The sequence below is a fragment of the Cynocephalus volans genome, chromosome 8, assembly GCF_027409185.1.
Source record: "Cynocephalus volans isolate mCynVol1 chromosome 8, mCynVol1.pri, whole genome shotgun sequence".
Taxonomy (NCBI): domain Eukaryota; kingdom Metazoa; phylum Chordata; class Mammalia; order Dermoptera; family Cynocephalidae; genus Cynocephalus; species Cynocephalus volans.
The window spans coordinates 12,450,600-12,511,547 of record NC_084467.1 but is presented as its reverse complement, the minus strand read 5'-3'; the positions used below and the strand labels follow the sequence as shown (position 1 = coordinate 12,511,547).

Here is a 60,948-nt window from a genome sequence, read left to right as displayed (position 1 = left end):
GTCCCTAGGCCCCAGGAGTTACTAGGCTCGGAATCACCCAAGATCAAGATGGGGGGGGTGGGTGCTGGGAGCCTAAGGGCTGCCCCACTATGGCCACTACTTGGACCCACCTCCTAGGGTTACTGGGAGGGTTAGATAGGACAGCAGAGGTAAGGGTCTCCGCACAGCACCTGACACAAGGGAAAGCTTCAGCTGCCACGATTGTTACTGTTGCCGTTATTAACCCAAACACCTGAAACTGTCCCCCCAGCTCTCACCAGTGGTCCCACCTGCGTCAGCAGGGCACTTCCCCACTGGGGTTGGATTATGATGACCATGAGGATGCCTGTCTTTTGGAGGAGCTGGGGGATGTCTGTCCTAATGCTGGGGATACCTGCACCTGTTTATCACCAGGCTGGAAACTTCCCCAGGGCAGGGGCTGGTCTCATCCCAGTGTCCCCAGTGTGCAGGACAGTGACTGGCAGAGTGGCTGTGTCTCCTCCATCAGACTGGGGACTTGCATTTCTCTCTCTCCCTATCCCACCTAGTTCAGCTAGTGCCTGGGGAAGACTCTGACCTGATATCCGACTCCAACTGGAAGTCCCAATCCCGAGCCTGGACCTGAGAGTGGGCATATTCCAAGGTTAGCCTGTGACTAAGGCTTCCCAGAAAGGCCTCAAGCCCTAGCTCCAGGACCCCCAGGCAGAGCCAGGTCTGCAGAAGGTAGCACCTGAAACCTTCAAACTGGAGTAGAGGGCGGCCCGTGGCTCACTCGGGTGAGTGTGGTTCTGATGGCACCAAGGCCGTGGGTTTGGATCTCTATATAGGGATGGCCGGTTAGCTCACTTGGGAGAGCGTGATGCTGACAACACCGAGTCAAGGATTAAGATCCCCTTACCGGTCATCTTTAAAAAAAAAAAAAAAAAGACTGGAGTAGAGAGTCCCACTTGCTGTGGGATTCCAGTCCCAGCCCTGCTCCTCACTGACCTCTGTTCCTTCCCTGGGTCTCAGTCTCCACACTTCTACAATGCGGGTCTGCATTCAGGAGCATTGCTTGCTTATACAGATAGTCTGTGCAGGTTAGAAAGAGTTCTCCCTCTGGGTGGATGCAGACTTGCAGCACACAGCTTGGCGGGGACGACACCCTTGTACTAAGAAGGTACCCTGTCCTGGGCAGACACAGCCCTGCGGTAGAGCTCAGGGCTTGGTGACCAGAGCACAGGCAGCATTCTAGTTCCCTCCCCCTCTGCTGGGTACCTTTGTGCAGGGCACGGTATGCGCAACTTTGAACTGGGTCTGGGTCTGAGTTGCCATCGTGGTACTTGGCCAAGGGAGGAAGGAAAATGAATGCAGTAAAGAATCAGGCTGTCTCAGACTGCCCCCTGGTGGCTGCTCACCGCATGACACAGCTCAGGAGATGCAACAGGTGAGCCTTACCTGGCATTTCTGCCTTGGTTCTAGCAGGGGGGTTTCTTCCTGCCTGCAGAGATCCTGAGACACTAGAGCCCAGGAACCAACACTCTGAACCCTGAGGAAGGGACCCTTTCATGAAGCAGACACTGTGGACCAGGCCCAGGCCAGGCATTTCAGAGATGAACTCAGTGCCCCTCTTTACTTACCAGGCTGGAAGCTCCCCGAGGCTGGGGGCTGGTCTCGCCCCAGTGTCCCAGTGCCCAGCATAATGTCTGTGTCTCCTCCCTCAGACTTAAAGCTCCTTGAGGACTCTGTCTCCCCATCACACTGAGGGCTTACCCTTCTCTCTCTCCCCATCCTACCTAGTCTAGCTGGTTGCCTGGGGAGTGAGTTGGCGAGACGACCTGACACCCAACTCCAGCTGGAAGCCCCCAGTCCCAAGCCTGGAGCTGAGAGTAGGCACATTCTGAGGTCAGCCTGTGGCCTTCTTTCTCAGATTCTCCGGAAAGGCCCCAATCCCTGGCCTCTGGAACCCCCAGGCAGGGCTGGGCCTCCAGAGAAATGGAATTCTTTTTTTTTTTTTAAAGATGACCAGTAAGGGGATCTTAACCCTTGGCTTGGTGTTGTCAGCACCACGCTCATCCGGTGAGCCAACCGGCCATCCCTATATGGGATCCGAACCCGGCCCAGAAACGGAATTCTACTGGGAAAGTGATCCTGGCCTCCCCTCCATCCAAGAGTGAATGCACTGGAGTTTGGTTTGCAGATTAGGAAACAGAGGAGGGGTTTCCTTCTGCTCTTTGGACCAGATCCCATGGTGATGGAGTTTGGATGTGTTGTCCCCTGCAAAACTCATGTGGAAATTTGATCTCCAATGTGGCAATGTTGGAAACTGATTGAGTCATGGGGGTGGATCCCTCATGAATGGATTAATGCTCTCCTTGGGGGAAGGGGGATTAATGAGTGAGTTCTCGCTCTATTAGTTCCTGCGAGAGCTTGTTGTTTTAAAAGACCCTGGCACCTCTTCTCTCTCTCTTGCTTCTTCTCACCGTGTGATCTGCTTGTACCTGCCGGCTGCCTGCCACTTTCTGCCATGGTAGAAGCAGCCTGAGGCCCGTGCCAGATGCAGCTGTCCCAGAATCGTAAGCCAAATAAACCTCTCTTCTTTATAAGTTACCCAGTCTCAGGTGTTCTGTTATAGCAACACAAAACGGACTAAAACCCATGGCAAGGCCCTGCAGCACTGGCCCCTGCCCCCTCTCCCTGTTCAGGCCCTCTCTTCCCCTCACCTCCAGACCACTGCCTGTGCTGTTCTCTCTGCCTGGGAGGCCCTTCCCTCTCTCCGCCAAGTACTACTCACCCCTCGGCGGTGGGCTCAGTCACTGTCACTTCCCCTGGGTGTTCCCTCTGCGCCTGAGACCAGATCAAGTCCTTCTCTTCTAGACTCTCAATGGCTCTCTCTTAGTGCTTCTGGGGCTGTGATTCTAAATGTATGTGAGCCATTATTGGATGACGTGCCTCCCCCACCAGAACTGTAAGCTCCAGTGAGCAGGGACCTCAGTTGTTTCATTCATGCTGTGATCTCAGATCCAGACAGTGCTTGGCACGTAGGAGGTGCTCACTGAGTATTCGCTGGATGAATGAAAGGCTAAATCGGTCCTGGCTATAGCCACTTGCTAGATGTGGGAGCTTGGACAAGTCTTCCTTTCTTGCATTAATTCAACAAATACTTACAGTAGTCCCCCCTTCTCTGCAGGGAATATATTCCGAGACCCCCAGAGGATGCCTGAGACAGCAGATAGACAGCCCTATATATACTATGCAGGACTTGCTTTCCGTCTTCACAATTCCATGGATAGAAGATTCATTTTTACCGTTGATCTCAGCAACCTCAGCATATGATTTTTTTTTCTTTCCTTATTAAGTCACGAACTTTCACCTTTACACTTAAAGGAAACACTTTACGGCTTCTCTTCGGCATATCCAAATTGCCAACATCATTACTCTTGTGTTTTGTGGCCACTATGAAATAAAATGAGGGTCACTTGAACATAAGCACTGCAATAGGGTGGCAGTTTATTTTATAACCAAGAGGGCTACCAAGTGGCTAACAGGTGGGGAGTGTATACAGCGTGGATACGCTGGGAAAAGAGATGACTCATGTCTCGAGCAGGACAAAAAAGGATGGCCTGAGATTTCATCACGCCACTCAGAACAGTGCACAATTTAAAATGTACAAATTATTTCTGGAATTTTCCATTTGATATTTTCGATCCATGGTTGACTGTGGGTAACTGAAACCATGGAAAGTGAAACCTCAGATAAAGCAGAACTTGTGTACTGAGCATCTACTACGTACTGTCCTGGGCACGGGATTCAAACCCAGCTCTGTCTAGTTTCCAATTCTGTTATTTCTGCTTATCAGCTCTGCCTTTCCTGAGGAGATGTTTCAGGGCTGGGGAAGGGTACCCCCCCCGTCCAAAGCCCCACCCTCTCCTACTGGTCCCCCAGATGTCATATATGTCAGTCCCCGTGTGCCCCCAAACATCCCTGCCTCCAAACCTCAGAGAGCCACCTGCCATCTCTGCCTGCCAACCTCCCACTCAACCTTTGAAACTCAGTTCCAGGGTGACCCTGAGGCCATCCCCATGGCTCTCGGCAGAAGTAACTCTCCTCTCACATCCTTGGCTGGCATAGAGATGCTGCACTGTCTACCCTGACCCTGAGTTATTTATGCACCTGGATCTCCTGCAGTGTCCCAGCCCTGCCCCCGGGACCGCCTGGGCAGGGACTGGTCTGATTCATCGCTGCAATGGCTCTGGTTGATTAATCTTTCTCTGATGAAACCCTGCAGCATCTCTTCTCCGTGCCCCAGCGCCCAGACCAGGGCCGGACACTGAGGGCTGGGGAATGTCCACTGATGAATAGGAGCCAGTGTGGCAGGCCTCAGGAGTTGGGGTTCTGCCTGGATCCCCAAAATCAGGACAGGAGAATGGGATGCGAGGTATGAAGGGCATGACATGGGCACTCTCTCCGCTGCCCCTCTCCCCTGAGGGGGCATGGCAAGGAGGGCATTGGGGGTGGGCAGTGGAAGGTCACAGGGCGGATGGGCTGTGGGGTGATCTGGGAAAGGACAGCCTGCCCTGGGGCAGGACAACCACACATTTTGGAGCTGTCTGGACATCGTCCGCTTCAGCAGCATTCCAAGGACTGGAAAGGTGAATGTGGACATGCAAGGGGGAACTGCCTGTCCCCCGCATGGCCCAGTCTCAGGCTGGTGCCAGGGCTGGGTTGACAGGCAGGAGACCCAGGTTCTAGTCCCCACTCTGCCATCGATTTGCTGTGTCACCTTGGGCAAGCCCCTACCCCTCTCTGAGCTCTAATCTGTACAACAAGAGGACTGAGTCAGCATGGAACTGACCGGCATGAACGCCAGAGGCTGGGCTAGCCAGAACCACCCCACCCAGCTCCAGCCATATCTCAGTTGATGAGCAAGGGACCCTGGGTGGGGCCACTGCACAGCCTCGTCGTCCTGTCATGTCTTAAGGTGAAGGGGGCACAATGTCCCCAGGCTTCCTCTCCCCTGTGAGCTGCCCCATCCACTCCGCAGGGATCCCCCTCTCTGTCCCCTCTGCCCCCAGAGCTGTCAAGCTGCCAGCTAGAAGCATCAGCAGCAGGTGACCGAGCATTCTGCGTCACAGTGAGTCAGAGCCCTCCCTCCAAGCCAGATCCAGTCACACCACGACAGGAAGAAGAGATAGGACACCTCTGCTTTCTCAACCCTGAAGCACACAGGTTGGGACCCCAGAGCCTGGCCACAGGCAGACCTGTCTTCCCTTCTCCACACAAGGGCAGGCACACACCTGGCACTGAGCGAGGCACCAGGCACTCTTGGTGACAACAGACTGTCCCATCAGAGCCACTCTCTCCAAGGCCAGACTTGGAAGGGGAAGCATGGGGGCTCTGAGCACCTGTGACTGAATATAGCACTGACTCGAGGACTGGCACGTTGTCCTGTTCACAGGAACACATAGTAGGCGCTTCATACATATCCACTGAACAGAGATTCTTCAGGCTCCCCGAGGGTGAAGGCAGCTGTGTGAGGTGATAATGCCTCATGCTTGTGTTTGCCGTCACTGTTACTTACTTTCGGTCCTACTGTGTGCCTGACGTTTGGCATATATTATTTCATGAGACCTCACAGCAATCCCAGGAGGTGCAATTTTTACCCCCACTTAACAGATGAAAAAACCGAGGTGCAGGGAGGTGAAGCAACTTGCCCAAGGCCACACGGCTTGTGGGAGCCAAGCCCTCCCCACCCTGCCCCAGGTCTGCTGCCACCAGGGCCAGCCAGGGAAGCACTCTCCACCCGGATGCTACCCGACAGGGGCACCCAGCCTAGAGAAAAAGAGAGGTCACCCCCACCTCCACCCCTGGCCTGGCCCGAATGCCCAGGACCCTGCCCTGCAAGAGGCCTTCTGCTCCACTCCAGGCCCCTGCCTCAGGCCTTCCTCCTCCTTCAAGACCCTGCAGGGCCATCACAGTGATCCTGGCTGCCTCACCTAGAAAACAGGTACAAGGACACCTGTCCCACCTGCTGCACAGGTAGGTGTAAGGATGGATCTGCGGAAGTGAGGGCCTCCGACACTGAGGGACCTCCAGTCACCCTCCCCAGGGGCTGGTGTGTGTGTGTGTGCGTGTGTGAGTGACTGTGTGAATGGGCCAACGCTGCTCCGTGAGAGAGGCCCCCAGGGTTGAGGAAATGACCTGTGCCTCAGTTTACCCTGCTTAGATAAGTGCTGAGAGGCAGCCACCGCTGGAGACCCCCTGTCCGGGGGTGAGGCCGCTAGTGCACTACCCCTGCCCTCTGCACCCCTAAATGAGGAGCTGGCGGTCGAAGTCGCTGACCCCCACGGGTCGGGGCCCCGGGGCAAGGCATCTGACTTCCGTGAGCCTCAGTTTCTTCCTCCGCAAAATGGACACAATGGAATTCTTGTTATCAGGAGCACCTCCGTGCTTGGTCGTCGTCGTCCTTGCTGCTGCTGCTGTTAAATTAATGTCATTTACTTTGTGCCCAGATGCCAGAGATCTCCCCCCCCTCCGTCCCTGTCCCTGACCTTCAGCCCCGGTCACCAAGCGGTGCTAGAGGCCTGAGGCCAGCGTCCCCCTCCCTACGCCCTCCCAGGGCTGCGGCAACAGGTGTGCCGGCCGGGGGCGGAGCCTGGGGCCTGGGGCGGGGTGTCCCCTCGCTGTCGCCCCCGCCTGGCAGCGGCAGGCGTGGCGGCGGCGGCGGTGGCGGGCGGGCCCCGGGCGGGAGCGGAGACATGAGCCCGGCGGCCCCAGCCCGCGGTGACATGAGCGCCCGGCGGCCCCGCGCACCCGAGGCGCAGCGGCCCGGCCCCGCGGCCCCGTGATGGGCTCCTGCGTGTCGCGAGGTGAGGGGCTGCGGCCGGGGGGTGTCGGGGACCCGGGACCCGCGCGCGTCCCCTCGGCCGCTTGAAGAGAACTGGGGGGTGGGGGGGAGCACGAGCCGCTCTTCACGGATCAGCCCAGGGGACACGGTGCCACAGGGGGACAGGGCTTGGGAGGGATGGGAGCGCAGCGCGGAGGTCAGTGCATTCCCTGCCCTCTGCGCGCCCCGGCAGGTGGCACGAAGCAGGGCCCCCGTGCCACTCTTCCTTACCGACAGCCACACCCCCTGCGGGGTGCCTGGGAGGGGAGGGAAGCTTTTGGTTCTTCCTGCTTCTCTGGAGGGACTGCAGGGGCACCAGGAAAACAAGCAGACCCTCCCTGCCACCCCACCCCACCCCACCCCACCCCCAAGACATAAGCCTTGTAGCCCATCCCAAACCCCCCCCCCATGCCCCTGTCTTCAGGATCGCTGAACCCCACTGGCAGGAAGGGGTTAATGGTGAACAGGTTATAAAGAACCTTCCTCTTCCCCCACCCTTATCCCTACCCCCACACTTGGTCAGGGGACAGGAAGGGACAGAGGACAGCTGATGTTCCCAGTAACCCCTGGGCCTTTGTCTCTGATCTGCACCTTCTGCTGTCACCTAGGTGGTACCTGGGGAGCTGACCTACCCTTGGCTGGGGACCCAGGGCAGGACTGGGCCTCTTCTGTCTGTGAGTGGGGGGACAGAGTCTTGCACAGGGGCCGGAAGATGGGCAGGTTGGTCTTTAGAGCCCTCCTGGCCACCAGTTTTCCAGCTGGCTGCTGAGCAATATTTGGTTTTATTTCATTTTATTTTATTTATTTATTTATTTTTATTTATATATATATTTTTTGTCTTTTTGTGACCGGTAAGGGGAACGCAAATGTTGCCCTTTGAGCAACATTTTAGAAAAGGGGTTGGGCTGGGCCATTCTCCCACCTCTGCCTCTTCACCCCACAGTGTAGCCAGGGAGTGGGGCTGGGGGTGAGGGTGACTTTGGCCTTGGCTCAGGCTCTGTAGGCCAAGGCTAAACCCACTGACCCCAAACCACAGGGTCTTGGGGGGCCACCATCCCACCCAGTACCCCCAATAGCTTACTCATGTGTAGAGGGATGAACTGGCCTTGGGGAGGGGCTGGGAAGGCCCTGAAGGGGACCTTGTTCTTCCTCGTTGAGGAAGGAGCATGACACCCCTCCTCTCATCCTTTGGACCCTAAGGGGCTCTTCTCAGGAGTTCATGTGGAGCAGGATGTAAGTGCTCAGGATGTCTGTAGAAGGTGTCAGGAGTGGGATCATGTGTGGGGGAGGGGAAGGAACAGGGTCCAGCCATGTGAGGCTCCTTCACTTACCCATTCATTAAGCTGACATTAACATGATGCCTACTGTGTGCCAGGCACCGTGTACACACTGGGCATCCAGCAGTGACAAACCCAGCACAGCACCTTCTGTCATGAGGCCTACAGCCTAGCAAGAGAAGGTAGTTTTAAGAGTGGAGAGTGTTGAAGATTTCTTTAGCAGTGACAGTGTCTAATGAGTGACACTTCCTTCTGAACCTTCTGCAAATATATTTCTCCTCCAGAAGCTTCTGAAACAGAACTCTCAAGTCACCTGTGACCAGCACTGCCCAACAGATCTTTCTGCAATGATGGGAATGTTCTATATCTGCACTGTCAAATGGAGTAGCCACTAGCCAAATGTAGCTATTGAAATGTGACTAGTGGGGCTGGCCCGTGGCTCACTCGGGAGAGTGCGGTGCTGATAACACCAAGGCCACGGGTTCGGATCCCATATAGGGATGGCGGGTTAGCTCACTTGGGAGAGCGTGGTGCTGACAACACCAAGTCAAGGGTTAAGATCCCCTTACCAGTCATCTTTAAAAAAAAAAGAAAAAGAAATGTGACTAGTGAGACTGAGAAACTGAATTTTTCATTGTATGAGGGTACTTCAAAAAGTTCATGGAAAAATAGAATTAAAAAATAATATGAATCTTTCTGTGAACTTTTTGCATCCAGCAGTGACAAACCCAGCACAGCTTCTGCTGTCATGAGGCCTACAGCCTAGCAAGAAGAGAAGGTAGTTTTAAGAGTGGAGAGTGTTGAAGATTCTTTAGCAGTGACAGTGTCTAATGAGTGACAGGCTCTCAGTGTCTGTCTCTAGACATCCCGAAGGCTCTGGGAAGACTCTGGGTGGGACCAGCTCCCGATGTTGGGGATGTGGGTGTTTTCTCAGTGGCACACTCGCCAGGACATGCTCTCTCCACCTTTCCTTCTGCAGCTTAAGTGCCACCCCCAAATCTAGGTGTGTATTACAACCTTTCCCCTTCCTGAGAGGATGGGGCCACCTCTAGTCTCAACATGCATTCAGGAAAGTCAGACAGAGGTAAAAGGTGGTATGGGGAACTAGGTGGGCAGAAGACAACCATTGTCCCAGAAACTGGGTGGTTGAACCACTGAGTGGAGGCCACCCACCCCTCGAATTGTCACCGATACTCTCTGACTGCTTACAGTTTACCAGGTATTAGCCTGAAAGTTTTAGGCACAAAACGCTAATTTGGGTTATATACTATCATGGTCCCCATTTTGCAAATGGGGAAACTGAGGTAGGGGGCAGTGGAGTGACTTGCCCAGGGCCACCTAGCTAGGAAACAGCAAGGCCAGGATTTAAACCCTGGCACACTGACTCCAGAGCCTTAGTCCTCAGTCTGCACCACACAGCTAGTCCTCAGCCCTGCTGCCTGCACTTGTCGTGCTCACCTCAAGCTGCAGGCTGCCAGGCACCCGAGCCCCCCATCTGGTTCCACACCTGCACCAATAGCGAATAACAGCCAGTGTGCCAAGTGCTGCCCTGGGCCAAGCACGCAGCCTGAAGCCGAGGTTGGGGATTGTGAGCTTCACGCTGATGCCAACACCAAGCCCGGAGCCTACACCCAGCTGGTTTGGCTGCTGCCAGCCAAACCCAAACCCCCGGTCCAGACCACACCTGGGAGAGCCCCCCAATCTGAGCATGGGCAGCAGTTAGCTTCTACATGCCAGGCTGAGACGTAAGGAGTGTAGGCTCTGGAGCTGCAGCCAGCCTGGGTTCAAATCCTTCCTTCATCGTTCACTAGCCCTGTGACCTCAGCAAGTCCCTTAGCCTTGCACGCGTACCTCAGTGTTCTCACCTCTCAAATGGGAATAAGAGGATCAAAGTCACAGGGTTGCTGGGGAATTAATAACTTAATTCGTGTAGAGCACTCAGACCAGTACCCGACACGTAGTAAGAGCTCATAAGTATTAGCCATTACTCTCATTTTAAACTTTTATCACTCCCTGTCTGTGCGGATTGTCAATCCAGACCTTGGCTGGGAAAGGAGACGCTGTAGAGGCTTTGAGCCTCATCCTGCCTCCTGGGAGAAGAAGCAGGTGACAGGCATTTGAGGTACCACAGACATTGAGAAAGCGATTGGGACCAGATGAAGGCCAGAACCGCTGTTTCCAGGAACTACTTTGTGCTCGTTATCTATTTTTAAGCCACTCTGTTGGATGCTCATCCTGTGCTGGCCTGAGCCTTTGCTCTCCTGACCTAGTTAGCTCTCATTTATCCCCGTGAGAGGGGGCATGGGGCTCAGAGACGGAAAGAGACATACCTCAGGTCACACAGCCAGGGCATGGAGAGGCAGGACTCAGATCCAAGTCTGTGTGACCCCAGAGCTGAGTGCAGAACCCCTGCCTGTGGTTTTCTCACGTCCCCACATAGAGAGAGGTACTGAGCATGTAGCCTATGCTTCGAAATACAACTTCCTGGAATAACTCAAATGGTTCATATGTGGTCAGGGCTCTGCCACCACCACCATGACAGTCTGTACGGAACAGAGGGGAAGTTAGTATCTGCCCCCTTCTCTCCAGTTCCAGGGTCTCAGTGCCCACCCCATGCCCGTGGTGCTGCTTGCTCCCTCCTGGTGCCACCTGAGGGTCTCCAATGCCCTGGGCACTGGCAGGTTGTGAGAGCAGAAATTGGAGACTGAGGGTTTTCTTCTGGAAGGTCACACATCTGGTGATGTCTGGGAGAAGGCACAAGCTCTAAGGGGGCCAACCAGAGCCACCCACTGTACCATGTCTTGTCTTGCCTTGGTCCTAGCATTGCCAGTGAGCCGTCCTATACTGAGCACTGTGGGGAGAATGAGGAAAGGGTAGATGGGACCTTGCCCTTTAGGAGCCTACAATCTGCTGAGAGAGGTGCAGCCTTGCCCTTGGAGTAGTCTAATGAAGGAGGCAGGACACACATACACACTTGGAAAAATGACCTGAGGACCATCTCCAGAGATCAGCACTGGTTTGTGGATGGAGCACATGCTTTGGAGTTGCAAACTAGCCTGGGCTTGAACCCCATCTCTGTCACTTACTGGCTGGTGATCTTGCATAAGTGATTTCTCCTCTCTGAGCCTCAGTTTCACTTCTGTCAAGAGGGTATAATAATACTTTGCAGGGCTGTTGTGAGGGTTAAATGAGAGATGATGAGTGAAAAGGCCAGAGACAGTACCCAGCACATAGTAGGTGTTCCATGAAAAGTGGCAGCAAATCACTGCAGGCCAGACTTTGCCCATTAGTACCTCTGGTGAGGGAGTCAACTGATGCAGTGGAGGCCAATCTGGGAAGGCTGCCTGGAGGAGGTGAAGCTAGATAAGGTGCTCAAAGAGTCTGGGCCACAGGACAGCAGAAAGTGGAAAGCAGCTGGGGGGTGCGTAAGTCCTGGAGAGGAGCCTGTTGTCTCTCTCCATCCTTGATTGGGGATGGAAAGGGACCCCTTGGGCAGCTCTGAGCTACACCAACCCACTGATGAAGCCACTGTCATGCCCCAAGTGACTTGTAAACAAATGTCCTGGGGAGCAAGGGACACTTAGTTCACTCTAGACATGGCCTCTGCCAAGCTCTGTGGCCTGCTCCTGTGGCCTCCTCCTGATGGCCTCTCCCTGTAGAGCACCCAGGCCAAGCTGTAGTCCTGGAGACAGGACCAGAGGAGTGGCTGACCACATCTGTCCCATTGTCCAGAAAGAGGAACTGCCATTATGGAGCACTTGAGTGGCAGGTGCCTCGTCCTCACTGCAACTCTTTCTGGACTAGTATTCCCATTTTACAGATGAAAACCTGAGGTTCACAGGGGTTAAGTCACATGCCCACAGCTCAGGAGATGGCAGTGAGAAGTTGGGATTTAAACCCAGGCAAGGATTGTGAGAAGAACGCCTTGGCCACTGCATTCTCTTCAGAACCAAGGACAGAGGGTGGCACATCATAGCTGGGCAGCACACACCCAGACAGTGGTGGGCTGGAGGGACCACAGCATGCACTTGGCCACAGGGTCCCTGAAAAGCTTAAAACAGGAGCCCTGGCTGGCCAGGGAAGGGACATCACGAAGGGCTTTGGACCCAGGTGGCCGTTCAGTTACTGTGTGGTTTCAAGAGGTTTACTCTCTTTGGGCTGCTGGGAAAGAGCAGGGTTAAACATGGGCACTCTCTGCCCTCCTGGGGTGTGGAGCCTGGGTGACGCCGTGGGGAGAGATGGCAACCATGGTGACTAAAGGGCTGGGTCATGGAGCCCAAAGAACAGCTAAAGGAGCTGGATGCTCTAAAGCAGGTAAGAAGAGGTTGAGAGGTTGTGTTGCAGACTCACCAAGGCCACAAGCAGAGAAGACTGGTATGGGAGCTCTGCAGCAAGTGGGGCTCAGGTTAGAGCTCAGGAGGAACTGTCTGGGTGGCTAGACTCTAAAGCAGATTGAAGAGGAGCTAGTGTAGGAAGGCAGGGAGCATCCTTGCTAAGCAGAGCAAAAGCTCTGGTTGAAGGCAGAGGAGTGGAGGGGACATCTGGATGACACCCCTCTCCTTGAAGGATAAAGACGGTCCCCTCAAGGTTGCCATGGAAATCAGGGGAGGGCGGGGAAGGAGTAGGTCTGAAAGGGGGGCCTCAAACCTTGAGGACAGAGGAGTAGGGTGTGGACTAGGAAGGAAAGGAGGTGCCCCCATAGCGCCCTTGGGAGAGGGGGTGGGCACAGGAGCGGGGCTAGTGGTCCCTTGGCGCTGCCTCCCAGCCCCCACCCCACATGAAAGTCAGTGTTTTTCCAGTTGCCCATGGTGATGTGGCCGCTGGTCCCAGCCGAGCAAAGAGCAGCCTGTGATTTCACCCTGGGCTGGTTCATTACCTGATGTCTCCATGGCAACCCGCCTGTGACATCACGGGGCTAAAGTCCTCAGGGGCAGAAGGTGGATTTGGCAGGGACAGGCAAAGAGTGGGGGCAGGCAGGCAGGCTGGGGAGGAGCTGGGGGCTGGGAGTCCTCCAAGCCCACCACCACCTCAAAGAGTGACATTCTTCAAGTCACGTCTCCTCTGGGCTTTGACATCACCTACCAGTCTCCTCTGGACTCAGCTCCCTCTCATCAACCTCACTCCCTGGTCTGCAGCCAGGGGCCCTAGAAATATCCCAGCACCTCTCAAAGTTTCCAGGAGCACCCTGTAGCCAGAGCCACCCTGACTGCACCATGGCGGGCCCCAGCTTGTGCATGATATGCAGGATTTCTAGAACCTTATGAGTGGGTGACTTTCAAACTTTTTTGACTGGACCCATAGGAATAAACATATTTTGCATCATGACCCAGTACACACACATAGAAAACTCTTACCATATATGTGTGTGCCTGTGCACACGTGTGCATGTACAGGTGTGTCTATGTAATTTAAACAGAAACTTCATGGAACAGTACTTAACCCGACTCTTCAGTGGGCTCTGATCGTTTCCATTCTCTTTCATTTTTCTATTCTCTTTCATTTTATTTCATTTTTAAAAATATGATCTAGTAAATGGCTTGCGTGACCCACTGAAGGATGTGCCCCTTTTGAACGCTGCCTTTGAGGGGCGTAGACAACATGGCCTTTGTAGAGATGAAGACTGAAGCCTAGAGAGGGACAAGACTAGCTCAGAGTCACACAGCCAGGATTCAGGATCAAAAGCAAGGTGTGTTGAGCACTGTGGTGTGCAGGCTCAGCCCACACGATCGCATACTGTCCTCGCTTGTTCCTCCTTATACTTGGGTCATTGCGGCGGGGGAGGGAAGGGAGCGGTTAATCATCACCTGCTTTCCTTTCCTCCGATCCCTGCCTCAGGCAGGCTGCTTCAACCTCCCTGACTTGCCCACCCATTAACATCCTTTGGGAAGATCCTAGAACTCTCTCGTCTCTTCTGCACACTAAATCCAGTCCGGTGCAGATGAAAACTTTTATATCGCATCTGGTTCAATGCTCACCTTCCCCAACTCCTGCCAGGGCAGGCTGCACCTGAGGGCCACAGTCTGCCCTTTACTCTGCTGACCCCCTACCCCCTTGGGGTTCCTTTCTCCTCTGATATACTGGGGTCTGGCCCAAGCGATTTGAGTAAAAGGGCCAAACTTTATTTATCTGGAGCTCTCATCTCTCCTGGCTAACATCAGCTCCCTGTTGAGGCCTCTGTGTGGCAGGCATCCAAATAGTCATGCCTTGGTTCTTAAAGCAAATGTTTAATGAGTACCTACGATGTGCCAGGCCCTATGGCAGTGCTGGGGCTGTCACAGTGAACAAAACAGATGAGGTCCCAGCTCTCTAGAGCTCCTATTCTAGTAGAGATAATGAACAAGGAGACAGACATGCATAATGTGGAGAGGGACTGGCGGGCGCTATAAAGACCGAAACAGGATGTGGGGACAGAGAGGTTGGCCATCATGATAAATAAGAGGGTTGGGGGAGACCTCGCCGAAGTTGTGGTATTTAAGCAGAGACCTGAATGGAGAGAAGGAGTGAACCTGGGTTGTCTGGGAGGAGAGAGTTCCAAGGAGTGAGGGCTCAGCCAGTGCAAAGGCCCTGAGGCAGGGAGTGTCCGAGGAACACCCAGGAGAGTGATCAGTGTGACTGGGTTGGAGTGGGAGAGTCGTGGGAGCTGTGGGATGGGGGCCACTGGTCTCCTGGGTTAGCATGTGATTCTCTGGGGTGGTACTGGGGGGGGGGCGGGGGGGGTCCTGACTGTGGAGCCCCTCTCATGGGAGAGCTGACCTGGCTTGACTTCTTCCATTCCCTGCCCAACTCTCCTCTTCTCCTAAAGTAGTCCAGCCTCCAGCCTGCTGGGGCTGGGGTCCCCTTGTCCTGCAAGCAGCCCTCTTAGGGGGTACCAGCAAGATCCAAACATGGCCCTGTCCTCATTGTCTGCTTGACCTTGAAAAACTCACAATCTTTGCTATCCTGGAGGTGGGAGGGCAGGCTGCTCCCCTTCCTACCCCACCCCTGCCTGCCACAGCCCTGCAGTCTCTCACTGGTTATGCAGACATCTAACTGGGGCCTCTCCTTTGAGGCATCCCAAATTTCTGCAAGTAGTTCTCTGGAAACTTCCTCATTTTGCATGCAGAGAGAAACTGGTGGTCTGAGTCAGATGGGTGGCCGATGGCTGGGGTCGCCGAGCCTGTTCTGGCCACCTTGGAGAGGGTGTCTGCTCCACCCTCCACCATCAACAATGGCTTTCTTCAAAACGCGGGGTCCTCAGTGCCTCTTTGTTCTTAGTTTTGGATCCTACTAGACAGTTCCTGAAGAAAGAGAACAGTATCCTTCAACGGCCCATTTTACAGATGGGGAAGTGGAGGCTCCGAGAGGTGAAGTCACTTGCTCAAGGTCGGTCCCATAGTTAGTAAGGGGCAGGGCTGGGACGTGTACTGGACAGTCTATTTATCCATCTCCAGAGAATGGAGATGGATAAATATGGATCAATCAGGGATGGACGTAGGAGAGAGAGCCAGTGGGACTTGCCGGTGGATTGAAAGCAGGAGAGGGCTGGGCTTTTCTAATTTCCTTCTGTCATTCTTACTTCCAGATCTGTTCACAAGTGCCCACAAGGACTGCCCCACGCCCCAGGGCACAGACCCCCTGAACCCAGACCTGCCCTCCGGCCGCCCACCCACCATTGCTCCAGACCACGTCACTGGCAAGGTAACTGGTCACTTCTCATCCCCACTCCTGCCTGTGCCCTGGTCCCTGGCCTGTCCCCTATATAGCTCTCCACAGGAAACCATTCCAGTTTCCTTCCTTCCCTAACAAACTCAGCTTCTCTCTGTGGGATCAGGGCCCCTAAGGCTTGGTATGCAGCTGGATGAGGGTCTGGATTGGGCTGAGCATCCAGGGACTGGACTAGGCTTGTTTAGAAAAGACAGTCCAACTTGAAGGTCTTCGCATCCAAATTCACTGAGCCTTGCAGATAACATGTTCGGCTACCAGCCCACGATTCCTTAGCAGCCTGCACTGACCTCTCAAGAATAAAAAGAATGATTAGCTCGGTTGGCTAGAGCTCAGTGTCATAAGACCAAGGCCAAGGGTTCAAATCCCCATACCAGCCAGCTGCCAAGAAAAAAAAAAAAAAAGAGTGAAAGGAATGGAATTCTCAGTCCAGATGGATTGAGAAGATCTTGTTAGGGATCCCAAATCCTGGTGTGTAATTTCCACCCTCACCCCAGGGTCTGTGGCTTGAATCTACCAGTTGATATAATTACTTTTTTTCCTGAGCCCACACCACATGCTAAGCATTGTACTGGACGGTTTGCCTACATTGTCATTTATGCTTCACCACAACCCATGAGGCCAGTGGCACTGTCAGCATCTCACAGAGAAAGAAACTGATGTTCTGAGATATTAAGTCACTAGTCTAAGGACACCCAGCTAGGAAGCGGCAGAGTCAAACCCAAACCCGGGTCTGATCTATTCCTGCACCCGCTGCCTCTCCTTGCAGTGCCACCGTTGCCTCCTCCTTCTTTCTCTGCATGCCAGGGGAGTCCAGGGCACCACCCGTGAGTGGGCAGACCCCAACCTTGTGGAGCACCAGGAGGCTGACCCGCACCACCAGCCAGGGCACCAGGATGTGCCCGTGCCATCTGCTGGCACAGTGTGCCAGCCCTGCCTGATCCTCTTTCTCCTCTTGTTTTAGGACAAACAGATGGATTTCTGTTGGGATCCTTGGCAGGTCAGTGTACTCGCCCGTCCCCCAGTCTAGCCAGCCGCAGGTGACAGCATCATCCCTCCCTCCGCTGGGCCCAGCCTAGGCACACAGTCCTGCCAGCCTCAGGGGAGGGGGGTCTGTTGAAAACAGTGGGGCGGGGGTGGCCTTCTGGGCGTTGGCAGGACCTCCCTGGCTTCACCTGCCCTGTCCCTGCCCACTGCCAGAAGACCTGGGGGGCTGGGAGATGGTAATGGTGGGGGACGTCGCTGGCAGTGTGCCCCATCCTGCTCACCCCGCCTCCCCCTTCCTACAGAGGTGCTTCCAGACCACCAACGGCTACCTATCCAGCTCCAGATCCTGTTCCAGCAACTACCATGTGGCAGCCCTGGCCACCTCGTCCCTTGTGGGTAGGTCCCAGCTGTCCCTCTCCTGTCCGTGGAGTTTGCAGGGTCCCCTCCCCCCCCAGACAGTAGCTGTGGAAGGGCAAAGCTGAATTGCAGCTGAGAGCATCTCAGCCCTGTCGGATTCAACATTTTCTAAAGGCAAAACTCCATGCTGAGTTCTTGGGGGACAGGCGGGGACCAGTGACTTAGTTCCTGCTCCAGAGCATTAAATCATTGGCTTCTCAGGAAGCTCTGAGGGAATGGCCTGGATTTTTGCCATGTCTGCCCAGTGTGGTACCCTGCCACTCACATCATCTTGGGTCGTGTTCCCTAGCAGGAGAGCCCATGCTGGGAATTGTCGTGCCAGTGACCCATTGAGAGATGGCTCTCAAGAAAAACCGTAGGGGTGAGGGAGCAGGACGGGGCTGGGGAAATTGCTCAGCAGAGCCACGTGGGGAGAGAGTCCAGCGTGTCTCAGCCCGGCCCACGGGAGCTCAGGAGCATGGATCGCACCACGGGCATGGATGGCTGGACTTCACACCCCCACCCGTCAGTCACTGCAGCCCGCCAGCATCTCCGGGTGAGGCAGCTCCCTTCAGCGGCCCGCAGCAGCAACACCTGCAGCAGCTGGGGGTCGGGCACGCGACCACCACGGCCTCTGCTGCAGGCCACCCACAGCACAGCCTTCTGGGCCCCTCCCAGCCTGCCTGCCTCCTCGCCCACAGCTTTGCTCCAGGGACCCAGAGGAGGCCCCCAGCTGTCCTCCCCCCACATCTGCCCATGCTGTTCCCTCCACCTGAGACACCTTCCCTCCACCCCATCTGCCCTGCAAGGGACGCTTGAAACCCCGCCTCCTCCAGAAACCTTCTCTGATGGCCAAGTGACCCCACCTTGGGGGCATGGTTCTCCCTTCCCTGCTCATCTCCATCTTTCCCATTTTCGGAGCTCTCTAGTTTCCTTTGTGGATACTTCACCTTTCCTAAATATTGCCATTCCTCGCATCCTGACGTCAGGGACTCTGGTCACTCCCAGATCTGTGTTCTCAGCCTTGGCTAATGGAGATGCTGAATCATTCCCGATGACTCTCCATCACCTTCCTCATCCAGCAGGTCTCCTCCCAAGGACCCCACCCCCTCCTCTCCATCTGCCCAGCCCTTGCCCTGTCTCTTGCTGGGTGCCTGCAATGGCCCCTAATGGTCCCCCTGTCTCTGCCCTTGGCCCCTAATCCCCTCATTAGGATTCTCTTCCTGAACAGTAGGTCTAGCCTGTCACTCTCCTGCTCATCACCCTGCCATGACCCCCCATCGACATAAGAACGTCTGAGCTGTCCGCCTGGCTCTCTCAGCCCCCGGTCTGCTCCTGGTCGGCTCCCCTTCTGCCACCCCAGTCCTAGTGTTTCCCCCGTGTCTCACCCGTTAGTCCTGGCATCACACCAGACTCTTCTATGCCTCCATCCTCTTCTCATCTCTGAAACAGCCTCCAGTCTTGCCTCCATCTGTCCAAACCCAACCCACATTCAAAACCCAACTCCAGGCCACCTCTTCCAGGAAGCCTTCCTTGCCTGCTTCACCCACCCACATATCAGCCTCAGTTGGGTTGGCACAAACCCAGGCACAGAGATGCTCTCTTAGAATGTGTTAATTAATGGATAATGGGACTAGGGGGGACTGGGTGGGTCTCCTTGGGTGGAAGGGTCTGAACTTGACTGGGCAAAGGAGCTTGGGAGGGAATGGGGCATGTGGGTGGGTAGGGAGCATCTCAGTGAAGTGGGGCCACAGGCTTGGGGAGGGCACGGGGCAAGGATTGGGTACAAGCCTTCATCTGGGCATGGGGAATAGTTAGGTTCAGGCCACCAGGGGGTGTGAGGCATTGGGTGGGTACAGCACATTCAGTGCTCAGGGGACATTGGATGTGGGGTACAGGCCATTGCGTGGGCCTGAAGTATGGGGTCTGGTGGTTTTGGGGGTAGAGCCTGAGCTGGGCCTTGTGTCAGGGCTGTCACCCAAATGCCCTCAATACCCCAGGGGTGGTGCAGAGCATCAAGGACCACATCACAAAACCCACGGCCATGGCGCGTGGCCGCGTGGCCCACCTCATCGAGTGGAAGGGCTGGAGTGCCCGGCGGTCAGGCTGGGAGCTGTCCCCAGCCGAGGACGAGCACTACTGCTGCCTCCCAGACGAGCTGCGCGAGGCCCGCTTTGCTGCAGGTCAGTGGGGGGCAGCGGTGGGACTGGCTGGAACTCTGCAGGGGTGAAGCCGAGACCTTAGCGGACCCGGATCACATGTGGGCATTGTCTGGGCAGGGAAAAATTACGGCATGGGGTGGAAGGGCCTTAAGCAGGCAGCCTTGATCAGAGAGGTGGCCACCCTCCTGTCCTGGTGACAGCCTGTTCTGGCACTGAAGCCCTCCCTTACCTTCTGCTGTGCCCCCACTGAGCTGGGTCTCACTGTCCACCCACAGGGGTCGCTGAGCAGTTTGCCATCACAGAGGCCACTCTGAGCGCCTGGTCCTCACTGGATGATGAGGAGCTGCACCCCGAGAACAACCCGCAGGACATCGTCCAGCTCCAGGGTACAGCCTGGCGAGTGCCAGGGTGGGGTGGGCAGAGCAGAGCTGAGGCTGGATGACAGCTCTGCCACCAAATGCAGTGTGACCGCGGGCAAGCCCTTTCCTTCCCTCCACCTTAGTTCCTTCATCTGTAAGGGGGACCAGTGATCCTTGCCCTGCCCGTTGCCAGGGAGGGCCTGAGAGGCATACAGGAGAGGAGAGCGCCTACCGTGCCAAGTGCTTTCCATGTGTATCTCACTGAATCCTCATGACAGCCCTAGGAAGTAGGTCCTGTTGTCTCCATTTTACAAATAAACTGAGACACTGAGAGGTTCAGAAACTCACCCCAGATGACACAGCTAGAGGCATCAGTGCTGGGATCTGAAACTTACCACCAGGCACAGCCAACCACCTTTCTAGAACCCTGAGATACCACTGAGGGCTTCAGCGAGCCTGGGTCCTGGGTGAAGCCTACATCAGCATTATCTCACTTAACTCCCTCTGACCAGGACAGGAGGGGACAGAGGCCCAGGAGGAGACTGGTCGTCCCAGTTCTCAGAGCGCACAGTCTAGGTCCAAAGCCTGCTCCCAACTACTCCACTCATTGCCGCAGGGAGGAAACGGGGGCTCAGAGAGGTTCGGTGACTTACCCAAGGTCACACAGCTTGACAGTGACACAGTGGGATTTGGAGACAGGTCTGCTGCCCCTTGCTGTCCCTCACACAGTGGGAGAGGGCGAGGAGCAGGATCCAGGACTTCATTTTCCCCCCCACCCCATTGGTTTTCCAGACCTGGAGAGCACCTACCTTCAGGACGGCCTTCTGAGTGGCCCCTCGCAGGATGAAAGTCTTCTGGCCTTCTCCTCCCCAGGCCTCTCCCCTGACGTCTGGCCCTCACCCGAGGAGCCCCCCATCACAGCGGCTGACCCACAGCCCCCCAGCCCGGAACAGCAGCCTCGGAGGCGGCTACCGGGGGCCCCAGGGCCCGAGGGTGGGGCCCCCCTGCCGGGCTCCCCCCACTCGGTGGATAGCAGCTCTGTCTCAGAGGAGGAAGACGAGGTGTTCTATAAGTGAGGTGGGGACTGCACGGGGCCAGCACCTGCTCACACCACGACCTCAGCTGGTGGGCAGCCCAGGCATATCAGGACCCCAGGGTCTCAGGCTGGGCATCTCTTGACCCCTCGGGGCAGGCACAAGTGGGGGTGGTGGGGATGGGGAGCCAGCACTTCTTGTGGACCACTCTGTGCCTCCATGGACCTGCCCCAGCAGTGGGAGCCATAACCCCCTCCTTCCTTCTGTACTTGGCTCCGGTGGGCAACTTCCCCTGCAGGGCTTGTGCCTCAGGGAGCTCAAGGACCCTCAGCAGACCCAGGGCCACCCGCACCAGGGGAGCTGACAGACAGGCCTCAGGCAGACAACCATGGAAGGGACTGGGAGACCCACTTGGAGTGGGGCCCGGGGACCCTGCCTTGACCCTGGGCTCAGTCCCTCCGCCACTCCCTCTGTGCACTGCCCCCCATCAAAGGTCGGGCAGCCACCTCTGGTAGCTAAGCATCCGCTGCTCCTCAGCTCTCTTCATGAGGATGTCTGTCTCTCTGGAGTGTCTGTCTGTCCCTCACTCTCTGAACCTACTTCCTTGTGCCCCCGCTCCCCACCCCAGGGAGCCTGCTTCCCCTCTTTTACTCCCCCACCCCCTCAAGTTTCTCTGAAGACATTAAAGTGCTGGATTCACCCTGGATGAACTTGTCCTGGTCTCTGCTGGGGAAGGCGTGACCTTGGGCCCCTGGGCAGGGAGTCAAGAGGAATTTAGGGGAGGACCCTACCCCACAACACACATACAGCTGGTTGTCCTGGGGCCACCCAGCTGGGAGAGGCCCCATGGAGGATGCACAAGGTTCTGTGGACTCCCCAAGGAACCGGGGACCCCACTATATATGCTGTGGCTCAGCCAAGGAGGAGACTAGGGCTAGAGTGAAGGTAACTGGGCCACAGGGTCCTGCTTAGACATGAGGACCCTCTCTCCCCGACATTTCCCTGCCAGGAAGTGGGGCATGAGGAGGAAATCAAGGACCGAGCCTGCAACGCCCATACAGCCACCAGCAGCCCCAAGAGCTCACTCTGGGCCAGCACAGGTAAGGTGCGAAGGTGCCAAGTCAACACTGTTGGAGCTGAGATGAGGGATGAACAGCAGGTCTGGAGATCAGCTTTATTTTTCTCAAGAGCCACTGGTTGGGAATCAGACAACCCCTAGAGGGCATCTGTGCCAGCCCTTGGTGACAGCATATACCAATCTCTTCATTTGTGAATGTGACAAACCTTCACTGGGCACCTGCTGTGTAACGGTTTTCTGCTGTCTCGCACTCTGAGCTCTGTCCAGGGTGGGATTTGCCCCTCACGGCAGTAGCCATTGCCCCACCCAGGATGGGACGTAGTTGAACATGGGGCTCTCTTCAGGGCTAGCTTAGTGCTGTCGGCTCTGCCAAGCAGTTGAGCTGCGCTGGAGGGGACAGGTATGTGTGATGGGGGGAAAGAGGCAGGGTCTGTGCCCACCCTCAGTCACCAGGGCAGCTGAGGTGCCCTGTTTCATCTTGCCGGACTGGCTCACTTTGGGGCTGGTGGATTTGTCAGGTTGGAAATTGCTTTCTCCAACTAGAACAGAGAAAAAGGGGATTTTGCAGAGAGGTAGAGGTTGAGAGTGAGGGCTGCAGCATCGCTTGACTCCCCTAACAGTCGATTCTGGGGTGAGTGTTAGAGCCAGAACCTCCCCATTGCACAGATGGGATCCCTGAGGCCCAAAGACTGACAGGCTGGCTACAGGCCACAAAACGACGTAGGGATAGCCAGGCCCAGTGGCCAGTCTGGGCCAGGAAGTGGGGCTTATCAGAATCCTATGAGGCCCCCCAACTTCGGATGGGAGGATGTCGGTGCCCCCACCCCCGCCTGCTCCGGCATGGCTCCTCTGCTTTGCTCCACCCCCGGGACCCTGGTACCTCCACCCAGGACACGAAGCCCACGGCTCTGCCCCGCGACGTCACAAAGAGCGACTGAAGGTTCAACAGCTCAAAGAGGTTGTGTGCCTGGAGGGGGCATTGTTAGAAAAGGCTGGAGGGTAGGGGCTGCCCACCCCACTCCACTGGCCCATTCTCCCAGCTCCAGTGCTGGGGCTGAGGGTGGGGGGAGACCAGGGACCTGGCCTGCAATGTCCAATGTGACCACTAGAGGTCCCCAGAGTCCATGCAAGAGGCCGGGCGGGTCCTCGGGTGGAATAGACTTGTCATCCAGCATTGTCCAGTGGCACAGAGGGCTTAGGGCACCTGGGCTCCCAGCCTGCTTCAGCCCCTCCCACACCCCCTGTGCCAGACACTGTCCTGAGTCATTAAGTAATTTGCCCAAGATCACAGGGAGAGTATGGTGGACCTGAAATTGAAAGCCAGGTGTGCCTTGATGCAGAACTTTTAACCACTGGCTCCCTCCACCCAGAGGCTTCTGTTTCCCAAGCCCTCCCACTTCCCTGGTCTCTCTGTATCACCCCAACAACCCTGGCAGTGAGGGGCAGACAGGGCAGGAACTGCCACTCTGCTGGTGAGGAAACAGACCCAGCAGGAGCAGAAAGCAGAGGAGAAGCTGGAGCCCGACTCTCCCCATCGGGCTCTTCCCCTCTACCCTGGGGTCCTCGTCTGCTGGAATTCCCAAATTCTTCCCATTACCTGGTGCAGAGAGGTCTCTGGGGACAGCTTCAGGGTCACTGGCTCCGTGGGGCAGCCCCCAGCCAAAATGTCCTGGAGACACCGCTGGGGAAGGGGGGAGGGTCACTTCTCCCACAGGAGATCAGCTGGCCCCTCCCCTCACAACCCTGCTGCCCCCCACCCCCACATCCTAACACCCTTCACAAGTACTTACCTGGTGTCCTGGAGCCCAGGAAGATGGCTCAGCCTGAAGGGCCTGCACCAACTGGGCCCTTCGCACAGTGCCCACCAGGATCTGAGACTCTGGCAAGTGGAGAGGGAGAGAGAGAGGTGCATTACGAACTCACATTTACTGAGCACCTACTGTTTTCCAAGAATGATGCTGGGCGTTCTCATGTCTCAGGAACCTTACAGCAGCTTATGGGTCTATTATAACTATTATCACCCATTTTACAAATAGAAACCAAGGCTCAGAGGCACAGAGAGGCTAATTGTCTTGCCCAAGTTCACTCAGCTTCCGGTGTGGAGGTGTCGTATTGGAGGGTGGCTGGGTAAGGCTGCCAGGGGGCCAGGAGGGAGCCTGACCACCACTGAGATTCTCCACAGTGCAGGGATCTGAGGCAGGAATAAGCTGGGACACCTGCGTGATGTCTGTGTGTCAGGACTGGGCTTTCTCCTTCGTTTCCTCTCAGGAGGTTTTACATCTGGCTCAGCCTAATGAACGTGTGAATCCAAAGACCATCATGTTCTGAGGTCCTACTGTGTGCCCAGGGCTTGGCAAGCCTTACTCTAGCCCTGGGGTGTCACTGGTGTTCAGTTTTAAGGGGGCAGCTTGGCATTTTTGATTTCTGTTTAGTAAGACAAAAATGTGACATACACCCCCACCCTTTTAAATAAAGAATTAAAGCTATTTCTTGGGTGGGCAGTAGGATCCCTCAGCTGGGCCTGTGCCAATTGGGAACTCTGCCCCTGTGGCTCTAAGGGTAGAAGAGGACTTTGACTTTGAGGCCAATTCTTTCTCTGTTCCAGGAAGTGAAGCCTCCAGCGGGGTCATCCATATGCAAAAATGTTTTAATGTGATATTTGGCATGTTCTGTAGCGTAATGCTCTAGGTGTACCCATTAGGGTGGGGAGAAGGGCCTGGCATTTGGGGTGAGAACCTCTGCAGTATATATTCTATTGCTCCCTGTTTTCCAGATGAGGAAACTGCCGTTCATAGAGCTTGAGTGGTTAACTCACAGCTCTTCAGCTCATAAGTGGCTTTACCCCCCTTGAGGCTGGTATAGGGGTGACCCATATGGTTATGCAGGTGGCTCACTGCACAAGGTGCCTGCCCAAAGAGCAGTGCAGACCAAAATCCAGTGGTGCTGTGCTCACCAAGTGTGCACCTTGTCTCATTTGCACAGAGGGGACATGTGGGCTGACAGTAGCCCTGAGTGGGCAGGGCTAGCCCCCTGGCTTATCCTCTCCACTCAAATACTGTTCTTGTCCTAACAAGAAATGATGCTGTAGTTAGATCCGTCCCCAAGATTTAGCTTACATGTCTTTCAACCAAGGCCACCATTCATTTGTCTTTAAAAAGATGTTTTTCTCATAGAAACAGGGATTGGGGGAGGAGACTCAGGTGGGGAATGCTTGAAGGGAAGCCTGAGGCAGAAGCTTCTGGAAGACCCTTTCCAAGCACACCAGTCCTGGTTCCTAGAATCCCAAGAGCTGTTCATGGAGTACCTTACAAGCACCCTCTCATCTTTCATTTAGACATGTCATCGCTCCAAGGTAGGGTGGTTATTTCTACTTTGCTGATGAGAAAACAGGCTCAGAGAGGTGAGATGACTTGCCCAAGGTCACACAGCTGCTAACTTGCAGAGCCTGGATTCAGATTTGGGTCTGCCCTGCTTACCCTTTCCTGGGCCTGACCCTCCAGCCTCCAAAAGGAAGGCAGAGGGAACCCCCCCAACACACACAACATCTTCCTCCCTTCCTGCTGGGCACCTGTGCTCTCCACCAGGGGGTACTCGGCCACATCTGCAGAGGTCACAACCTTGACCACCTCCTCCAGGGGCATGTCCTTGGCCAGCGTGGTGACAGCACAGTTCATGAAGTGCTCTACAATCACACGGTGGGAGCTGTGGACAGAGGGATGCTCCCATCAGGTCCTGGAGTGAGGGGATATGAGACCCCAGGATGAGGCACCTGGGGGACCTCTGCTGGAACAAGGACCCATGTTCTCAAGGGTGGGCAGGGGTTGAGAGGTTCCTGGAATAAGCAAGCCCTAGAACCCCATGATGGGAAGGAATCTGGGGACCATATCGCTGATAGCCCAGTTCTGAATCCCCAGTCCCCTGGACCCCTGTCTCCCACAGACCAGCTCCACTTCAGTCTGTTTTTTCTACCAGCCTTCCTTAGGGAATTTCATTTGAAGAAAAGTTATATGGCAAAAACAAACAAATGAAAACTCGTTTGGAAGTTTGAAAACCACTAGAGGTACCACCCTCATTTTGCAGATGGGGAAACTGAGGTTTGGAGCAAGGCAGCAGCTTGCACAGGTTTGGAGCTAGGCCTTGGACCCAGGAACTCTCAGAGCCTCTTAGCCCTGCTTCTCTGGGGACAGACATTGCTCTGGTCCTATCTGGTCAAGTGAGGACCTCAAAGCCTGTTTCCATTCTAATTCCACCTCCGGCTCCCAAAATCCCAGCAAGGACAGCAGAGCGGGAGCGGGGAGAGAGGAGGGGACCTCCCAGACTTGGTGCTGACTCCGTGTGTGACCTGGAGCAAGACACTGCATCTCTCTGAGCTCCAGTTTCCTCATCTAGCAAATAGGATGTCATCTGTCCTGTTGAGAAGATGGGCTGATGGCTAGCAAGACATTGAGGCCCTGGGAGGCCAAGGACTTGCTCAAGGTTACGCAGAGTGCTGGGGAGAGTGGAGACCGGAGGGCAGCTGCATGTCAGCCCTTCCCATCCCCCATGTCCAAGATCAGCTGCCGTAGCTTTTCTTTTGGGGGGACCCTCCACCCCTAGCCCACCTCGGACACCATCATCCCCTTCAGCCAGCCTGTTCACCCAATGTTGCGGCCACGAATCCACGGCAGGTACGGCAGCTTCCTGACAATGATGGTGCCATCATAGAAGGAGGGCTGGCAGCTCTGGGTAATGGCGTTGGCTGCTAGCACTGCCATCAGCACGGGCAGTGCGTGCACAATCTGGCCGGTCAGCTCGAAGACCAGCAGTGCCGTGGAGATGCTGTGGGTCACTGCCCCTGAGAAGGCCGCAGCCCCTGTGGGGACAGAGCTGGGGTGGGGCAGCTCAGGCCAGCCTCACGCAGAGGGCAAGGCTGGCGTGGCTATGGCCAGGGGCTAGGGTGGGATTGTCCAGAGGATCCATGCTGGCCACTGGTGGAAGTGCTCCAGTGCCTCGGCTTGGTGAGAAGAGAGGGAAAGGGAGACTGGGGGGATCGGGGACAAGCCAGGAGCTAAGATAGAGTGATGGGGGCTCAGGGGGTGGTGGGACTCAGGGAGGGGACAGGCCTCCATGAAGGGTGGGGGCTCATTGGGGCACTCAGTGATCACTCCATGCCCTATAGAACCACTCACCTGCCAGGGCGTACCCCCCAGGCATGATGAGGTTGGTGACCGCTCCAGCCACGATGCCCTCAGGGAAGGCGACAGAGATGGCCTCCCCCAAGAGGCGCCCGATGGCAGCCCCTGGCCACAGATTTGGGGTGAGGAGGGGGGAGCCAAGCTGACCCAGCCCTCATAGCCCTCTATGCCTGGGAACCGTCCTCAGTACCACCCTGGGGAGGGAGGGGTGAACCAGGAGCTATGGCCCTGCCCCAGTAACCCTGGATCTCTCAGACCCTCAGGACCCCAGACTCACCGTAGATGAACATGGGCAGGAAGCACCCAGAAGGTATGGGGATAGTGGTGGCCAGAATCAGCATCCAGAACTGTGGGTGGTGGGAACCCAGAGGGCAGAGGTTAGAGGCAACCAGACAAGACAGGGGTGGGACAGGAGGCAGGGGAGGTTCCTATAGAGAAAGAGGGTGCCAGGGCAGCTGCCCGCCACAGCACCTGGACTTAAGGAAGGCATTGACCAGGGGAAGCAAGCGCACCCTGCTAAGGCTCCCACTACGTGCCAGGTGCTTTCCTTCCCTCTCAGCCTTCCCCTTGTGGTGGAAACAGTAACTCCCCAGCCCCCCTTTTTTTCTTTTGCAGCCAGCCCATACAGGGGTGGAACCCTGGACTTGGTGTCATCAGCACCACACTAAGCAACTGAGCTAACCGGCCAGCCCCTGCCCCAATTTAAAGATGAGAAGGTTGAGGCTCAGAGAGCTGCAGAGACTTGCAGGACCCCACGGCGGGGAGGAGTCAGACCAGGGAGTCTGGGCAGAAGTTAGGGTACCCACCTTCATCACCAGGAAGAAGGCGAGGGTCCCAAGGACAGTGAACCGTGGGTGGTACCACTCGAACCACAGGTTCTGGGGGTCGGGCTCAGTGGGCCAGGGCGGGGACGAGTTCCAGGTCATCAGCACCCATGAGTTATTGTCAAACAGTGTTTCCAGGTGCTGCTCCATGGACAGCTGGAGCCGGAGGCCAGGGGGATTCTGCATGAGGGGGCTGAGCAGCAGTCCCCAGCCACCCCCTGCATGCCTGACCCTGCCCCAGTCCCTACGCTGCCACTTCCCAGCTGGGGGACCTGGGCTTGGCTCTGACCTCCCTGGGCTGCACTTTGCTCATCTGTAAAATGATGCAGCCATCTCCCTTACAGGGTGTCGTGGGGATGAAGTGAGATGACTTGCACAAGGTGGGCAGCCAGTGGTGGCTCCCCACCCTGCCACCCCAGCTCAGCACCCCTTACCCGAGATGCCATGAAGCGGCCCACACCAGGGGGGTAGGTGATGGAGGCGAGAACCAAGGCTGCCAGGGCGGAGTACAGAGGCTTGCTGTTGGAGGGGGGTAAGCTCCAGTGCCGGCGCTGCTCCTTTCCCCCACCCCAGAGGAAGGACGGGAGTGGGGGACACGGGCCAGGTCCCCTCCAGAGGAAGGAACATGGCGGGAGGGGTGGTCAGCCCCACACTGCTAGGTGTATAAGGTGGGGGGTGCTGACAGGAGAGTTTGGGACAGAGGCAGGCTGGCAGGAAGGACAGCTGGGCCAAGCCTGGCCAGGGAGGGAGACTACCTGGTGGCCAGCAGCTTGGAGAGGACCCAATTGGTCTTGAGGAAGCCAAGGAAGATTCGCTGACAGAAGAGGTAGGCACAGCTCATGATACCACAGATGGCCCTGGGGGCGAGGGCACATGAGGCCAGAGCCCCTCCCCAGTCCCAGGGGCAGCAGTTTGGCCTGCAGGGGTCCCCCCTCTCAGGGGCCCAAGGCACCCACTCACCCCAACCCCACAAAAAAGAAGATCTCTGGCAGGTCAAAGGGGATGTCCACCCTGAAACTGGTCTTGTAGAGGGAGGTGATGGTCTCTGGGAAGGAGAGAAGTGGGGATCTAAGACTGCACCTGACCCCACTCAAACCCAAGTCCCAGAATTAATAGCCGGGGTGGAGGTGACCCCAAATGTCCTTTTCCTGGCATTCAAGGCCCCCACAACCCAGCCCTGCCTCCCTGTCCAGCTTCTTCTCGTGCCCCCCTTCATGCCCACCGGCTCCTTTGTATCCTCCTGGAAAGAGGTGGCGAGAGGAAGGAGGAAGAAGGGGCAGGAGGGAGGGAAGGGCGGAGAGAAGGACGGAGCAGGAGGATTGAGAGGAAGCAGGGAGGGAGGGCCAAGTCCAGGAGGAGGGAAGAAAGGGACAGAGACGGGAGCACGGACAGTCCCCAGCGAGGCGCCCAGGCAGGGCTCACCCTGCTCGCTGTTGAAGACGGCCAGGAGGCGGAACATGAAGGCCCCGCAGGTGGCAGCGAAGAAGCCCCTCCAGTAGTCCCAGACAGAGAAGTGGGAGGACATGACCTCGATGCTGAACAGGACGCCTGGGGGCGACACTGAGCTCAGGCGGACCCCCAGCCCCCACTGCAGGGCCCCAGGGGGCACCTCCTCCCTGACCCGTCCTGTCCTGTTCTCCTGCAGCCTGGACAGACAGACAGGAGGGGAGGGCAGGGCAGGAGCCGGGGGGCAGGGAGGACCCCCGCTGCCCAGGGGACACGTGCAGCCGGCGCAGCACCGTGGAAGGCCTGCGTGTGCCCTTCTCCTCAGCCACCGGGTAGGGACGGTCGTGATCCCCACGTTACTGATGAGGAAACCAGGCTCAGAGAGGTCAACTCCCCGGCCAGGGGCACACAGCGGGAGGCCGGACTTCAAACCCACGTGTTTCTCCGCACCCCACCCCACCCCCACCCTGGGGAGGCTGTGCCCGCGCGGGACTGCGGGGAGAACTGGAATTAGCCCCATCCCTCCTGCGGGCCCCTCGGCTGGGCACAGGGGCCAGCGCGTCGCTCTGGCCAAGCCACGGGGCGGGGAGGGTCTCACCGCTGAAGGGCGCGGCGAAGACCGTGGCCACGCCCACCGCGGCCCCCGCCACCAGCATCTCGTTCTGCTTGCTCTTGTTCTGAGGGGGGTCAGAGTCCCGGGCTCAGCGTCGGACCCCTCCCCGCTCCCGCTCCTGCCAGGGAAGCCCTCCCTGAGCCCCTGACCTCAGACTCCCCGATGGTCTTGGTGCGCACGCGGCCCAGGTAGGCAGCCATCATCGCAGACAGGTGCACGAAGGGGCCCTGCGGAGGCGGGGGTGGCACAGGGCACAGGGGCACGCGGGGCCCTGCGGGAACCCGGCCCTTGCTCTTCCTCCTCCTTCCCCTCGGGGGTCCAGGGATCAGGCATCCCTTCCCACCCATACCCTTCTCCACTCCCCAGCCCCCAAGGGTGTCCTGAGGTGGCTTTTGTCACACTCTGGGGACCTGGCCTGCCTCTTCTCCCTGAAGGCAGGGATTGGCCTGCGTCCCTGTGACCCAGCTGCAGTGGGGAGATGGGGGGAAGGGGGGCACTGCGGGGTGCTCTTACACCTGCCCGTACCACTTTGCCCAGGAAGATGGTGCTGCCGGTGGCCAGAGTGCAGGAGAGGCCCACCACCTTAGCCCCGAAGTTCTTGATATCCAGGTAGTCATCCAAGACCACACCTGACAAGATGGTCTTCAGTTCTGGGATTCCAGAACCTTGGCAGGAGGCGGGCAGGGGCAAGAGAGGGACAATCTCTAGGTTAAAACTCTTCACTACGCTGCACGGTGTCTGAACATTATGACCTTGTCAGAGCCTCATAAACCCTATGGGGTTAGGATGCCTAAGCTCCTTTTGCAGATGAGGAAGCTGAGGGACAGAGAGGGGATGTGAGTTGACCGTATTCCTCCAGATGGGCCTGGCAGACCGCTGGGGCAGGATGGGGAAAGCCAGGACAGAACCTCAGGCCACCACTGGACACACTCCTGGAGCTGCCCTCTGCTGGCCTGGAGCTGGACACAGAGCTGAGAGGCCCGAGGGAGCTGTGGCCCCTCCATTAGCCCTTCCCTGGGAATACCATTGGCACCAGCCCTGCTGGGGAACCTGCCACCTGCCCTCCCATCACAGCCCAGAGGAGTCCTGGGAAAGCAGGTAGAGCCAGCAGTGACTGAGAGTCAAGATCTGGCCTTCTTGCCACGTGATTTTGGCAAGCCACACGACTCTCCTGAGCCTGGCTTCTCCAGCTGTGAGACGGGGTTACTGCTTCCTGTGTCCCCCTATCAGAAGCCCTATGAGATATGAAGAGGTTTTGGCCAGTGGGAACTGGCGTGGTGACTGTGGACTCACCTCCAGAGAAGGGCGTGATGCTCTGGGAGAAGCCCGAGGAGAAGGAGATGAGGGCCACAGGGTACACAGTCCAGGAGAGATATCGGAGCAGGTGGCTGTCCCCAATCTCCCGGTACAGCCACTTGTGTGCTGGGGACAGCCAGGCATCAGGAGCCACCCACAGCCTGTGCAGCCCCAAGGGCCAGACACTGTGGTGCCCACTGACTGACTGGGAAGTGGAGGCTCAGAGAGGGGAGGCTCAGGGCGCATCAAAGATGCTTCGGAACATCTCCCCTGCCAGGGCCACACTCCCTCCACCTCAAGGCCTGAGCTGCCGCCTCCTTTCATTTGCCACCCAGTGAGCACCCAGGGCCACCCAGTGAGTGGCAGACCCCCCAGGAAGAGGCAGAAGTAAGACCCTGGGTCATATCCCAGTTGTGCCACTACCTAGCTGAGAAACCTTGCACAAGCTACTCAGCTTCTCTGAGCCTCTGTTTCCCTATCTGTCAATGGGCTAGTGATGCTGCCTCCCTCACAGGGTCATTGAAGACTAAATGAGACCTACTGAGACTAAATGAGACAGGGTGTGAAGAGTCTCCAAAGTGTCTTAGACCTTTCCTGCCCCATGCCCTCTCTTCCAGGGAGGCCTCAGGGTGGAGAGCCTGCTTCAGATAGGGAAAGAAAGCTCTGTGCCTGGTGGTCTAGGCAAGTCCCTCCACCCCCGCCCCAGGGTAACTGAGCTAAGAGCTGGGAGGAGGGGAGGAGAAGGAGCAGGGGTGTCATGAAGTGGTGGGCATGGAGCTCAGATGAGGAAAAACTCTTGGGGACATTCAGGTCTCTCTCCCTCATTGTGCAGATGTGGAGACTGAGGCCCAGAGAGGGGCAGGAACCTGTCCAGGATCACAGAGCAAGTCAGGACCAGACCCAGGCTTCCTCCCCACCTAGAGCCCTTCCCCCACCCCTGCCGCACCTGATGGCCCATCTGGCGACCCATCTGGCATCCCCAAGAGCGTACGCAGAATCCCTCGGTCCAGAGCAGGGCGTGCATGCCAGGGAGGGGTTACCTTGCACCACACGCCCGACGACGAAGTTCATGGCATAGCTGATCAGGGCCATGAGCACCCCGAGGGTCATCAGGAAGTACCAGTCCTCACCCACGTGGAAAAGCTTCTGCTTCAGCCACTCCAGGCCACCTGGGGCAGGTGCATCGGGGTCACAGCCATTGGGGGGTGGGGGAGCGTGGAAGCATGAACAGCCCCTTTCCTGCAGGCCTGCTCTGCTCGCGTTCCAGGCAGGGAGCTCCAGGGCAGGGCAGGGGCCAGGTGGGGGAGTATGGGGTAATCAGGGGTGGGCTCTGCCTCGCACAGGGGCCGAGCTGGATTTGTGGCAGGTGAAGGCACCTGTTGCTCCACTCCTGTCCACCCTCCCCACCCCTGCCCATGGGTGGGGGGAACTTACGGAAGAATGACCAAGGGGGCAGGGGAGCATGGCAGGGGCTGGCAGCTACAACTTTCACTAGTATCTCAGCAGGGCCGGTAGCTTAGAAAGCGTTGCCCCAGGACCTGTGGGGCTGTCCATACTACAGGCCTGCGGCCGGCTGACTGCCAGCCCAGCCCTTCACGGGCTGTCGGCACCAGCCCCTGGGGCTGCACTTAGCTGCTTTCTGGGGTCCCTGCCTTCTCTCTCCCTTAGCTAAGGGGACAGCCAAGTCTCAAGGTGAGCAATGCACATGGGGCCCCAAGGAAAGGTGCCAAGCCCATGGCTCCCCCAGTCACCTGCTATGGCACCAGCTGTCCTGGTGGCTGACCCTTGGGTCCTTCATTGGTGCAAGTGGGTGAGGGTAGAGGGTGGGCACAGTGACTAGGCCTAAGGCTGTATCTTCCAAAAGGCAGAAGGCAGACCCCTGGCACATCTGATTCATAGACCAATGGACAGACAGACCCGTTCCCTCCCTACCACCTAAGAGCCTCTGGGCAGTGATGTCCTGGGGCAAATGAAAGGAGGAGGGAGGCTCTCAGGCTTTGAAGTCAGGGGAGGGTGGGTCTGGGCAGGGGTGATGTCCTGAGGGGTCTTACATGGGGAGAAAAAGGGGACCTAGTTCTCACCTCGGATGCCTCGACGGACACGGGGACACGGGCCCCATAACTCCTGCAGAGTCACAGGTTTCCCCGAGGAGCCCTCACGCAGCCCCACCAGCTCCTCCATCAGGTCCCCAATGGAACGGACAGATGGACAGACGTTTGGTGAGCTGCTCCAATGCCCTTATTCTGCCTCTTGGCCCTTCCAATATTCTACCTCCCAAATAAAAATGAAAGGTCATGTTTTCCTCTGTGAATGCATGTGAGTGTGTGAAGTTAGGAGGGGACGTAGGTCTGCGTGCGCTTTCATCACTGAGGGTCTGTCCCTATGTGCAGGGTGGGGATGGAGGTTCTTAGGTGTCCCCTCTGTGTCCAGCAGCAGATTGGGCACCGACAGGATCCCCAGCTCTGACCAGAGCTCCCTCCCCTTTCTGTGGCCACTGCTTCCACCCTTCTGGGGTGCTTGCCTGCTTCGACTGCTCAGGGCAGTTTCTTTGCCCAGGGATGTCACTCACTGTGGGGTCCCCACGGACAGCTCTGATTCCCCATTCCCATCCCTGAGCACCGTCCTGCCCACCCCCATCCTGGTTCAGGCCACAGAGGTAGGAAAACCCCAGTCCCAGAAGGAGACCCCCCCAAGGGTAAAGTGAGGTGCTGGCTCCTGCCCCCCACCCTCCTCCTGCCCACCCAAGCCCATGCCCCAGCTGCGCACTCAGCAGCCCTCACCTGTCAGTCCGCCCTGCTGTGGCCCCGGCCAGCCTTCCTCTAACAGAGCCTCTTTTGCTTCCAGCTCCGGTGCACCTGGACAGGTGTGTGCTCCACCAATCAACGTCCTCCCCCCTCCCCTGCCCTGGCCTGCGTTTACTGTGGCCATTAAGAATGTCCTTGACAAACCAACCAGAACTGCCCAGGCTGGCTGAGACGTGCAGGGCAGAGCTGCCAAGAGGGAGGGGGAGCAGGGGCTTCTCCCCTGACCAGAAATGTGCAGAGGGAGCGCCCACCACCAGCTGCCAGCTCCAGAGCTGCTCCTGGATGATGGGGCCTGGGAGGGGAAGCTCACACACAGCAGGACAGCACAGCATCATCCGCTGGGGCTGAGGCTCAGGACTCTGGATTACAGAGCTAGGCATGGAGGCATTTAAAAAGCAGAGAAGGGGTGGGGAGCAGACAGAGCAGCACAGAAGAAAGCACATGGGCACAGGTGGGTGGGGGCCTCCCTGAATGCCAGGCATGATTCTCAGCCCTCCCCAAATTACTGTGAGTGCTCAGGGAAACCCAGTGAGGTGGGGCAGCACTATCCCATTTTAAAGAAATAGCGTTTCAGAGAGGTGAGGCTGCTTGTCCAAGATCACAGAGGCCGACGGGCAGAGCCAGGAATCCCACCACAGTCTGCCTGATGCCAAAACCTGCACACTGCGCAGTCCTGCCTCAACAGTCCGTCTTGAACAGGGGTAGGGAGGTGGCCAGCAAACCGGAGGCCCCTGAGGCCTGGTGAGGAACTTGGATTTGATCCTCGTGCCCAGACCTTCCAGTCTCAGGAAACTGCCTCTCAAACTACAACATCCATGGGGCAGCAACTCTGGCCAGGGGCTCCTGGGTAAATGCCACAGACTTTGTCCCACCCCAACAGAGGATAGGAGCATCCGGGGACATGGCAAGGGAACAAGCTCATCTTGCATGCCAGCTACTTGCCTGGAGCTTTACATTGAAACTCACCCTGCAGGTCGGAGATAGCATCACCATCTTGCAGATGATAAACGGAGGATCAGAGAAATGTAGTCACTTATCCAAGGCCACACAGCAGATTCCTAACCCAGACCTAGACTGTCCAGCTCTTCCCCTACCTGAAGTTCCTGAGGCTTAATCAGGGCAATGGTTTCAGCACAAAGCAGAAGATTTGTATCTGATGTTACTTTTGGATGGTTTGGGCAAGAGATCTGGGAAACTACCTGCCACCCCAGACAAAGCCACCCCTCTGAAAATCATGATGGCCCTTCAATGATTTGTTAAAATCTGGGACCCCGAGTCACTCTCTGTCCCTAGACACCAGATCAAGTCAATTCAAAACAGGAGATGGTATGTGTGTTGTGGGGGCGGGGGGGGCTTGCGTGGACCCTGATCCAACCTCGCCTTGGCCACCCCAACCTGTCAACTGTGTACAGTAACGGGATAACTGGCTGCCCTGTTGATATCCCAAACCTCAGTTTCTGGTCTTGGACAGCTGCCAACTATAGTCCCACAGCCGGCATCAGCTGGCCAGCAGTCACCACACGTCCACACCTTCACCCCAGGCCCTGTGAGCACCAGGAAACTGAGAAGAGGGCAGCAAGGGGACATGGAGCCCAGGGCAAATCTTTCCAAAGCCATTGCCCCCACATGGCAGCCCCCAACTTCTCCCTCTTCTGCATCCAGCGCCTGCAGCAGCACAGGTGGCTCGTTAGGTGGAAGAAGGTTTGGAGCCAGGGCAGCTCTGCTACATCTAACTAAGTCATCACTCAGAGCCTTGGACTGCCTCATTCATCACCAAGTCCCCTAGAGCCTAGACCATTTCCTGGCACACAGGAGGTGTTCAATAAATATCTGCTGAGTGATGAGCTGTTTCCAAACACTGGCCTGTGGACTGACTGTGGGGAGCCGATGGGAACAGTCCCCTTGTCTCTTTTCAAGACTCCAAATCAGAATCTTGGGGTGCAAAAGGAAGAGTCTGTGTTTGTTAAAAGCTCCCTGGGGTGATTGGGATTCCATGGTAGGTTTGGATTCAAAAGATTGGGTCGTCTTTTTTTTTTTAAAGACGACTGGTAAGGGGATCTGAACCCTTGACTTGGTGTTGTCAGCACCACGCTCTCCCAAGTGAGCCACAGGCCAGCCCTAGCTTGGATCATCTTTGAAGCTTCTTCTATCCCTGTGATCTGAAGGGAGAGGCATTCCTGGAGACAGAAGAATGGCCATAATGAAATTTCGAGGTGCCTCGTGGCCACTGAAGCCAGAGGAGCCAGTATTTGTGTGGGTGACGCCTCAGGGATGGAGGAAAGGAGGAGGAGGAAGGTGGGCGGGGGTGGGTAACAGATCTGACATCCAGGAGCAGTGACTCAGGCCCTCAGCACCATGACAGTATGTCTGCATTTAGCCACTGGCTCCTGTTTCCCTGGCGGGCGTCAGGCTTCTGGGCCCCCCACCCCGCCCCCACCTCTTCCCATCTCACCTCAGTGCAGGCAACCTCCCGGCAGCCCTACTAGAACCTCCTAGGCCAGAATGGGTAACACAGGAGTAACAGACCCCTCCTGCTCCAGCCTCCACCCTGGCCCCCAGCTGTGCCCTGCCTTGCCCTGCCCCACTTTATGTACCACCAGCACCGCTAACATCCCTGGAGACAGAGTCCCCAAGGATAAAGCCCCAGACTGGGTTCCGTGGGAGCCAGATAAAAGAGAAACAGCCCCCACCTTCAGGAACCCCCAATCTAATGGGGAGACAGGCAAACCCCTGCCCTGGGGGAACTGCCAGTTAAATAGGGGAGAGGGGACATAGCAGAGAAGTCACAGAACACAGGAAGACCATGTCACTCTGCCAAGTGCTGGGTGTAGGCAAAGACAGTCAGTGCTGTGGGCACCTTGGACGGGACCCCCTGTGTGGGCTGGAGCAATCAGAGAGGCCTCCATGGGGGAGGAGGAACTTGAGCTAATCTGGAGAGGAAGGAAGGGCAGCATTCAGAGAGGAGAGCGGAGGCCTCCCACAGCCACCTGCCACTGGCTTCTGCCCCAGCATGGTGTCAGTCCAGGCTCTGCTGAGCAGTGGGCGGGTAGAGAGGAGGCTTCTGGGGTCTTCCGGGCCAGCCTGTCTCCATATGCATGTGTTAAAGTCATCCGGCCTCTGGAAGGGCTTTGGATGAGACACACTGGCTTTGAATCCCAGCTCTGCCACTTGCACAAGTGAGAGCCCCTCCCCGTCTGTGAGGCTCTGTTTCCCTGTCTATAAAATGGGAATACTTCCTCCTTCCCAACTGCGAGCGGATCAGATAGGGCCATGCTGGAAAGCTCGCAGCCAGGAGCCCGTGCCCAGAAAGCACTCCAGAAGTCAGAGCTAGAATAATTGTCTTCCAGAACTCTCCTTTACCTCTAACTGATGCAGTCCCAGGCATCTCCTCTGAGATGCAGGTCAAGCAGACAGTTGCCAGGAACATAACCTTCTAGATCTTTAAAGACAATTACCAAGGTATCTACTCCCCTCCCCCAAGTCTAGCCCAACTCCCAGCCCTGCCTCAAGCTGCCAGCTTTTTCCTCTTGGGTCCCCTAAATGTTCTGAGAATAGGGGGAGGGGACAAGCATGGAATCTGGGTCTCCCGTGGGAGCTGGCAGGGGGGACAGCTGCACATTTACACCCTCCACCCCAAGGGCTGTCTCAGCCTTTCCTAAGAGATGGGATATGCATATTATCTGCCTTGAGGGAAGGAGTCCCTCACGTCACACAGCGGTCCAGCGGGGAGAGGGGGCATCCTCCACCTACCCTGTCCTCAAGGAGCTTGCAATCTGATGGCGGAGGCACAGCCCTTGAAGAAACAGAGTCTAAAGGGGAGACATAGTCCTTAGAGAGCACCCAGGCTGATGGAGACAAGACACAAGAAACAGCAAACCCACAAGGTTGGTCCCAGGCAGGCGTGGGGTCCGAGTGGCAAAGGGACAGAATCCACGCCACCCCCGCCCCCACCCCGTGTGCAGAGGCCCCTGGGGCTGCAGTGATCAGCCTGGAATTCGGGACTGTGAGCTCAGCCCTCCCAGCCTGGCCTGTGTGTGTCGGGCTGTCAGCAGTACCGGCTCACGGGAGAAGGTTTCCAGCCCCCTCCGGGCCACAGAGAGGCCTAAATTTAGCTGGTAGACAAGGGGCTGGCCCTGAGCCCAGGGACAGTCAGACCTTATAAAGCGCTGGCAGTCGGGGCCCAGCACGCTCCCCTTGAGGCCTGTGCCCACATCCCTGTCCTGTGCAGCCCCTGCCCGCCCGGCCAGGGCCCGGCGTCTGCCCGTGGATGAGCCACAGGACTTCCTCCACCTTCAGAGCGGAGAGAAGTTTCCACTCCTCCTCCTCCTCTTCATCCTCAGCCTCCTGCGCCCTCCCGGCCCAGGATCCACCCATGGAGAAGACCTTGAGCATGTTTTCCGAGGATTTTGGGAGCTTCATGAGGCCCCACTCAGAGCCCCTGGCCTTCCCAGGCAAGTGCTCTGGGCTCTGAGGGGAGGGGACATGCATAGGAAGGGGACATCCTGTCTGGGGCACCATGGAATATGCTGGGGCTACCAATCAGCCAGGAATAGGTGCTGCACAGCCGGCAGTCACCTGTGGCCACAGAGACAGATGTGGCCGTGGAAACAGGTGGGCCTCCAAGGAATCACTGCGGCCCCAAGGGTCAGATATGGCTCCATTGGCCACACATGGCCTGTAGCTGTGGCCAGGCCCTAGCTGGAGCCCTGGAGGGCTGGCTGGGGTTGAGGGATGGGAGGCATTCCCCCACCTCCAGGCCTGGGGGGAGTTGCTGCTACAGACTGGGAGTCACATACACAGCCACGGCACCTGCGTTGGGTGAGGCTCTGTCCCCACCACGGAAAAAGTGGGCTGTAAGAGTGAGGAGGGGCTTGGGAGCAGCAGCTGAGGGGGAGGTCAGGCCTGGGGGTCCCCCCTTCCCCCCAAGAGAAGCAGCCAGAAGTCCAGGATCTGGCTGCAAGCCCTGCCCTGTGCCCAGCTTACAGCAGCCCTCCCCACAGCCCGTCCCGGGGGTCAGGGCAACGTCAAGACCCTCGGAGATGCCTACGAGTTTGCAGTGGATGTGAGAGACTTCTCACCTGAAGACATCATCGTCACCACCTCCAACAACCACATCGAGGTGCGGGCTGAGAAGGTGAGCCTGGTCCCACGCCACCCCTGGATGCTGGACTCTGTTCCTGTACCCCTGCCGAGCCCACACCTGCTCTCAGTGTCCCCTACTCCCATGTCCCATCCTGGGACCCCAGGCCCTGACCAGTGTCCCTTCCCCACCCAAACTCCTCCAAGGCAAACTGGAGACCTTGCTCCCTGCAGCTCACCGGCCTCTCTCTACCCCAAGGTTCCCAGATCCTTTCTTTAGGAGCTCAGGGCAGCTGAGGGAGCCTCTGGAGAAGGGAAAGGGATGGGGGGATGTGGGCAGAGGGGGGCTTGTGGGAATGGGGCCTGAGAGTGGAAGGTGAGAGATAGGGATGGTGGAGTAAGCACCGCTGCTCTGGCAGCCAGTGGGAATGGGGGTAGGTGGGGGCTCACCTGGGCAGCAGGGGGAGAAGATCCCCCACCTGACACACCTCAAGCCCTCTTCCGTTCAGGGGCCAGAGGCCCAGCCCCCATCCTGAGACTCCTGAATTAGGCCCAAGGCTGGGCAGAGGCCCTACAGTTCATGGTCACACACACTCCAAACCATACACACACTCCCTCCTCCCATGGGTCTCAGGGTCACTGAGCACCCCCAGTCTCTGAGTCTGAGCTCCCAGGAGGCATTGGGGCCTCCACCCTGGATGAGGGGGAGGGTGTGGCCAGGCCTGAGCAGAGATGCTGCCCTGCCCGAGTGGGCTACCACCACAGCAGCCTCCTCAGAGAAGGAAAGAAAAGCCCCATGGCCCAGCTTCCTCCCCTGAGCACGGGAGGCTGAACTCCTGGGAGGCTTAGGCCTGTGGGCACCAGTGGGCAGCATGTGCCAGCCCTGCCACCCCCGACAGTGACTCATCCAGCCCAGACTCCTCTGGACACTATGTGCTGGCTAAGTTGTGGGGGAGGGACGCCAGCCCAGCCCTGGAGGGAGGACACTCAATGTGTCTGGGTGTCCAAGAGGCATGGCTGTCCTCTGTGTCGTGCTCTCCTGCATTGCTCAGGAGCCCCAGACTCTGAGCCCCTGCTGCAGAGCCTCCTCCGTCTCCAAACCCCTTGCCTCCCCCTTGGAGCTTCTCTGCACCTGTCCCTGTACAGCTCTTGGCCTGTGGCCACCACCACCCTGGCCAGCCCCTCTGCACCTGAGGGCAGAGCTCCTCAGCACGTGGGGCCCCGGCTGGGATTAAAATGGGGAGAAGAGCAGAACAGGGCTGGGGACAGGCTGCCCTGACCTATCACCCCTTCCCCAGCTGGCGGCCGATGGTACGGTCATGAACACCTTCGCTCACAAGTGCCAGCTGCCTGAGGATGTGGACCCGACATCGGTGACCTCAGCCCTGCGGGAGGATGGCAGCCTCACCATCCGGGCCCGACGTCAGCCGCACACAGAGCACGTCCAGCAGACCTTCCGGACGGAGATAAAAATCTGAGGGCCTCCTGGTGCCCCTTCCTTTCCCGCACCCCCTCCTCCCCCACTGGCCTGCCAGCAAAGTCTTCCTGCCCTTCCCCAACAACCCCCAGGACATCTCAGCCCAGGTTCCAGCCCCTGACAGCCCCCAGACCCCAGGTGGGTCATTCCCCTCAACTAGGGCCCTTCATTCTGTCCAGGCCACAACAGGGACTGCCTTGCCTCACCTGTGGCCCCCAGACTCCAGATATGGCCTCCCTCGATCCTAAATAGAGGGATTGTGGGGGGAGGGAGGTCCCAAAGAACCCACTTTAGGGAAGGGGGTGGGGGCTAGGCAGGGCCCCTGGACAAACAATCTGCAGGGCAGACAGACAGACAGACAAATCCTTGGATCTGTGGAGTCTCTGCAGGGCAGGGGCAGGGGACTGGGGACCCCAATGGCCAAGGAGGGTGGGAGAGGCAGAGGGAAGGTCACAGAGGTGCCTGTCTGAGTGGAACTGCCCAATGGCCCAGGGAGGCCGGGAGACAGCCATGAAGGTAAACCTCCCCTCCGTCACTCCCAAGCCCCAAACCAGCTGGCAGGCTGCCTGCCCGCCTGTGCCCTGTGCCCCCAGCCAGCCAGCTGTGCCAGGGCAGGGCCACCTTACATCTGTGTAGAGCTGGGTTTTTCCAATACAGTTGGTTCGTGATAAACTGTGTCAAATTCCTGCTGTTGGTTACTGCCGGGGCCTCCAGGTGAGGCTGGGGCGAGGGGTGGGGCAGGTCCTTTTCCTTCCCGCCCATGGGCCCAGGCACCTGGGGCTGCTCCCACTGCAGACAGAGTCACCCTCAGAGGTAGAGGAGAGAATGTGGATGGGACTTCGGTGCCTCAGGGTTGGACTCCACCTTCTTGCAACCCCCACTTCTGGGCAGCCGCCTCCCATCCCTCCTCCTCAGTCTGTGGATCTCAAGGCTTGGTGTGTATGTAACACACGCACGTGCACACACACGCACACCATCGCTGTCCTTCACGTACTCAGCATTACCAGTGGTTGAGGCCAAATTCAGAGCATTCTAGAATCATATTTGCAATCTCCATTCTCATCATTGGGGAGACTGAGTCTCTGAGTCGGGCTCCTGGCTTTGTCACCGAAGGCTGGATCTGAACCCAGGATGTCAGCAGCTGCTCTCAACCCCCCACCTCTGTGCGCAAGAGTATTTCCCCTCTCTCTGCCTCTCTAGGGCTGTGCACCTGCTCCACATCTACCTGCTGGGGGATGGGGGGTGGGGAGAATCATAGGACAGCCCCCAACCCGGTTCTCTCCTAGTCCTCACTCCAGAGTGGGGACTTCCCATCAGTCTTTATCCTGGAGAACCTGGCTGCCCCCAGTGACTCTGGCTCAGTCTCCCACATACAGAAGCAAGAGTGAGGGGCAGGGGTGGGTCACAGTTAGTCGGGGTCCCCAGGGCAAGGACCAGCTTCTACCCTCTGTGCCTCTCGCTCCTGTCATTCTGGGGTTCTCTGGGGCCCTTGGGGTGACTGGGGAGGGGAGCCATGGGAGAGTCCTGGCACTATAACCCGCACACACAATAAAAGACAGTATCACCATTGCTGGAGATCACCCACCTGAAGTTCTCAAATTTGGGGTAGGGCTGGAGGCTGCTGGTCTGGGAAACTCCAGAATAAACAACACAGCTGCCTTGAGACTTGGGGGCAAGGGTGGTGGCTGAAGTTAAAGCTGAAGACCTCACCGAAATGTGGGTGTCACTTGTTTTCCTCCGTTGGCTCCCCAGACCCACCTGGGCAGGAATCCCAGGATTATTTTAGTGAAAAACCTTACAGCACCCTCTTCCAACTGCCCACCCCCTTCCCTTTTTTATTCCCTTACTCATTCGAGATATTGGTTGTCCTGCTGCTGTGTGCCAGGCACTGTCCCAGGCACAGGGACACAAAGGCTGAATCAGGCTACCTGCCTTCTTGAAACCCTTCTTGTATGGGATGGGGACTCTGAGGCCCAGAGAGGCTGAGTGAGTGGCCCAAGGTCACGCAGCCCCTGGGGCACAGCCGGCTGGAAAGGGGGGTGGGGTGCTGGCTGGTTCAGGGAACTTGGGGGCTTTCTAGAGGCCCCCCCCTACTGTGCACCCTCCAAGGCGCTACTGAAATTGGAGGACCGGACGGTCCCTTGTGCAGCTCGGTAGGGGAGCGGGGGGCGGTCAGGAGGAGGGCAGGGGAGCGGAGGGGGAGCGCAGGGGTGCGGTATTTCCAGCCTCCGTGACTCACTGATTCCACCGGCTATTTGCAGCCCCGACACTCACCACACTCATAGGCGCGGGGCTGGGGGGAGGGGCCGGTCCAGCTCGCCCCCCACCCCGCCCCCCACCAGAGGTCAAGCTCACCTTGGCGTCCCGACCTTAGCAAAGCCCCTCTCGGCCGGGATGGGGAGCTGGGCCGTGGGCAGCCCGAGCTGAGAAAGGGGGCAGCTTCCCAAATGGCCAGTGGGGGTGAACACCCCCCAGTCCCTACCAGATCCACCCCCCCCCAAGACCGCAATTTGGGGAGATGAGGGCTGCGCAGGGGACCCAGCGGGAGCTGGGGACCGGGCACGTCCAGTCTGAGGGAGCCCTTGTCTGCCACTCCGGCCAAGGTGACCCCGCAGAAGGGGAGGGCGGGGAGGTGGGGCCCGCCGCCGGTCCTTCGTCGGCTCCGCCCCCGGGGCGCCAGGGCTGGCTGCGGTGCTGTCTCCCCCACCCCACCCGGTTCCAGGCTAAACATAGGTCTGGCTGCTGGCCCTCTCCCCGCCCCCACCCGGTGGGGAGTAATTCTAGCAGCCCCATTCATTGAGCGCCTAGGGTGTGCCAGGCACACTGCTCACCCCCACAACAACCCCACCGGGTAGGTATTATTATTATTGTTGTACCGTCCTGAGAAGGAGTTTCAGAGAGGTCAGGCAACTGGCCGAAGGTCACCCAGCTTGGAAGTGGCACGTTTGAATCGCTTGTTTGAATCGCTGCTGTAGCTCTGGAAAGTCCGCTGCTGGGTCAACCAGATCAGTCCCCACCACCAAGGGGCAGAGGCAGCTCCCCTCCCCCCACCCTGGCAGCCTCCACAGGGAAAGAGGACACCTACATTTTCTAGCTTTTGGAGTGGACAAGAGATCGGGGAAATTGAAAAAACGCATCCCTCTGGGGCTGAAGACCTCTGGAAAAGTCCAGGTTACATAGTGCCGGTGACCCTGAGTGGCACAGAGGACCTAGAATGTACTCTCACTTTTAAAGGCCTAGCCCAGGCGAAAGGCCACCTCCTCCAGAAAGCCCTCCAGAGCTACCAGCTCAAGAGTCACAGACAGAGCACAAAGAGTCCCAGGCTGGCGGTGTATAGACCCCTTTCCCAAATCCTGTCTTCAAAAGGAATTCAAACTCAGATGAAAGCAGCACATGCCTGGGGGTGAGGAGACAGAATCTGGGTCCCCACCCACTATGTTGGCCAGCCCCGACCTCTCAGGGAGTCAGTCCAAACTCCTCATGATATGATGGGGAGACCCAGGCCCAGAGAAAGGTAGGGCCCTGCCCAAGGTCACACAGCAAGTCAGTGGCCGAGGTGAGATGAGGATCCCAGACCTCCGGAACCTCAGGCCAGGGATCCTCCCTCAGACTAACCCCCCCATCCTCCTTGCCCCACAACACACACATCTGCTCCCTGGTCTCAGATACCAGTTCTGCATGCCAGAGGTGCCTTGTTCTTTCCCTCTGGCTCCCAAGCTTGGCATGGGCCAGGAGGTAAGAAAATGTCTGTAGGATTAAAATAATAACAAAACAAGCCTCAGTGAAGAACCGAGGGCCAGTCACAGACCCTGGAGCCAGATCACCTGGGTTCAGATCTTGACTCTGCTGCTTCTGAACTAGGTGATCTTGAGCAAGTAACTTAACCTCTCCGTGCCACAGATAGGATCTACCTGCTGGGGTTGTTTTGTGCATTCAGTGAGTTAACGCACATAAAGTGCTTGGCTCATGGTAGCTGACCACAGCTCACTGTGCCATGCACTGAAAATGTCCAAGAGGGCTCAGCTACTCTTATTTCATTTAAATGTGGATCCTGACATCCCCAGCTGCACCCACACTGCCCCTGGCCCCATCAAGACCTCGACTTGAGCTGAAGGGGTTAAGGAGCCACCCCTGGTACCTGGAAAAGTAGGTGAAGGCAGAGTTTGAAGGTTCCCTGTCCCTCTTGGAAGACCCTTTCTGGGCCCTGGGTGTGGAGGTGGGGGAGAAAAGCCCCTGGAAGCCTTGGTTCCCTCATCCATAAACAAAGATCAGGTACCACCCTCCCAGAGCTGCTATGAGGAACTAAAGAGAGACAGCTGGTGTTTAGTATAAGCTCAATAAATACTAAGCCGTTGTTAAAATAGTTGTGGATTTCCAAACAAGGAAGACCAAGGTCCCACCCACCCAGGCCCTGCCCTTAAACAAGAGAGGGTCCCGGGGGACAAGGTGAGTTCAGTCTGCTGGACCGGTGCCTGAGACAGGAGACTCTCTTTAGGCAGGAGACAGGGTGTTTTTCACAGTGAGAACAGCTGGGCCACCCCACAGCTGGCCTGGGGCTCCTTGTCATGTGAGCAGCCAGCCAAAGCCAATCCCAAGCTCTGAGGCCCTCTGGGAACTGGATCCAGGGACAGCCTTCTGTGGGAGTCTGGGGATCCTTTGAAGGGGGTCATTTGGGGTGCCTCCCTGAAGTGTATGTGCATTAATTCACAAAGCAGGGCTGCTGGTGCCAGGGAGCCAGAGAGAAGGCAGGACTGCTAGTCTGCTTGCTCTGCCCTTCCTCTTTCCTTCCTTCCTTCTCACACATTTCTTGACCACCTACTATGGACCAGGTGCTGTAAGGCACTGGGGACCCAGTCCTGAGTTAAGCACGGCTGCCAACCTAGAAACACGTTCACTTATTCACACTTTCACTCACTGGTTCAATAAAGTCATTCATTGATTGATTGATCATTCCCTTAACAAATTTTCAGTAAGTCCCTGTAGTGTGGTTGGTAGATAAAAAGCTCTGAGGTCAAACTATCCTCCGTTTCAACTGTGGTTCTACCACTTACTAGTTGCGTGACCTTCGGCTGGTCGCTAAACCTACCTGAGCCTCAGTTTCCTCATCTCTAAAATGGGTTGGTGCCTTACAGTGTTGTGGTGAAGACTAACTGAGTCATTTTTTTGAGAGGGCTTACCATGGTGCCTGGCATGTGGAAAGCAATCATAGCAAATGTTTGCTGTTTTCATCATTATTTAGTTTCACAGAACGTTTGGTTTCTGGAACAGTCTTTCCTCTCCCTCTGTCTCTCCCTCCTCACAGCCCTCAGCCCTACTCTCTTATGGCTTTTTCTTACCTCTCAGACTGCACCTATCTCTACTTCTCCTTTTTCTTATCTTTGTTTAAGGATAACTTAAAAAAACAGAAAGTGAAATCATAACTCTCATGCATAAATAAAATGAATACATGTTAAGGGGTTTCTATTATTATTGTTGAGATAAAATTCGTATAACATAAAATTAACCATTTTAAAATGTACACTCAATGGCAGTTAGTGCATTCACAATGCTGTACCATCATCACCCTTATCTTGTTCCAGAACATTTCGGCACCCTCAGAGGAAACCCTGGACCCATTAATCAATCACTCTCCATTTCCCTGCCCCACCCCACACCCCCAGCTACTGGCAAACACTAGTCTGCTTTCTGTCTCTCTGGGTTTAATTTTTCTGGATACTTTATATCAATGAAGTCATATAAATGTGACCTTTTGTGTCTGACTTCTCTCACTTAGCATAACATTTTTGGGGCTGGTACGTGGCTCACTCGGGAGAGTGTGGTGCTGATAACACCAAGGCCACGGGTTCAGATCCCATATAGGGATGGCCAGTTAACTCATTGGGTGAGCATGGTGCTGACAACACCAAGTCAAGGGTTAAGATCCCCTTACCAGTCATCTTTAGAAAAAAAAAAAAAAAGACTTAGCATTAACATTTTTGCAATTTATCCACATTGTAGCATGTACCAGTACTTCATTCCTTTTTAAGGCTGAGTAATATTCCATTGTACGGATATACCACAGTTTGTCTATCATGTCATCTGTTCATGGACATTTGGGTTGTTTCCACCCTATGGTTATTGTGAATAGTGCTGCTATTAACATTCATGTACATGTTTTTGTGTTGCTTTGCCCCCCATGGATTTGTCACCCATCTTCCCCTGGGTGACGGAACTGCAAAGGATTACTCAAAGCCCATCTCTTCTGAGCAGTGAGAAGCCCCAAAGTGGTTAACTTCCCAGAACCCTCAAGTGAGAGGCATTCCTTCCATTTGGGAAATTAACCCTGAATTGGGGTTCCCTTTCTGTATTTATCCTCCAGCCCAGGAAGTTACAGCAAGAGACATAGGTGGGGTTACAGTTTAACAATATAGGCTGGTAACCTTTAGTGAAACAAGCCAGATGACATTCCAGAAGGCAGGAAGAGACATAGGTGGGCTTAAAGTTTTAACAAGTTTAACAATAGAAGCTGGTAACATTCAGTAAAAACAAGTCAGATGACATTCCATTAAGGCAAATAAGTGGTCCACCAAAAAAAGCTTGATCTTAGCAAACATTCCCTTTTTACAGCAATTTCCCAATATCTTTACATATCAATCAGTAACCTGTCTGTCTCTGAGCCAGCAACCTTGCTGTGTTACAATTCTTTATCTTACAACAAAGACTCAATAGCCTGGGGAAATTTTCGTGTTTTTTGTAAGGTCAATATTTGAAACTGCAAGGCTTTGGAAAACCAGGCCCTGTGAAGTACATATGCTTTATGCATCCTCTACATTTTTGTGCAGACATATGTTTCACTTCTCTTGGGTGCATACCTAGGAGTGGAATTCCTGGGTCATATAGTAACTGTGTTTGTTTGAGGAACTACCAGACTAGTTTCCAAAGTGACTGTACCATTTTACATTCCCACTGAAGATCTTACTTAAGTCATGATTAAATAAGGGAACCGGTAAGATGTTACAACCAGCTCAAAGGAGAAGTCAAAAAACAGACCTATAAGGGCACTTCCAACAGTTCGTGGAAAAATGGAATCAAAAAAGAATATGAATCCTTCCATGAACTTTTTGAAGACCCCTCATATTTGTAGATCGGTGGATGTCAAAATGAATATACAAACGGAGGCAAAACTGGCTTCCTCCGAGGTGAGGGAGAAGCCACGACAGTCCTAGAAGACAGAGCATAGCCCGCTTATCTGTAGGCAAGACACATGTGGCGTTCCTATCAGTTCTTTACGATGTACAGAGTTGTAAAATAGCTCACGGGCAACAAAGGTGCACAGCCCCCAGAGAATCAGACAAGGCATAGACGGCGTTGGAGATGCCCAGGATACTTTTTGTTTATTCCAAATTTTCTTAAGCCTCCCCAACCTTGTGCTTGCTGGCCTGGTCTCACACATGCCTTCCCTGAGTGGTTTCAGTCACAATGGCTCCCCCCCCACCAGCCTCAGCCTCTGACCCGAGCTCCAATTGGGAATGAACTGGTTAGAGCGTGGCTGATAACACCAAGGTCAAGGGTTCAGATCCCCGTACTGGCCAGCTGCCAGAAAATAAATAAATAAAATAAAGTATTAAATTTAAAAAAGGGAATGAGTCATCACCTGCCAGCACCCCGCTCTCATGTCCCACAAGACCCTCATACACACATGTCCCCTCCTGAACCTGCCATCTCTCCATGTCCCCACTCTCTCCTCCGTGTGTGTGTTCATCACAGTGAGGGCTCCACTCATCCACTCAGTTGGTGTGTTAGTCCATTTCTGTTGCTTGTAACAAAATACCTGGAACTGAGTAATTTGCAAGGAAACAAAATTTATCGCCTATAGTTTCAGGACTAGGAAGTCCAAAATCCAGGGAACACATCTGGTGAAGTTCTTGGTGGTGGTGACAGTGACCCAGGGGTTTCACATGGCAGAAAATAGCAGAGCAGAGAGAGAGCCTCTCACGTGCTCTCCTTTTAATGTCCTCAGAACCACGCCCATGACCACCATTATTAATCCATTCATTAGGGCATGGTCCTCCAAATCTGATCACCTCTTCAAGGCCTCACCTTTCTTTTTTTTTTTTTTTTTTAAAAAGATGACCGGTAAGGGGATCTCAACCCTTGGCTTGGTGTTGTCAGCACCACGCTCAGCCAGTGAGCAAACCGGCCATCCCTATATAGGATCCGAACCCGTGGCCTTGGTGTTATCAGCACCGCACTCTCCCGAGTGAGCCACGGGCCGGCCCAAGGCCTCACCTTTCAATGACTATAATAGAATCCCACCCTCTTAACAGTCATAGTGGGGCTCACGCTACTTATACATAGAACCTGGGGGACACAATTCCGTCCCTGTCAGCTGCTAAGCACTCCCCACACACTGCCAGGCCCTGGGAGACTCTCACTCTTCCTTCACGAACTCATTCAGCACACGTGAACACAGCGCCTACAGCGTACTACAGGCTTCCAAGCCCGGTGTGCAGTCACACTGCCTGGGGCTTGGATTTGGGTGCTGCCTCTTCCCAGCTAGTGACCTTGGGAAAAGTATTAACCTCTCTGTGCCTCAGTTGCTTCAGCTATAAAATGGCAATAAAAATTGTACCCACCTCACCAGAATGGGGTGAGATGAACTAATGTAGCATGTGGTGCATAGAAAAATGTCTGGCTCATAGTAATAATAACTGCCTTTAGTGAGCAAGTGATAAGTGCCTTATTCCTCTAAAGGAATCCTCTCACCAAGACCCCCATGGTTGAATTCTGAAATGTCACCTTAACAGGTACTTGGCTCCAGATGAAAACACTCTTTACTCCAGATGAAAGAGGTGTTAGTTAGAATGGAAGTTTGGTTTCTGAACACATAGACCCACTGGGTTGCTGGCCGTAGGGCTCTGGCCCCATGCCCAGCCGGTCCCCTGCCCTCCCGGCCCAGGCCTGGACCCAGTGTCTTCCTGCCCGGTGATAGGGCGACATCTGCTGGTGATAAGCTAGATGTGCAGTCTAGGCCCCCTTTTCCTTTGCAGCCTTGTCTTTGGGCTCTTCTAGTCCAATGATTATCAGTGGCGGGAGGAGAGGGGAGGGAGACATATCAGCTTTCCTGATGGGACAGATGTCATCCAGATTACACTGTCACCCCCTTTCGAGACCAAACCATTGCTCCCCTCTGCCTGGATTAAGGCTCATCCTCCTTTGCCTCCTCCCCCAACTGCCTACCTTTTGTAGGCAGAAGAGCCAGGGGGATTCTTTCCCTTTTCTTTTTCTTTTTTTTTTTTTTTTTGGCAGCTGGCTGGTACAGGGATGCACGCTCTAACTGACCGAACTAACCTGCTAGGCCCTCGGGGGGATTCTTTCCTTTCTTTCTTTCTTCCTTTCTTTTTTTTTGAAGATGACCTGTAAGGGGATCTTAACCCTTGACTTGGTGTTGTCAGCACCATTTCCGACGGTCCCATCTCAGAATAATATCTAAAGACCTTATCGTGGCCTGCCGGGCCTCACAGGATATGGCTCCTGCTGCTTATCTGATCTCTCTGTTTTGCACGTATGCGTTGCCTCTCTCCTCCAACTGGAAGGTAAGCTCCATTGTGGCTGAGCCTTGTCTGTCTTATTCATTGCTCCATCTGAGTGTCTAGCCCAGAGCCTGGCATACACTGGGTGCCCCAAAATACTTAGTGAATGGATGAATGGATGAATACTCCAGCCGGACTGAATGACTCTGATCCTGCTGCCTGGAATCAGTGGAGGCAGCCCTCCCCACTTGCTGCCTCCCCTTTGTATAGCTCACTCATTTGTCAGATCTCAGTTTAGGTGTCACTTCCTGCAGGAAGACCTCCCTGATCTCCTCTCCCCAAAGTGCTGGGTGCCCTCCTTGGTGGCCCAATATCTTTTTTTTTTCTTTTTTTACAGCTGACTGGTATAGCTGGTAAGGGGATCCAAACCCTCGATCTTGGTGTTATCATCATCATGCTCTAACCAAGTGAGCTATCCGGCCAGGACCCCGTCCCCCCCTGCACCCCCAGCATCATTCCGGTTGCTATGACTGTTGCACTTGTCAGAACCTATGGCAATAGTCTCCTTCCTTTCTTGTCTCCCCCACCAGGCTGTGAGCTCTTTGAGGAGAGGGTTATATCTATTTTCTCTGGATCCTTTCTGCTTAGAAGAGACCGTGTCAGGATGAGAGGCTGTATGCCCTACATGCAGGATCAAGAATTTGGGCACCAGGTTTGCCAGGTTCTACTCTCAACTGTACCAGTCTCTGGGACCTTCAGTGCATTCCTTGACCTCTCTGTGCTTCAGTTCCCTAACCTGTGAAATGGGTACAAAAATAGTGCTTCCCTATACTGCTGCTGTGAGGATGTCCTTGCCCTGACACAGAGTAAATGGTCAGTACGTGTTAGTTGCTAGTGTTTGTTGAAACCTAGTAAAATAGTCATTGAATCAATACATGAGCAATTTTTATCTGGGAGTTTTGAGACACTCACTTTCTCAGGTTGTTTAGGGTTTCTTTCTTTTTTTATTTTTGGCAGCTGGCTGGTATGGGGATCCAAACGCTTGACCTTGGTGTTATGACACCATGTTCTAAACAACTGGACTAACTGGCCAGCCTGTGTTTAGGCTGTCACACAGTGCTGTGAATCTCTTAGACTCACACACACCCTCACACCCACACCAGTGACCCCACTCCTGCTAGGGAGCACTGCCCTCCTTTTGAGAAACCAGTTTCCCCTTATTCCCCATCTCAGATTGCCAGGTCCCACCTGACTGCCTTCTGGGTTGGAGTCTTGCAGCCAGCCTCCCTGCCATGCTCTCAAGTCTCCCCATCTGGTGTCTCGTGGCCTCCCAGTGACCTACATACTTGCATCTGAGCCAATATTACAGCCACCAACACATTCCCCTGCCCATCATGCTGAGGCATCCTGACCGCCCATCTGGTCTGCTGTGGAATAAGATGCCAGCAGGTGCCTCTGGGGAGGGTGGATTCCCACAGAGCTGGCTCCTTCTCATCTTTTAGATCGTACTCTAATTGTTGCCTGCTAGAAGAGACCTTTCCCAAGCACCCTCACCCTTCTCCATCCTCGAGTCTTATTTTAGTTCCTGCACAGCCCTCACCATTGTTTAAAATAATTTTATTTATTTGGTTACTTGTTTAACCCTTCTCCCCTCTCCTGTCTCCAAACTTAAGTTCTAAGAAGACGATGGGATTTTCTCTAGCATTTTGCAGAGCCTGGCAGGTAGAGGACGCTCCATTAGTGTTTGCAATATGAATGAATTTGTCTCTTTCCACGTAGAGGTGCTTCATCCTGTCTCTGCTGAGAGGATAGCAGAGCTAGGGAGGGAAGAGGCGTGCACTTGATGGCTGTTTCAGCTGTCTTTGAGTGGATCTAATGTTCTTTCCTTGATTCAGGCACAAAAGACGCCTCCTTGGCTGGGGAAGAGAAGGCAAGCCCTGGCACTGTAGCCTCTGGGCATTGGAGCTTGGCTTGCCAATCCTGTCTTCCCATGGCCTGGCCTTTCCAGTTAATTGGCTTTCCCGTAGACGCAGTAAGAGAGGACTTTGAGCGAGCCTTTGACTGTTCCCCAAGTTAAAGACCTCGCAGGCACAGCCTTCAAGGGTTTCCTGTTAGCTTCAGGAACCTCCTGAGGGCAGAGCGAGCTGGCCAGGAAAGAAGCTGGGACCTCAATCCCTCTGCAGGGTGGCAGGGTATCCCTGGCTTGGGCAAGGTGTCCCCTACCCACAGGGGTCTCCTGAGCCAGATGGGGCTGGTTTTCCCCACAAAATAGGATGTAGGTCTTCATTGGTGGGGTGACAGGTCCTTGGCTGGGACTGGGGGCTCGGGAAGGTACCGCGGGTGCTGCCAGGGAGAGCTGTTTCCCACGGGCACAGTCAATAACAAAAGTTAGATGAGCCGTGGGGATGGTTTTCTGTTGGCGGGCCAGCTTTCCACCTAGAGGGAGGAAAAGACCAAATGTTTGTGCTAGCTCAAGCGAGGGACCTTAATTCATTTGTTTGTTCATTTGTTCATTCATTCAGTTGGGTTTAACTGAGTGCTGGTTGCTACACAAAGGTAGGAGGAGAGTGGGGTTTAAGAGCATGGATTTCAGCATCAGAGAGATTGGGTTTAAATCCTGGCTTCTCCATTTATCAGCCATCTACCTTCCAGGAGCACAGAGTCCACCATGTCGGTGCTTCTCAGCTCTACTGTGCACGTGAATTGCCTGGGGATCTTGTTAAAATGCAGAGTCTGGCACAGAGGGTTTGGGGTTGATTATAAGATTCTGCATTTCTTTTTTTTTTTTTCCAAAAGATGTCCAGTAAGGGGATCTTAACCCTTGACTTGGTGTTGTCAGCACCACATTCTCCCGAGTGAGCCACGGGCCGGCCCTAAGAGATTCTGCATTTCTAACAAATTCCCAGGGGATGCCAATTCTGCTGGCCCATGGGCCACACTGTCAGTACAAGTGTTGGTCTTCAGGGGGCACCATTATGCTCTCCCCTTCCCCACATAATCTTGTCCATAGCCTGGGAGAATCCCATCAGTGCCTGGTCCTGTCTGCCCTGGGGATCCCTGCTCCATCTTACTGTTGTACCCCTGGCCCCTGCCCAGCTCAGAGCCCAGCGCAGGATAGAAGAGTGAATGAACCAGTCTGTAGATTTATCAGTGAAGCAAGTGTCAGATCAGATCTGTCTGAATCCAAAGCCAGTGCTCTTAACAAATTAACTTTCCCAATTACTCAAGTAATTCACACATTTGTTCTCTTCACCACGTGCTCTTAACCAGAACTGGGGATCAGAGGAAAGTTTATGTTCTGATAAGCTGGTTAACACGGGGAATAAATGAAATCCACACATGGCTTGAGAATCCTGGCAGCCCTTAAGGAGGTAGGATGTCTGCCCTCGGACCCATGCCTCCCCACCTCCCCCTAGCAGGTCTTTCTGTGGAGCTGATGTGCCCTCTGCCACCTCTTACCGGAGCTGGTCTCCAGGTCTGTCTCAAGGCCTGTGTCTTTGGGGCTGGCTGTCCAGTCCCTGCGGTCTTCTGAGGAGGCCATGCCGCTGTCACTGTGGCTACCCAGCTCTGGCCAGAGGGAAGCGGTCCTTGGCCACCTCTTCAAGGATCTAGCGGCCCCACCCTGGGACTAGACCTTTTATATTTACAGGATAGGGAGTGAATTCCATCAGGAGCCACAGGAACTAGCCTAGGGCAGTTAGGGGATTGCTTTGATCAACAAAGTTATGTCAACAGGATTATTGTTTGGTCCTAGGAGGCAGGCCTCCTACCAAACAGACAACTATTCTTCCAACTCTAGCTGCTTCCGGACTCTGGATAGGCCTCAGGAACCTTCTCATCCATGCCTCAGAGTCTTAACCTGTCATTATCTGGCTGCTTTATCAGCTTTTCTCCCCCCCCTTATCTAAGAACTATATGTAATACTGTTACTTAACATGTCCTTTGAGTCAACCAACTGTTTTTACTGAAAAAGAAATACTTTCAAAGGAAAGTTGGGAGCTGGCCAGTTAGCTCAATCAATTAGAGTGCAGTGTTATAATATCAAGGTCAAGGGCTTGGATCCCCATTCCTGCCAGCCACCAAAAACAAGCTGGTATTGCTACTGCGATTGCTTTTGTCCACATATCCTGGCTCCCCAGGGCAGGACTTCAATCTTCCCCTGCCTTTCTGTCTTGGAGCTGACCATAAAGAAATTCAAAGGGGGCTAGATGCTTAGCTCAGTTGGTTAGAGCATGGTGCTGATACCACCAAGGTCCACGGTTCTATCCCTGTACTGGCCAGCTGGGGACAAAAAAAAAATCAGAAGGTGTTCCGCCCCCTACCTGGAAAGGAAGAATGCTGCACAGAGAAGCCAAGAAGAATCCAAACCAACAGGCCTTGCTGGGTTTCCCCGCTCAGTCTATTAGCTTTGTGTCTTACCCTTTTTGTGCAGTCACTTTTCTACATGTTTGTGCATGCTTCAGTTCTTTCTACGTAATGAAACTTCCGTGAAAACCCAAAAGGACAGGGTTCAGAGAGCTTTTGGACAGCCCAAGACGTGGAGGTTCTTGGAGGGCGGCATGCCCGGGGAGGGCATGGAAGCTCTGTGCCCCTTCTAGACCTCACCCCGTGCATTACTTCATCTGTATCCTTTGCAATATCCTTTATAATAAATGAGTAAATGTGTTTCCCTGACTTCTATGAGCTGCTCTAATGAATTAATAGAACCCGATGAGGGGGTTGTGGGAACCCTCCTGATTCATAAACAGTCGGTCAGAAGTTCCAGAAGCCTGGACCTGTGACTGGCATCTGAAGTGGGGGCAGTCTTGGGGACTGAGCCCTTAACTCGTGGGATCTGATGCTACCTCTGGGTAGCCTGTGTCTGAATTGAACTGGAGGACATTCAGCTGGTGTCTGCTGCAGAATTGCTTGGTGTGGGGGAAAAACCCTCACACATGTGATTGCAGGAGTCCTCTGTGTTGATTGTTGCTAAGACCATTGGAAAAACACTTGGCTCTCGTTTTCTTTCCCACTCAGCTACATGAAATGGAAAAGTATCACTTACATATATAAAAGGTAACCATGCACAGTAGGTAGAATAATGGTCCCACCAAAGATGTGAACCCCCTAAACCCCAGAACCTGTGAATATGTTGCAGTAGTCCCCCCTTATCTGCAGGTGATATATACTAAGACCTCCAGTGGGTGCTGAGCCCTGTGAGTATGCTCTGCTTATACCTATGCATACATGCCTGTGATAAGGTTTAATTTATAAATTAGGCACAATAAGAGATTAACAACAATAACTAATAATAAAATAGAACAACTAAGTAAAATAAGGATTACTTGGGCTGGCCAGATATAATCAGTAGAGTGTGATGGCAATAATGCCAGGGTCAAGGGTTTGGATCCCTGTACCAGTGGGAAGGAAGGAAGGAAGGAAGGAAGAGAGGGGAAGAGAAAAGAAAAGAAAAGAAAAAGAAAAAAATAAGGGTTACTTGAAAACAGCGCTGAGATACCACAACAGTCCATCTGATAACCAAGACAACTACTAATGGGCAGGTTGCATAGATAGCGTGGATCTGCTGGACAAAGGGAGCGGGACAGCACAAGATTTTATCACACTACTCAGAACAGGGCACAATTTAAAACTTATGAATTGTTTATTTCTGGAATTTTTCATTTAATATTTTCAGACTGTGGTAACTGAAACCGTAGAAAGCAAAACCGTAGATAAGATGGCAGGGGCACCTTACACGGCCAAAGGGACTTTGCAGATGTGATTAAAGGTATGGACTTTGAGATAAGGAGATTATCCTGGATTATGTGGGGGAGCTTAATCTAATCATATGGGTCCTTAAAATCGGAGAAACTTTCCTGGCTGGATTAGAAAGAGATGTGCTGATGGAAGGCCAGAGAGACGTGAACTGAGAAGGACTCAGCCTGCCATTGCTGGCTCTGGAGATGGAGGAAGGGCTCCTGAACTGAGGAATGCAGGTGGCCTCCAGAAGCTGGAAAAGGAAAAGAAAGGGATTCTTCCCTAGAAACTCCCTCAAGGAACCTTCCTGCCAACACTTTGATTTTAGCCCAGTGAGACCAAATTGAACTTCTGACCTACAGAGAATAAATTTGGATTGCTTTCAACCACTAAATTGTTCTAATTTTTTACAGCATCAATAGAAAACAAATATGCTATGCAAATAACAAAGAAAATGGCTGGCTGGTTAGCTCAGTTGGTTAGAGCGTGGTGCTGATAACACCAAGGTCCAGTGTTCATTTTTGGCCAGCCGCCAAAACAAACAAACAAAACACAAAGAAAATAAAACAATAAAATTAAATTGTTGGTTTGTTTTTTTGGCAGCTGGCAGGTAAGGGGATCCGAACCCTTGACCTTGGTGTTATAACACCACCCTCGCGAATCACCGTACCAGCCAGCTGGCCAAAAAAAAAAAAAAAAAAAAAAAGATAACACCACCCTCTAACCAACTGAGCTAACTGGCCAGCCAACAAAATTAAATTCTTTTTTTTTTTTTAGGATCCAAACCCGCAGCCTTGGTATTATCAGCACCACACTCTCCCGAGTGAGCCATGGGCTGGCCCTACAACAAAGTTAAATTCTAACTAGATATTGTCATCTGTGTTAGATGACTTAAAAAGTGACTGGGGGCTGGCTGGTTAGTTAGAGCAGGGTGTCGATAACACCCAAGGTCCAGAGTTCAATCCCTGTACTGGCCAGCCACCAAATAAAAAAAAAGTGACTGAGCGATGTATAAAAAAGTGACTGGGCACATGTGATAGCATGCACCCCTGATGCCATGTCACAAGAAGGGTACTTCGCATCTGTGGTCTCCTCTGCAACCCGTAATCCTTGTCTAAACATGAAAAAAAACATTGGACAAATCTAAACGGAGAAACAGCCAGTAAAATACCTGGCCAGTCCTCCTCAAACTTTCAAGATCATGAAAAACAGGGCAAGACTAAACAACTGTGTCTTAGTTAGTTTTCTGTCACTTATGACAGAATACCTGAAAATGGGTAATTTATAAAGAAATGAATTTATTTTTTACAGTCTTGGAGGCTGGGAAGTCCAAGGTTGAGGGAGCATATCTGGTGAAGGCCGTCTTCCTGGTGGGGTCTCTGCAGAGTCCCCAGGCGGTGCAGGGCCTCACATGGCAAGAGAGTTAATTGCATTAAAATGCTCACTTGTTCTCCTTATGAAGCCACCAGTGCTGCACCTGTGATAACCCATTTATCCATTAACCCATTAATCCATGAATGGATTAAGCCGTTCATGAGAGCAGAGCCCTCACAATCCAATCACCTTCCAGAAGCCCCACCTTTCAAATACCATACTCAGATTTCCCACCCTCTTAACACTGCTACAATGGGTATCAAGCTTCAATATGATTTTGGGGGGACATTCAAACTATAGCAAACTGCCACAGACCAGAGAAAGCTAAGGAAACACAAAGACTTAATATAATTGGATACCCTGGATTGCATCCTGGAACAGAAAAAGGACATTAGCAGGAAAACTGGTGAAATCCAAATAGAGCCTGGAGTTCGGATACTAGCGAGGCAGGAGTGTTGGTTTCTTAGTTTTGCCAAATGTTCTGTGGTCACATATGACATTAAAGATAGAGAGACCTGTGTATGGAGTGTATAGGAACTCTGTACTATCTTTGCAACTTTTCCATTAATCTAAAATTATTGTAGAATTTTAAAAAAAAATTTATTTTTGTTTCTTTTAGCAGCTGGCCAGTATTGGCCTGTGACCTTGGTGCACTCTAACCAATTGAGCTAACCAGCCTGCCCTAGAACTTAAAAATTATTTTTAAAAGAAGGGGTCGGGAGGACCCTCATTGAGCCACAGGCCGGCCCCTGAACTATCTATATTTCCAGGTAACGGCTGACAGGTACAGGGACTGAATCCTGGACATTGTTATTATCAGCACCATGCTCTAAACAAGTGAGCTAACTGGCCAGTCCAATGGAAAATTCTTGTTTACAGAAGAATTCCAGCTAATAAATGTAGAAGGAATGATAGAATCAGAAATGCATCATTTCACAACCTCTAATGAAGTCATTGACTCAGACAAGGATCTTCAAAGGATGAAACATGGAAAATTGATGGAACTTTCCAAAGGAGGAATCAGGCTGCTGGCACCCGAGCCCACCAAGGAGGTCCCTGATGTGATTCAGTGGAAGTGCTCAGGAGCACCTAGGAAGTGTTGTTTCCAAAAAAGTGGGATCTGAATCTACTGAGGCCTCTAGAACTAATTTACAGGAGATAGGGGGACAGAGGAGCTAATTAAATGACAGCACAAGGTAGCAAACAGAGAACTCCAGAATGTGGGACGCTGTACAAAACAACTGACCCCATATCTGCAATAAGGTAATGAAATAGAATAAACAAAAACAACAAACAAAAAAACAAGAAGAAAGGATTACTTTGGAGTAAAAGTGACTCAAAAGACAATTTAAAAAATACTACCACTCGGGCCGGCCCATGGCTCACTCGGGAGAGTGTGGTGCTGATAACACCAAGTCAAGGGTTAAGATCCCCTTACCGGTCATCTTTTAAAAAATAATAATAATAATAAAATAAAATAAAATAAATAAATAAATAATACTACCACTCAATTGTGCCTGTAATGGGAGGACCTTTCATGAATCCTAATTTGAACACAGCAATCATAAAAAGACATTTGGGGACAATTAGAGAAATTTGATTGTGGCTGGATATTAAATGATTCTACAGAATAATTCTTTGTGAAGCATGTTCAGGGCATTGTAGAAATGTAAAATCATTTTTAAATGTCTGTCCACTGAAATACATAGGAGTGGAATGATGTGATGTTGGGGATTTGCTTTAAAATACTTCCGCAATAACAAAGAAAAAAGAAAGGAAGGATGAATGAAATATGTATAGTAAAACTTCATAACTGAATCTGGATGATGGACATACAGAAAATGTTTTATTACTTTTTCTACTTTCTTTTTTGTAGCTGGCCAGTGCGGGGAGCCAAACCCTTGATGCTGGTGTTACAACACCACACTCTAACCCACTGAGCTAACCGGCCAGCCCACTTTTTCTACTGTTGTGTACTGTTTTTTGTTGGTGGTGGTTTTTTGGTTTTTTTGGTGGCTGGCCAGTAAAGGGATCTGAATGTGTATTGTTAAGGAAAAATTACAGAAAGCCATTGTTGTGAACTAAACAGACTAAACTAGACCCCAATAGACTAAACTAAAAAATCAAAATAGAGTCACCCCTGCTAAAGCTCCTCATCACCAAACATAAATTAAGTTGTTTTCTGACCTTCTGAGAAAACAAGAGACAGAGATAACAGCCAATTTCCCAAACAGGCCATTTAAATCTTCAGTAGGCATGGTAATGAAGTTTCCTCTGTTTTTTTTTTTTTTTTTTTTAAAGATGACCACTAAGGGGATCTTAACCCTTGACTTGGTGTTGTCAGCACCACGCTCTCCCAAGTGAGCCAACCGGCCATCCCTATATAGGATCTGAACCCATGGCCTTGGTGTTATCAGCACCACACTCTCCCAAGTGAGCCACAGGCCAGCCCTCTGTTTTAATCATTACACAAAAAGGATAGCCTGAAGTTAACTGTTAAATAATCAATTATTTTTCTGTTGTTCTGTCTCCCTGTCCCCACCTAACAAGGAAAGTAACTTGGAAATAACCAATCCGCTTTTTTGCTCTTTTTTTCTGCTCTCTTTGGCCATTCTTTTCTCTTCCTTTTTTGGGGGCGGGGGGGGGGGTGACTGGCCAGTATGGGGTCCCGACCCTTGACCTTGGTGCTACAAAGTAGCACTCTAACCAACTGAGCTGCCCTTTTTTTCTGTCTGTAATGTCAACCTCTTTTGCTCAGTTCATTGGAATACTTATTCCATTGTATGGAATGAAGCGTTGGTCAATTCTTGAATTGCAGTAAAGTCAATTGAGATCTTTCATTTTTTGTAATTTGGTCCTTTGACAGCCTTTACAAATTGTTCAAAATGGAAAGGAATTGAAAAGTGTGTCAAAGATGCCTTAAAGAGTTAAGAAAAAACATTTCATGACTAGTGAGCAGAGGAAAAAAAGCATTTATAGATTAATATACTATGTTATATAATCCATTGTTACAGGCACACTCAGCTCCTGGCTGAGGCTCTCCCAGATTGATACCAAACTAACAGGTCCAGCTGCCCCCAGACAAAAACAAACCACTTAAAAGTCAAATGTTGGTAAAAATAAAAATCAGCTTTTATTCAGGAATACCAGTGACCTGAAGAGAGATTTAGACTAAACTATCTCTTTAGTAAACCGGAAGGACAATGGCCAGGCTAAAGCCATCTCCAAGACTCAGATTTACTGGGGTTTTTTAAGAGGGGGTTGAGGGAATGGAACGTGGGAAATGAAAAGCAGGAGGGAGGGGCACGTGGGCAGCGAGGGCTTCAAGCAAGGTCTCAGGTGCAAAGTCTTGCCAAGGCTCCATCTGGTTTCTGCTCCCATCTTTGCTGTTATCTAGGGGTCTGTGTAGTACGTGCGAGTCTGCAGCTCTAGGCTGGCTGGAAAACAACTTTACATTCATGTAAATAATTTCATCTTACCCCATAACCAAGGTTCAAAATATCAAATAACCATGGGAAAAGAGGGAACTCAGAGAAATGCATGCCAAGAAAAAAAACTGTGCCCTTTAAAAATCTTTTAGAGCCTGTGCAGTTTCAGGTCCCAACATGGCTTCAGTCCTGCTCACCTCAACACCATGATTTTCAAATCTGAGTAATTGAACTAATAAAATAAATAGTATAGATATTTGTCAGTTTATCTACAGCTCTATAAGTTTATATCTACAAGGTGACCAATCACTTAAAATATCCTTATTGGTTCCTTGTGCTGGCAACTG

General features: G+C 54.1%; 4 protein-coding genes across 4 annotated transcripts; 2 read left to right on the top strand and 2 right to left on the bottom strand.

Annotated features, from left to right (window-relative positions):
- The first annotated feature begins 6,750 nt into the window (after window positions 1–6,750).
- FAM131C (family with sequence similarity 131 member C) lies at window positions 6,751–21,411 on the top strand. The gene is made up of 7 exons (XM_063106933.1): window positions 6,751–6,827; window positions 15,683–15,798; window positions 16,787–16,822; window positions 17,112–17,205; window positions 19,206–19,388; window positions 19,643–19,753; window positions 20,519–21,411. The coding sequence occupies exons 1-7, from the start codon at window positions 6,806–6,808 to the stop codon at window positions 20,800–20,802; spliced, it is 846 nt and encodes a 281-aa protein (XP_062963003.1). The 5' UTR covers window positions 6,751–6,805; the 3' UTR covers window positions 20,803–21,411.
- A 550-nt stretch (window positions 21,412–21,961) lies between these two features.
- Window positions 21,962–37,936, bottom strand: CLCNKB (chloride voltage-gated channel Kb). The gene is made up of 22 exons (XM_063104642.1): window positions 37,746–37,936; window positions 34,962–34,988; window positions 33,972–34,046; window positions 33,273–33,458; window positions 32,232–32,360; window positions 31,189–31,317; window positions 30,421–30,560; window positions 30,045–30,122; window positions 29,881–29,959; window positions 29,259–29,384; window positions 28,797–28,881; window positions 28,592–28,693; window positions 28,271–28,355; window positions 27,819–27,992; window positions 27,290–27,359; window positions 27,007–27,117; window positions 26,477–26,690; window positions 25,407–25,540; window positions 23,629–23,717; window positions 23,436–23,519; window positions 22,719–22,805; window positions 21,962–22,377 (listed from the first exon to the last, which is right to left on the bottom strand). Exons 4-22 carry the CDS (start codon window positions 33,370–33,372, stop codon window positions 22,330–22,332), a joined length of 2,064 nt encoding a protein of 687 aa, XP_062960712.1. The 5' UTR covers window positions 33,373–33,458; window positions 33,972–34,046; window positions 34,962–34,988; window positions 37,746–37,936; the 3' UTR covers window positions 21,962–22,329.
- A 233-nt stretch (window positions 37,937–38,169) lies between these two features.
- Window positions 38,170–41,223, top strand: HSPB7 (heat shock protein family B (small) member 7). Its single transcript, XM_063104644.1, has 3 exons — window positions 38,170–38,446; window positions 38,996–39,129; window positions 40,373–41,223. The coding sequence occupies exons 1-3, from the start codon at window positions 38,263–38,265 to the stop codon at window positions 40,550–40,552; spliced, it is 498 nt and encodes a 165-aa protein (XP_062960714.1). The 5' UTR covers window positions 38,170–38,262; the 3' UTR covers window positions 40,553–41,223.
- A 10,848-nt stretch (window positions 41,224–52,071) lies between these two features.
- On the bottom strand, window positions 52,072–53,604 carry SRARP (steroid receptor associated and regulated protein). Its single transcript, XM_063104042.1, has 2 exons — window positions 53,523–53,604; window positions 52,072–52,499 (listed from the first exon to the last, which is right to left on the bottom strand). The coding sequence occupies exons 1-2, from the start codon at window positions 53,602–53,604 to the stop codon at window positions 52,072–52,074; spliced, it is 510 nt and encodes a 169-aa protein (XP_062960112.1).
- Between the last annotated feature and the right edge of the window lie 7,344 nt (window positions 53,605–60,948).

What these genes read in the sequence shown, in the direction of transcription:
- HSPB7 (XM_063104644.1), top strand. Translation starts at nt 38,263, where the DNA reads ATGAGCCACAGGACTTCCTCCACCTTCAGAGCGGAGAGAAGTTTCCAC. An exon ending in AGAGCCCCTGGCCTTCCCAG is followed by an intron (nt 38,447 to 38,995) that starts GCAAGTGCTCTG and finishes CCCTCCCCACAG; the next exon opens with CCCGTCCCGGGGGTCAGGGC. An exon ending in TCGAGGTGCGGGCTGAGAAG is followed by an intron (nt 39,130 to 40,372) that starts GTGAGCCTGGTC and finishes CCCCTTCCCCAG; the next exon opens with CTGGCGGCCGATGGTACGGT.
- FAM131C (XM_063106933.1), top strand. Translation starts at nt 6,806, where the DNA reads ATGGGCTCCTGCGTGTCGCGAG. An exon ending in CGAGGCCCGCTTTGCTGCAG is followed by an intron (nt 19,389 to 19,642) that starts GTCAGTGGGGGG and finishes GTCCACCCACAG; the next exon opens with GGGTCGCTGAGCAGTTTGCC. An exon ending in GGACATCGTCCAGCTCCAGG is followed by an intron (nt 19,754 to 20,518) that starts GTACAGCCTGGC and finishes TTGGTTTTCCAG; the next exon opens with ACCTGGAGAGCACCTACCTT.
- CLCNKB (XM_063104642.1), bottom strand. Translation starts at nt 33,372, where the DNA reads ATGGAGGAGCTGGTGGGGCTGCGTGAGGGCTCCTCGGGGAAACCTGTG. An exon ending in CATCACGCCCTTCTCTGGAG is followed by an intron (nt 30,561 to 31,188) that starts GTGAGTCCACAG and finishes CCTCCTGCCAAG; the next exon opens with GTTCTGGAATCCCAGAACTG. An exon ending in CTTCGCCGCGCCCTTCAGCG is followed by an intron (nt 29,385 to 29,880) that starts GTGAGACCCTCC and finishes TGTCGCCCCCAG; the next exon opens with GCGTCCTGTTCAGCATCGAG.
- SRARP (XM_063104042.1), bottom strand. Translation starts at nt 53,604, where the DNA reads ATGGCCTCCTCAGAAGACCGCAGGGACTGGACAGCCAGCCCCAAAGAC. An exon ending in AGACCTGGAGACCAGCTCCG is followed by an intron (nt 52,500 to 53,522) that starts GTAAGAGGTGGC and finishes TCCTCCCTCTAG; the next exon opens with GTGGAAAGCTGGCCCGCCAA.